The sequence below is a fragment of the Rhinatrema bivittatum genome, unplaced genomic scaffold (assembly GCF_901001135.1).
Source record: "Rhinatrema bivittatum unplaced genomic scaffold, aRhiBiv1.1, whole genome shotgun sequence".
Classification (NCBI taxonomy): Eukaryota; Metazoa; Chordata; class Amphibia; order Gymnophiona; family Rhinatrematidae; genus Rhinatrema; species Rhinatrema bivittatum.
Genome location: NW_021820249.1, coordinates 242,031 through 314,119, shown reverse-complemented (window position 1 = coordinate 314,119; position 72,089 = coordinate 242,031). Strand labels below are relative to the sequence as shown.

General features: G+C 45.2%; 1 long non-coding RNA gene across 1 annotated transcript; it reads right to left on the bottom strand.

The window, feature by feature from the left end:
- Positions 1-38,597: 38,597 nt before the first annotated feature.
- LOC115081287 lies at positions 38,598-60,722 on the bottom strand. Its single transcript, XR_003853770.1, has 2 exons — positions 60,676-60,722; positions 38,598-38,749 (listed from the first exon to the last, which is right to left on the bottom strand). It is a non-coding gene; the product is annotated as an uncharacterized LOC115081287 (long non-coding RNA).
- Positions 60,723-72,089: the final 11,367 nt, after the last annotated feature.

The following is a 72,089-nucleotide window of genomic DNA, read 5'->3' as shown; positions in this document are numbered from 1 at the left end:
GTGAGAGGGCTTGTTTGTTTGTGAGAGAGAGAGCCCGTGTGAAGGGATTCTGTATGTGAGAGAGAGAGCCTGTGTGAAAGGGTATGTGAGAGAGAGACATAGGTAGCCTGTGTGAGGGTGTATGTGTGAGAGAGAAAGGAAGCCTGTGTGGGTGTGTATGCAAGAGAGAGGGACCCTGTAGGAGGAATGTGTGTGTGCAAGAGAGAAAGGGTTCCTGTATGAAAGGATGTGTGCATGCAAGAGAGAAAGGGACCCTGTATGAGGGGATGTGTATGTGAGAGAAGGAGAGTCCCTGTATGAGGGACTGATGTGGTGTGCGACAGAGTAAGGGAGCCTGTATGGGTGTGTGTGTGTGTATGAGAGATTGAGAGAGCCTGTGTGGGAGTGTGTATGTGCACTAAAGAGAGGGAGCATGTGTGTGAGAGATGGATAGAGGGAGACTGTGTGAGAGGATGTGTATGTGAGAGAAGGAGAGTCCCTGTAGGATGGGATGTGTGTGTGCGACAGAGTGAGGGAGCCTGTATGGGTGTGTGTGTGTATGAGAGATTGAGAGAGCCTTATGGGAGTGTGTATGTGCACTATAGAGAGGGAGCATGTGTGTTTGAGATGGATAAAGGGAGCCTGTGTGAGGGGCAGCACGGATAACGGGGGTCAAACTCTGGGGGTGGAGATAGAGTAGAAGCGATTGAGCCTAGTGGTGGAGGTGAGAGATTCTGGCAGGTGGAGCCTGAGTTGGGATCCGAGAGGGCAGAGTGGCTAGGGGACTAGGGAGAGAGTGTGGAAGGGTCACTCTTACAATGAATTTCTAGGGAAATTCTGCTCCAAATATATACAATTCTTCATCTTTAAGTAATATATTTTTCAGTATTATTTTAAAATGTAATTACTTAAAGACTATCATATACATTGTGTTATTTTGACCAATATAACGTATGCAGAAGTTTGCAGAATTTTAAGTTTTTGTGCGCAGAGTTTTAAACTTTTTGGCAGAGAATTCCCCCAGGAGTAAAGGGATTTTTAATGTTTTCCTTTGTTTGGCCACTACTAGAAGAAGCAGGATGCTGGGCTTGATGGATCCTCAGTCTGACCCAGTATGATAACTGCAGGGCCTTATAAGAAATGCATATGCAAGATTGGATGTGAGCTAAACATAAATCATTTTTCATAAAAGTGATCACAAGGAACTAACTAAATTCCAGTAGATAAAGCGATGGTGCAGGATGGGATGTATCCGAGGGCATTAAGAGAACTTAGAGAGGTTCTGGCAGCTCTGCAGGTTGACATTGTTAATCAGGAGTAGTTCCAAAGAGGCAGATGTGGTTCCTCTTCACAAAAGTGGAAATAAGGAGGAGGCTGGGAACTACAGGCAGTTAGTCTGAACCCTGTGGTGAGTAAATTAATGGAATTGTTGATAAATCAGAGGAGAGTGCAGTTTCTACATTCCAATGGGATGCAGAAAAGGGGCGGGGCATGGGCATGGTCTGGGCGGGGCATGGGCTTTCCTAGATTTCTCAGGAAGGTCACGTGAAATATGCACGTATGTATTTATGTGCACAAGCATGCGCTGGGTCCCCTGCGTAACTTTCCTTCTGCAATGGATAATGTATAAGTTTAGGAACATAAGGCTAGTAAGTGAGGTTTTACGGGTAGGGGCTAACAGGTTATAAGGGAGACCAATTAACTAAGGCCTGGATTCACTATTCTCGCAGAGAATAATGAATCCAGTAGTAACGGGGGGGAGGGGGGACGAAGCGGGGGGCGGGCCTGCGAAAGCCAGCAGCGATTGCACCACCACGGTGCGATCACTGCCGGCTCTCGCACCCAATAGCGCCACAGTGAAAGGTGATGCTATTGGGCGCGCTACTGGCGGTGATAAGGGGTATTACCTTTTCGGCGCCAGCAAAGTTACCTCCACGTCTGCCCCGACGCTGCCCTGACTCCTCCTCTTCCGGTCCCGACTCTGTCTCTATCAAGGTATTGCACGTCCATTCATGCGTTACTTTCAAAACGAATCTCTGCCGATAGTCCTTTCTTTACTTTAAAATGCCATAATTAAAATGAAAATGGTATTCGACCATCAAGAGTAAGGATATAGAGGCCTCATGTACTAACATGCCTCAACGTTCTGCAATGACCACCATGGAAAATGTATTAGCTCAGAGAGTTAAGCCTTCTTGTGTACCAGGAGAATTTTCCTGGAGTTGTGCAAACTTGTACTTTCTTGAAATTACTTTATGTTTGATTGTGAATTTTATTTACAAACTTTTAGTCTGGCCCCCAATCTTGCCATTTTATAAGTGGGCCAGTTTGAATCTGAACATGTTTATTCATCCATTTGGTTTCAACATCATTTATTTTTGGTTCAGTTTATTGATGACATTTTTTTCATTTAGACATCAGATTTTGATCAGTTACAGGAGTTTTTCAAATGGCTTAACTCTCAGGATTCTAATTTTTCATTTACCATGACAGCTGATCAGAAAAAAAAAAATAAATTTTTTGGCCGTGCTTCTCATGTGTGATGACAGATATATTAATACTTCCTTGTTTAGGAAGTCCACTGATTGCAACAATTTGTCACATTAAAATAGTCACCATCCTAAACCTTTGAAAGATGGTCTTCTGGTTGAGAAGAATATGTTCTGATATGAATGAATTAAAGAAATTGGCAGTGGAATTACAGAACTGATTAGTGGAACACAGGCACCCTCGAATGATTATTAAAAAAGCTTATTTGAGGGCACATTCCTCTGACAGAGATTCTTTGTTGCAATATAAAAATTGGGATATCACCCCCCCATTTGACATTTACTTTGCCATACACAATAGGGATGTGAATCGTGTGCCCTATCGTCTTAACGATTGAAATCGTCTGGCAGGAGAAGAAAATTGTGTTTGGCACGATTTTTTAGTTAAAAAATTGTTTTTTCCGATTAGTGCGCACTGGTATCAGGGTTAGGGCATTGTGTGCAGGAAGATCACAACACTCCTGGTATTAATAGGGATGGGGCACTGTGTGCAGGAAGATCACAACACCCCTGGTGTCAGGGTTAGGGCACTGTGTGCAGGAAGATCACAACACTCCTGGTGTCAGGGTTAGGGCACTGTGTGCAGGAAGATCACAATACCCCTGGTATCAGGGTCAGGGCATTGTGTGCAGGAAGATCACAACACTCCTGGTATTAATAGGGATAGGGCACTGTGTGCAGGAAGATCACAACACCCCTGGTGTCAGGGTTAGGGCACTGTGTGCAGGAAGATCACAACACCCCTGGTATCAGGGTCAGGCATTGTGTGCAGGAAGATCACAACACTCCTGGTATTAATAGGGATAGGGCACTGTGTGCAGGAAGATCACAACACTCCTGGTGTCAGGGTTAGGGCACTGTGTGCAGGAAGATCACAACACTCCTGGTATTAATAGGGATAGGGCACTGTGTGCAGGAAGATCACAACACTCCTGGTGTCAGGGTTAGGGCACTGTGTGCAGGAAGATCACAACACCCCTGGTATCAGGGTCAGGGCATTGTGTGCAGGAAGATCACAACACTCCTGGTATCAGGGTTAGGGCACTGAGTGCAGGAAGATCACAACACCCCTGGTATCAGGGTTAGGGCACTGAGTGCAGGAAGATCACCCCTGGTATCAGGGATAGGGCACTGTGTGCAGGAAGATCCCAACACTCCTGGTATTAATAGGGATAGGGCACTGTGTGCAGGAAGATCACTACACTCCTGGTGTCAGGGTTAGGGCACTGTGTGCAGGAAGATCACAACACCCCTGGTATCAGGGATAGGGCACAAGTTCTAGTCATATTGACTGATCACATTACTTTTTTTGTCAACTACCAACAGTTTCCATTTCCCATCCCCCCAACCATCACCTCAGTTGGAACCTTGGTAACATCAATAGATAAGAGGGCAGCCAGCCAATAGGAATACATATTCATTCCTAACTGACCTTTACTGACCTGGAAAGTGTCAATAATTTGTATCATTTTCTGTTAGTGTTCCTGAGTTTCCATTTCCATTTCCCATCCCCCCCAACCATCACCTCAGTTGGAACCTTGGTAACATCAATAGATAAGAGGGCAGCCAGCCCATAGGAATACATATTCATTCCTAACTGACCTTTACTGACCTGGAAAGTGTCAATTTGTATCATTTTCTGTTAGTGCGCACTAACGGGAGTTAGTGCGCACTAACACGATTTAACGATTTTTAACGATAAATCGTTAGAATTTCTATTGTATTGTGTTCTATAACAATTTAAGACGATATTAAAATTATCGGACGATAATTTTAATCGTTGAAAAACGATTCACATCCCTAACTTACTCAAAGAAAATTGTCAAATCATCCAAAACCATTGGGGAGTTGTTTCTTTGCAACCGGCAAGTGCATGTTATAAAAATCTGATGGCCGTACACACATGCGCACCGGATTTTAAAATCTGTGTTCACATGTACGGGCAGCACATGCAGGGGGGGAATTTTCACAAAATATGTGTGGTGATGCAATTGGGCCTCCCCATACCCTTGTCTATCCTTACTACCTTTTCATCTCTCCTCCCCAACCCCTACCTCCACCTAACATAGATTTTTTTAAATGTTTTACCTTGCTGCTCCTTCGGAGCAACAATAGATTCCATGTGCTGGCCAGGTGCTGGCGCGTGCTTTCCCCAGGACAGCGGCTAATGGTGCTGTCCTGCCAAAACCCTCCCTGCCCAGACCATCCCCCCAGCCCACCCCTTTTTCATGTCCCAGCACTTCTGCTTCAAGACCTGTTTCAACCATCAATGTGAATTAAATACGAATAAACAAAGTTGTAAAGAAAAGACTTAGCATTAAAATATGCAAATAACAAATATTAGAGAAGTAAAACATTAATATTTAAAAATAAAATGACATAATAAAAAATAGAATAACTAAATCATATAATTTATTTATTTATTTATTTATTTAACATCTCTTTTATACCGATATCCATTCGCACATCGCATCGGTTCACAATAAACAAAAACTTTTGGGCGGTGCCCTTACAGAAAACAGATAACTTAGTGAACAAGGAAAAATATAATTAACTTTTGGGAGGAGCCCTTACATATAACAAACACCAATGGGTAGATGCAAAGAAATAGAACTATAACTATATACATGAGAGTGCACAGTACAAAATCAGTGGACATAAGGTGTTCATAACAAAATATCAGTGTAAATTTCACAGGGGGGGGTTTTATGTAATAGGGGGTGACGTAGAGTAGGCTTGTTGAAAGAGCCAGGTTTTAAGTTTCTTTTTGAAAGTGGGGGTATATGTCTCTATGCGAATATCAGTGAGTTCCATATGGTGGGGCCGGCAAGAGAAAAGGCTCTGTTTATAGTAGAAGAGAGTTTAAAAGATTTGATAGATTGGGCACGAAGTGCTCCTTGGAGGGCTGGGCGGGTAGGTCTCTGGGAAGTGCGGGGTAGGAGTGGGGGGTTAAGCCAGTTGAGGTTGGAATTTAATAGACTCTTGTGTATGATCGAGAGTGTTTTATAAAGAATTCGTGACTGTATAGGGAGCCAGTGTAATTCAATAAGTGTGGGGGTGATGTGCTCTCTTTTCTTTGTGTTTGACAGTATCCGAGCGGCGGCATTTTGTAGGAGTTGTAATGGTTTAGTGTGTGTTGCAGGAATGCCAAGGAAGAGTGCATTACAATAGTCAATCTTCGATAAAATAATAGCCTGGAGTACTGTACGGAAATCTGTGAAGTGTAGTAAGGGTCTGAGTTTCTTTATTGTTTGAAGCTTAAAATAGCAGTCCTTTATGATGGATTTGATGAATGGTTTAAATGAAAGGTGATTATCAATAATGACTCCTAAATTGCGAGTGTGCGATGGGAAATTGGAGGATGAGTAAGCAAGAGGGATGTCTGGGAGCGGTTATATATATTTAATCTGGGAGCGGTTATATATATTTAATCATAAATTAAATATATATAATCTTGATTTGATATTTTTCTCAAGCTAAAAAGTTTCTCTATTCTGAATGGTGCATTTCCAAGTCAATCAAGCATTTAAAAGAACTCATGTCTGTTTCCATTTTTCAGAAAGAAAGATCCTTTCTATGATGGCAGCAATTTCCCCTGTTGCATCGAGTTAAACTTTAAGCACTCTCGAAAACTGTTCAGCATCAAGTAACCTGTATTTTCTAATATTCTTGCCACATTTTTTGAACAACAATTCATTTGAACTAATAAGATAAGTAAAAAAGATTTTTCATATGAATGTGGCTGTTTCAAAAGTTTAATTTATAATATTTAAAAAAATGTATATTTTATACAATATTAGAGTCATGATGTGATAATATTGTTTCCCCGCAGCATTCTGGCTGCTGAGTTGCAAATTTTAATGTCTCTATTATCTTCAGTATCACTGTTCCTTCTTGTGTGCCAGCCTAATAAACAATAACATTAAACATATATATATATCCTAGATGCTGTGGATAATTGCCTTGGAAATCAAAATCAAAAGGAATGGCTATATAAAAGAATTAAATATGATTATAATATGATCTGACCCAGGGTCAAATTTCTATGCAAAGAGTCTATACAGCTAATAAGCTGCAGTCCCAGAAATCCAAAGTTAAAAAGTTTTCCCCTCTAAAACTGTCAACATTTTGAAACAGTGGACAGACTTTTTCAAAGCCAAGTAAGTATGCAACCTAACAAAAATCTACCTAACAAACAAAACAGCCACACTGCAGCTGAATTCCATGGTTCAGAAAAGAATCCTAACTGCCAAAAATGCAAACCCATTTCAACCATCAATATGAATCAAATATGAATAAACAAATTAAATATAAATAATTAAATATATGTAATTTCAAGAATTAAATATAAAAAACATTTAATAAAATATTCAAAAGTTAAATATTTAGTATTAATTTTTAAAATGTTTGTAAAATTAAATTAATACAATTATAATGATACAAGGAATATATTAATTAATTAATTATAATTTTTTTAAAATTATATCATAGTAAAAACAATAACAATGATAGTAGTAAAATTATATATTAATACATGTAATGAAAATGGGATCAAAGACCAGAGCTTTATGTATACAGAAAAATCAAAACATAAAAATGTGAATTATGAAAAAAAGAACATTTAAAAAAGAACTATATAAGAATAACTCATTTTATAATATTTAAAAATAGTGTATTAAAAATGAAAATAAAATGTATTTAAAAGGGGGTCACAAGCCAAACCATTGAACTGAATCCCATAAAACACAGATAAATCTAGTATTTTTAGTTTTATTGTATTAATTTACAATTCAAGTAAGACCCAGATCTTTTTATTTACAAGTTGGTGCCTTATTTTATTTATAGGTTGGTTCTTCCCCCTTTGTTTGAGAATACAATAGCACAGTTGAAGCACTTATAAGAATTTAAGAGTTCTCATAGATATATTCTGTGTTTATTTTACAGATATGCTACGATTGTGGATATTTTATCGAGAATTTATGTATTACAAGTAAGATTGGTTTAAGAGCATACTAGGTCCAAACTCATTAATCAAAGGTAATTCATTGTCTAATCTTTAAAACAAATTATAGTAATTCAAATAGAGAATTATTTTATTGAAATACATTTAATTCCAAAGCATTTTTTATATAGTAACTTCAATATTCATTTCACTTAAATACATTGAACTTAAAATTATTTTTTAACAAGAATTTTACTTAACATTTTACTTCATGACGTATATAGGTTTCACACCACATTTTAGAAATATGTAGTTGCTCTAGCTCTTGATCTCCTTTATATGTTCTGTTTCATATCACCATTTTAAATGTTCTTTTATATGTTTGTATATTAATATTTTATATAATTGATTTTCTGTGATTGTCTTTTTTAATTTTTCTATATGTGATGTTATTTTACTATAGCCCCTGAGGCAACCACTAGATGTGTGGCGAAACTCGGCTGAGTCGGGCTTTTTATAAAAACACATCTCTACTACAATAAATATGTTTAAAGACATCTGGCATCTATTCTTCTATTGTTTCCTCCTGGTCTTTATTATCTACAGCATATGATATGGTGAGGGAGTATGGACAGAAATGACTGGAGGTGTTCTTTCTTCCTGCAGTGAAGTAGCAGGGGTAGAAATGCCGGATGATGAGTTTTATTCCCTGCAGTGTGTGAAAAAGTGAGAAAGAAAGGATCAAAATGCCTGGGGATGGTCTTTATTCCTTGCTTGATGCAGTAAGAGCAAACGGGTAGAAATATCTATAGAAATGTGCTGTCTCCTAATGTAGTGATATTTTGTTTAATGAAACATAAAAACTCACTATAATATGATTTCATTATCTAACAAAATATTTTTAAAATTCTTTGTCTTACATTTAGTGAATTTCATTTACCTTTCTGGTTTCTTCCCAACCTTGGAGATTCAGGGTTAATCTTCTCTGATGTGTCTGGGTTTCTTATATTACAATATGACATCTTCTCATCCTCCTGCAGCGCTGAAGAACCTTCCAAAGAATTAGTCACAGGTTAGGGACAGGATCTGTGTCCAGGACTGAGAAATTCATCAGCCCTATGAATACCCAACCTTTACCTGTGGAGCGAGGTGGGGATGGTTTGGGATTCCTCCAGGTCCCTTTTCCCAATCTCTTATCAGAGTAAGTCTGAGTCTCAGCCATGGTAATCGCCTCTCACTATTCGGCCAGATCTAGGGGGAAGATAAAAGTGATATACAGCAGGTGCACAGGAAGTCTGAGGTAGCATATCCTGAGAGCAAAGTGGTCACTGAAAAAAGAAATAAGTAACCAATGAAATCTCCCCATCTCATCTCTGGGACTGTTTGTTCTTCACTCCTTTCATGGTACTCAATTTAAACTCTTTAATAAAATTGTTTTGTAGAGATGTGCTTCATTTAAGCTTTTGGGTCAGGCTTTGGGTCGGGCAATCTGTGGAAAATTTTGTTTTCCTACAGCTCTTTTTTTTCGGCATTTTTCGACAAAGTGCGTTAGTGTGCACTAGGGATGTGAATCGTTTTTTGACGATTTAAAATATCGTCCGATATATTTTAAATCGTCAAAAATCGTTAGGGCCACGATACAATACCAATTCCCCCGATTTATCGTTAAAAAATCGTAAATCGGGGGAAGGGGGAGGGCAGGAACTTACTTACTTGCCCTAAACCAATGGCAGGAAAACCGGCACACTAAAACCCCCTAAAACCCACCCCGACCCTTTAAATTAAATCCCCCACCCTCCCGAACCCCCCCCCCCCCAAATGCCTTAAATTACCTGGGGATCCAGCAGCAGTCCGGAACGGGCTCCTGCAATTGAATTGTGTTGTCTTCAGCCGGCGCCATTTTGCAAAATGGCGGCCGCAAAATTGCGGCGGCCATAGACCAACACGATTCGACTGCAGGAGGTCGTTCCGGACCCCCGCTGGACTTTTGGCAAGTCTTGTGGGGGTCAGGAGGCCCCCCCAAGCTGGCCAAAAGTCCCTGGGGGTCCAGCGGGGGTCCGGGAGCGATCTCCTGCCGCGAATCGTTTTCTCTCTCTCTCTCTCTCTCTCTCTCAGCTAGGATACCAGCCTGTATCGCAAATGAAAGGGTTGTAGCTATTGGCCACGCTACCACTGCAGCTGTTTCGCCACACACGATACCTTTACATACACTCGCATTCGCAAATCACGTTAACGGCTGTTAGCGCAATTTGCAAATTTATCTCCTGCGGTAACTCCTTAGAAAATGACCCCCTTAGTGCTTTCTAGAATTGACCACTGCGACATTTTATATACCTCAATCTATGAAAGTCACACTTGTACAACCTCCAGGTTCTGCAGAACAAAGCACAGGATTGATTAGTGGGCTTAATTAGAGAAAACCAGCTTGCCCCTTGTTTGGCCAAATTTCACTGGCTTCCTGTTTCTTGCTGTATATCGTTCAAAGCCGTAACTTTGGTTTATAGAGCCTGGCAGTGTGCAGGAGCCTCCTCTGTAAAATAACTGATTGCCCCTTACCTTCCTAGAAGGACTCTTGAATCCTCACAAAATGTTCTTCTTGAGCTGTATTCTTTGTATGATATTCATTTGGAAACTTCTGGGAAAACAAAGCTTTTTCTAATGCAGGACCTATGGCATGGAATCATCTTCTAGGAGAGGTTTTGGTACTTCTTCAACTTTCAGGAAGAATGTTAAATCCCTCTTTCTAGGTTGGCTTTGGTTTCAGCCAATGAAGGCTCTTTACAGTACTAAGATGCAATGGGTCATGCTAATACATTTCAGTAATCTGTTCAGTTATTAGATTTTAATGAGTCGTTTATGTTTTTATACCTTTTATTGCATTTCACATTTTGTGTGTGTGATTATTATTAGGCGTTATTTAGTTTTGCTTGTCTTATGTTTTGATTTCTGTCGTTTTGATTTGTACATTTCTGTTAAATTTGTAATCCACTGCGAGACTAATTATATGGTGTGGTGGAATATGAAAACCAATTAAATAAAATCTTGGCAAACATTTTTCTATTATTTCTAAAGAAGAATTGTTTCCTCTCTTAGGGCTTTTGATATAGATAGACTTATTTTGATAGTGGTAGTTCGCCTCTTCACTGTCTATAATCCTCTGGGTATGAAGCCTCTGCACAAGGTCTCATCAGTGATTTGCAGGCAGATATTGCTCCTTCCTTTACTCAGCTGGTTACATCTCTTCTATCTCCCCCTATCTGTCCAGCCCTCAAATGGTTCTCCCAGTGTCCAAGCACAGTAGGGGACATCCTTAAGGTCATCAGGTGTGATCACACCTTGGCAGTACATCAAACCCTTCCCAAGTGCTGCTCCCTTTGGTTTCTGCACCCCCAAATGCTCTCACCTCCACCAAATTCACATCTAGGAGCTCACACCAGTCTATGTAGAGGGTACAGTTACATAATGCAAGTGTACAGAATTTGTGAAGGGAGTAAATTTGTAAGAGACAAAATATAGCGCTATTTTCTGATGTGTTATGTCGGATGGCCATGGGACTCTCGACCGGCCTCTCTCACCTCACGTCCTGTGCCATTGCGGAGGTTGCTCTACTCCAGGGTAGAGCGGAGGGAGCGCTCCGGGTGCCATCTTCGTCCCTCCGGCCCTGCCACTCTGCAGGAGGCCTTTCCTTGTGGCGGAGATGCTGCCGCCGACTTCCTTCGGTTGGGCCTCTAGGCACACACGCGCACTCCTCCCACCTTCTTAAAGGGCCCGCAGTGCGCTAGGACTGCTGGCTCTTCTGGATGACGTCATCCCCAGAGAACTATATTAGACGGGACCTGTCTATCAGGGCTTGCCTTAGCAACTTGTCCTTCCTTCTTTTGTGTTAATAGCTTCTCCGGCTCCAGCCTCGACTACAACTGCACCTGACCATGTCTCGACCTTCTCCAGCCTCGACCACCGCTACGCCTGACCACGTCTCAACCTTCTCCAGCCTCGACCACCGCTACGCCTGACCACACCTTGACCTTCTCCTGCTTTGATCACTGCTACGCCTGACCACGTCTCAACCTTCTCCAGCCTTGACCACTGCTTCGCCTGACCACACCTTGACCTTCTCCAGCCTTGACCACTGATACGCCTGACCACACCTTGACCTTCTCCAGCTTTGATCACTGCTACGCCTGACCATGTCTCGAGCCTCTCCGCCCTCTGACCATTTCCTTGCCTGAGCTCTTCCCTGCTTCCAGTTCTGCCTGCTGGCAGTGAGATCCTGTGGGGCTCAACCCCGGGTAACCACCACCTCTATTCAGGCCAATGGTTCACTAATTCCACAGACTTTAACCCAATCATAACAATAAGAAAACGATTGTTACAGTGACACTAGTGAGATCTGCAGCAAAGTGACTGCATAACTCCTGGACTCCCACAGACTGGTACCTTTTTTTTTTTTTCACTTTCCTTGGTCTACTCCACTATTAATGTTAATGGTCTAATTTTTTTAAAAGCATTTTTGTGCTTAAAATCCTTTTTATTGTGCATAAATGCCCTTTTGAAGACTTGCCCAGGGAGGTTGTGTGCATATGTGTATATGTGTAACACGTGTATTTTTACATACACAAGAAAGAGCTTCACTGGGGAAGAGCTGAGACAGGGAATTATTTTATATGCATGCTTTTTATTTTTGTAGGTAGGTACATAAATGTTCATGCACACATGTACCCCTGCTCTGGAGGAGGTGAGCATGTAAGTCGGGTAGGGTTTCTGTGCACAGAAAGTCCTCTGTGAAGCTTCAGGTTAAAGTGTGAGAGTACTTTCTGCTCACATAAAATTTCCCTCCCTAAGAATGAGGGGATCTCAAGTGCAGTGCTGGTGCTTCAGGGTTTGAAGAGCTCTTGTGTACCATTCGTGCTTCTGGACAACTTACAAAAAGGCTTTGTCTCCTGCTGAGTCCTGGAGTTTTTGGTGATGAGGTAGAGGAAGCTGGAGTGTGCGGCTGGTGGAACTGGACCTCCACTGCTTTTTAGCTTTGTGGTGTGCTGCTTGTTTTCTTTTCACTCCTTGTTGGTGCCACAGATGGAGAAGGGTCCAATTTAAGGAAAATCTCATTGAAATGTGCTCTTTCTACACTGTTATAGTAAGAAAATACAGATCATAATGTGGAACACTGTTGCTTATGTTTCTTAAACTGCAACTTGAAAAGAATAAATAAAAAAGCAAAATATAGACAATAAAGAAGGAGGATATTAAAAAAATGTATAAAAGAAAACAACAAAAAATATCTCAGTACTAAGGTGATACTATAGTGCCAGAGAGATGTCATGCAATGAATATGCCAAACCAATGCTAAACAAAATTAATAATCTAAAGACACAATTCTCCACCAGCTCATCAACAATAGAGACTGAAGGAAAATCTGGTCAAGCAAAATGGACAACATCTGACCCAGTATCAAATTTTGAAGTAAACCAAATCATCACTAAAATGAAGCCTGCACCCACCCACTGGACCCTATCCCTGCAAGTGCCCTGAAAATAGAAAACAGTGTAATGACTCTGTTATTCACAAGCATAATAAACCGCTCGCTAGCAGAAGGGTTGGTATCCAACACTGCAAAACAAGTTGTAATTAAAACTAAAACTGGCAGAATTGACGATTGGGACAATTACTGACCTATATCCAACCTGCCTTTCATTGCTAAAGTGCTAGAAAAGGCAGTGTTAACACAATTAGAGAACTACCTAGAAGATATTAAAATACTATATCTGAACCAATTCAGATTCAGAAAAAACAGTCAACAGACACTCTTCGCATTTCCTTAGCCAACTGTCTACTACAGGTTTTGACAACAATGAATCATATATCCTGGTATTAAATGATCTTACAGCAGCATTCATGTTGAACATACCCTGCTATGCAACCAACTAAGAGAAATTGTAATATACGGAAATGTTAATAAATGGTCCTCTTCTTTCCTAAAAGATAGGACATTTCATGTCAAACTGGACAATCAAATAGCTGACACCTTCCCAATTGAAACAGGAGTCCCAAAGGGTTGCACTCTATTGGCCAACCTATTCAATATTTATCTGTTGCCTATGTGCACATTACTGGAAAATCTAAGAATCAACTTCTTCCTATATGCAGATGACATTCAATTCTATATTCCTTTCAACAAAACATTTGAAAAAAACGGTGTTGCCTCTGTCAACATAAATGAAGAACATACATCAAAAACTTTCTCAACTAAAACTAACTTTAAACCCCCCCAAAAAATCTGAAATTATGTGGTTAAAGAGAGATTCAACTTAAATCAAACTGCCAACACTAGACTTAGTAATTATTAATATTACTCCATACGTGTTATTATTTGTGATAACTGGGTGGATCCTTGGGCTGGTGGCAGATGACCACACGCACGGGTGAAGATCCCGAGAGAGAACACCGGTCAGACTCAGAGTTGGGAGACAGGCACACACTAGTTATTTTATTAAACTGTTTTAAAGAACCACCAGAGGTGGCAGTAGTGAGCTGGAAGAGCCCGGCTGGGCTGTAGTTCCTCAGGCACTGGAACTGCGATCCCAGGATGGCTGAGCTGTAGAGAAACTGAGATAGTGAGTAGGCAGAGTTTGCAGAATTCAGGAACAGAACCTTGATGGTAACACTCATACAATAGTCCCTTGGAACAGCCCAGGAGCTCGAATGAAGTAGGCCCTCGAGGAGCAAGTACCTGGTTCCAGGGAAAGCTCTGAGAGAGAGATGGTAACTCACTGGTGTTGTAGGCAGCGGTGACTTCCTGGCAGAAGTTATATTCAGTAGCAGGTCCGGGAACGTGGGCCCTCGAGGAGCGAGTACCAGTTCCAGACTGTGACCTGAAAAGCAAAAGAGAGAGTGAGGCCCCCAAGGAGCGGGTACCCCTGGTAAAATCCAAGGAGGCAGAGTAGCAAGGTAAGGGGAGAGTGAATCCCATCCGCAATGATACCTGGAGGCAGCTAGGTAGGAAACCCTTTGCTAACTCGATTAGCTAGCAAAACAAGAGACTTTAAATATCTGGTGATGATGACGTCATCTCAGGAGGATTATTTTAATGGATGTGGTTAGAAATTTACAGATTCCATTGATACTTCAAATTGAATTCCACCCATTCGAATATCCTCCATTCATGGAACTCCATTACCTGGTTTTATTACACATAAAACTGTCCCAGTGAATTTACGAACTGGAATACTGCATAAAGAAAAGATTTATTTTTATGTGTTGGAAAAATCCATTCATCCAGTAGTTTTAGGAATGCCTTGGCTACAAAAACATTCACCATCCATTTCATGGGATACTTTACAAATAACTGCTTGGAGTAAAATATGTTTTAAAACTTGTTTGCTTGATAGACCTCAAGTAAAGGTTCAGTTATGTAATGTCTCATGGACTTTACCTTCACAATATATGAACTTTGCTGATGAATTTTCAAAGGAAAAAGCAGATATTCTTCCAGAACATAGGACTTTTGATTGCGCTATAGATTTAATTCCTGGTGCTATTCCTCCTTGTGGAAGAGTATATCCATTATCATTACCTGAGACACAAGCAATGTCTAAATATATACAAGAAAATCTTGACAAGAGGTTTATTTGTCCATCTACCTCTCCAGCAGGAGCTGTTTTTTTCTTTGTGGCGAAAAAAGATGGATCTCTTCGACCTTGCATTGACTATCGTGGACTTAATTCAATTACTCATAAGGATAGATATCCTTTACCTTTAATTACTGAACTCTTGGATCGTTTACAGGGAGCTAAAATTTTCACTAAGCTTGATTTAAGAGGAGCATACAATTTGGTTAGAATTAAGCCTGGTGATGAATGGAAAACAGCTTTTAATACTCGGGATGGACATTATGAATATCTAGTAATGCCATTCAGATTATGTAATGCTCCCGCAGTATTTCAAAATCTTATGAACAAAATTCTAAGAGATTTACTTTATTCTTCAGTGATCGTCTACTTAGATGATGTTCTTATCTATTCTAAGGATATTACTAAACATCGTTTCCATGTATGTCAAGTTTTACAAAGACTTCGTGAACATCATCTGTATGCTAAATTAGAAAAATGTCTTTTTGAAAAGGAATCTTTGCCTTTTTTGGGATATATAGTTTCCACTACTGGTATTCACATGGATCCAGAAAAGGTTTCTGTTATTCGTGATTGGCCTCAACCTGTGGGTCTGAGAGCGCTTCAACGATTTTTGGGATTTGCCAATTTTTATCGTAATTTTATCCCTCATTATTCCTCACGGGTGGCACCTTTAATAGCATTAACAAAGAAGGGAGCCAATGTTAAGGATTGGTCAGCAGAGAATATCAAAGCATTCCAAGACTTAAAACTAGCATTTTTGGATGGTAGTTGTTTACATCATCCAGATCCCACTAGGCCTTTTGTAGTGGAGGTGGATGCTTCTGATGTGGCTGTGGGAGCGGTACTCAGTCAAATATCTAACAAGGGAGCATCGTTACCATGTTCATATTTTTCCAAAAAATTTTCTTCTTCTGAAAGGAATTACAGTATTGGAGATAAAGAACTATTGGCTATTAAAATGGCTTTTGAAGAATGGAGGCATTGGTTAGAGGGAGCTTTACATCAAGTGATAGTGTATACGGATCATAAGAATTTGGAATATTTGTGTCAAGCACAACGTTTGAATCCAAGGCAGGCACCATGGTCTCTATTTTTTAGTCGCTTTAATTTTTTATTAACGTATCATCCTGCTACAAAAAATATCAGAGCTGATGCTTTTTCACGTAGCTGTGAAGTGGAAGATTCAGACAATATGCCACAATTTATTATTGACCCTGCTAAAATCTTAATTGCAAGTAATAATCTTTCTTGTGATGGTAAAATGGTAGTACCTTCCTTACTGCGGAAACAAGTTCTTTCATGGGCTCATGAGTCCTTAACTGCCGGGCATCCTGGGAGGCTTTGGACATTAGAATTGATTTTCCGATATTATTGGTGGCCAAATGTTAAATTGGATATAAGAAGGTATGTGGAATCTTGTCCTACGTGTGCAAAACAAAAACCATTGTCAGGACGACCATGGGGATTATTACAGCCTTTACCCATTCCAGTGGAGCCATGGACTCACCTTTCCACTGATTTTATTGTGGATTTACCTTTATCTGAGGGAAAACAAGTTATATGGGTCACTGTAGACAGGTTTTCTAAGATGGCCCATTTTGTAGCACTCAAAAAACTTCCTTCTGCACCAGAACTAGCACAACTTTTCAGTTGAGCCTTCCAATTCTTCCAATTCTCTTCTACTGCAAAGGTCATGGGGCCGCTGGAAGCTGGGGCTGTGGAATTAAATCCCTGGATCACTTACGGTGACCTCTGGACTCATCTCCCGGGGAATGCTGGGAGCAGTATGCAGATGAGCCTTCCACAGCTCCAGCAACCAGAGGCCCCACACCCTTTGCAGTAGAAGAGGACCGTAAGGCTCATCTGCATACTGCTCCCAGCATGCCCCGGGAGAGGAGTCCAGAGGTCACCGTAAGTGATCCAGGGATTTAATTCCACAGCCCCAGCTTCCAGAGGCCCAATTAAGGCCCAGTTAAGCTCTGGAGTTTGTTGGCAGAGGATGTGGTTAGTGCAGTTAGTGTAGCTGGGCTCAAAAAAAGGTTTGGATAAGTTCTTGGAGGAGAAGTCCATTAATGACTATTAATCAAGTTTACTTAGGGATTAGCCACTGCTATGAATTGCATCAGTAGCATGGGATCTTCTTGGTGTTTGGGTACTTGCCAGGTTCTTGTGGCCTGGTTTTGGCCTCTGTTGGAAACAGGATGCTGGGTTTGATGGACCCTTGGCAACTTGGCAATTTATTATGTTCTTATTGCTTGTGTGACCTACAAATAAATGTTTTATTCAGGCAGTTGTGTAATTTTCTAACAAAGGTTGCTGATAAATAGGGAGGTTGGGGTCAGAAACACATCTCTTCTCCCTACAGCTCTTCCTAGTTTCATAGGCCACCTCCTGACTCCCCCGCTCCCTATTTTAAATGCCTGATTAAGTATGATCTCAATTTTTCACTTAGCATCCTCTTTCCTGCCACAGACAAATGTAGGCCACCCCTACCATATAATCTTGTATTGCTCCATACACGGCCCCAGCCTACAATGTTTCCATACACCAGGTTTAGAAACCAACTTTGAAATTATCTATATGGCATAACCTTTCCCTTTCCCTTTCCATGAACAGGTAGTACTTCTGGAAAGGCAATAGTCTTTGGTATGTGTTTAATCTTCTCCCCTAGATTTTGGAAATCTTCCTGTACCTTGTGGACACCTTTTATAGTGAGGTCATTGGTTCCCAGATGGATGATAACATTCATATCAGCGATCTTACTTTCTTCTATAATTGTACTGACCACCTGGTTTGTATTTCTATTAGCTGAGCATCCTGGAATGCATTTGACCAGTGAGTTCCCATCAAATTGAGCTCCCAAATTAGTTCCTCTAATGACCGAGACTCTCAGAAGAAGCAGCTTTCTTTTGTGACATGTGACCATGTTGGAAGGTTTCTGGGTACATTGGGTGACTACTTCACTTTCAGATATCACTTCATATTCAGTTGCTGGGGCTTCTTCATTTTCCAAAGCAGAAAAAGCCTTATGTAAGGGTAACAGTTGAGAGAGTGGGTGTCTCTTCATCATAGGCCTTATTCTGCCAGAGTCAACTGTAATCCAATTATTCCTGGGATTCCGATTCTTGGATATCTGACTCCTCTGTGGGAGTTAGGGTGGGTATTCAAGATACTGTCCAGTTGGGGAGATCGTGGGTCTTCTAGTCACATGTCTTGCTCTACCAGATCCTAGAGTAAACCATTTATTCTTGTGATTGTGAATCTTCTGTGGAAGCTGAGGAAAATATTTTGATTGCATCAAGATAGAGCAAGTTTTTTGAAATCTGAAAAATCCCTCTTTCAAATGCATTACTTGGTTTTCATTGCAAACAGCATGGTTGCCTTCTATGCTACACTTATTTGCCCTTGTTATGGAGCCACTAGAAGTTAGAATTAAGATCTACCCTGCATTCTCAGTGACAATTGGCCTAGAAAGCCTGGAACCCAACAGGATGGCTCCTTTTATGGATTCTGCCTTGCTGTATATCCATAACCCAATCTCCTCTTTAAAATGTCTGTATGAGATCATAAGCATCTTTAGTTGTTTTTCAGGATGGAAAATTAAAAATTTCAGTTGAAGGCATCTTTCTATTTAAATGGTTAAATAATTCTTTAAATTATTTTGGAGTTCATATGTTCTAATGTGGAGCAACTATATACCTTGAGCTATTCCTAAATACGGCCAAAGGTGACTTGTTCTCCCTTCCAGACTTTATAGTTTGGTAGAATAGATGCTAGTAAGATAAAGATTCTCACTCTTATATTCTTTATGCATCTGAAAAATCCAGAATCTCACTTCGAATGCTTGCCCTGAGCAAATAGGGGCAGACAAGGCCTTCTGAATTTTAATCTTAAGTATTGGTCAGTTCTATTGAAATAAATATTAACTGGCATGGAGCTCACTCATTGGACATCATATTCCCATGGAGCTGGATTCTATTGAAGATGTTGGCCTGATATCATGGCCTTTGGATAGGCCTAACACACTGAAATCAAGAAGCGCAACTCAAATTGTCCATATATTTATGTCTGATATATATGGTTTTCCATCTTATTACATTTATTTTATTTAAATTATACTTAATCACCCAAAGCAATCTACTTATTAAAAACCATAAAAGAAAGTACAATACATAGCGCACTTGAATACAATTTTACACACCTTTATAATATTTTGGAGTGCATATCTTCTCTGCTTTTGAATTTCCCATGGGAAGTTGGCAAACACTGTGGATAATTTTGATGTCATTGGCCAATCTCTACCTCCAAGTGTCAGCTTCTCTGTTACGCTATTGGTTGAATTAGACTATGGCATTGTACTCTTCCGTCCCTGGAGGTTTTGAATTGACACCTGGGACTGATCGGTTTCATGGATCGCTACAATCTAATCAGGTCATTTTCTGGTCAGGCCTTTCATTTTTTAACTGATAAAATGCCATTGAGTGTTTGCTCCTAGGAAATGTTTCACTAAACGAAGACGACCGGACTCAGGAAATGTTACTCAGGGTCTGCTCAGAGCTCCTGAAGCTGCTTGGGGTCGCTCCACTGAGTCACTCGATAGTGGGGTGAGCGAGGGTGAGTGGGAGATCCCTGGCTCAGGAAAACTTGAACAGAGGAGCAGGAAGGGCTGGAGAAGACGCAGCTGAGGCAGGTTGGGTATGAATTGGGGGTTGGAGGCTCCCAGGGAGGCTCCGGCTGGGCTTATATTGTGAAAGGCAGGAGGATGGTTGAGGGCTGTGGGAAGAGCAGGGGTTTTATGATTTGGAAAGGGTTTGTCTTTTTAAGGAGGGGTCAGTTCGGTAAATGAACCAAAAAAAAAAATCATTAAACAAACTGATAAAACAAGTTCCCTTCCCAAAACTGACAAACAAACCAAAATCTAAATGTCAGTCTGCACATCCCTAAGGGAATAGTAATATTCAGTAATAGATGAATTTTAAAAGGAGTTATGCAGGTAAATGTATCAGACTATCCGAGCAATTTTTAAAAGACATTTACATGCATAAAGTGCACTTACGTGAGTAAATGCTACGGAAAATTCAGTGGCGGATATCGAGGCAATTTTCAAAAGCCTCTTGCATGGGAAAGTGCATTTAGATGTGCAAACCCCAGTTATAAGACTCTAAATGCCTTTGAAAATCGGGCGCTAAGCTGGGAAATCTCCTGCTGAATATTCTCGGCTGCAGTTCCCCAGATAAAGCTCACAGGCTTACGGAATAATGGAAAGCAAACCTTACAGCCAGTAGCAGCCTTATTCCTCCCTCCCAAAGGCACAAATATGTTAAAAGATTTTAGGGGTGGGGGGGAGTCAGAACAGCCCCCACTCCTGCAGCTCTGAAAAGATAAAGTGTAGCGGCCGGGATCCAATCCATCCTGAACCCCAACAAGAAAGGGAGCCAATGTCCACCCCTCCCCCATCCTGGATTCTGTGGGAGGAGGTCGGTGTCTTCCCTTCCCCCGCTGGGCTTCAGTCTGAGTTCTGGGACAGCTGCCAGTGATCTCCAATCAGAGGTGGAGTGAGGTGAATAAATGCATATTAAGTGCCAGGACAGCTGACTCTGAATGCAGTGCAAGACAAGAGAAACAGAAAGAGAAATACAAGTCCTACTGTGCTGTGCTAAATACAGAGAGATCAGAGACGCACATTCCCCAGAGAGATCAGAGACGCACATTCCCCAGAGAGATCAGAGATGCACATTCCCCAGAGAGATCAGAGATGCACATTCCCCAGAGAGATCAGAGACTCACATTCCCCAGAGAGATCAGAGACGCACATTCCCCAGAGAGATCAGAGACGCACATTCCCCAGAGAGATCAGAGAGGCACATTCCCCAGAGAGATCAGAGACGCACATTTCCCAGAGAGATCAGAGACGCACATTCCCCAGAGAGATCAGAGACGCACATTCCCCAGAGAGATCAGAGACTCACATTCCCCAGAGATCAGAGACGCACATTCCCCAGAGAGATCAGAGACGCACATTCCCCAGAGAGATCAGAGATGCACATTCCCCAGAGAGATCAGAGATGCACATTCCCCAGAGATCAGAGACGCACATTCCCCAGAGAGATCAGAGACGCTCATTCCCCAGAGATCAGAGACGCACATTCCCCAGAGAGATCAGAGACGCACATTCCCCAGAGAGATCAGAGACGCTCATTCCCCAGAGATCAGAGACGCAGATTCCCCAGAGAGATCAGAGACGCACATTCCCCAGAGAGATCAGAGATGCACATTCCCCAGAGAGATCAGAGACTCACATTCCCCAGAGAGATCAGAGACTCACATTCCCCAGAGAGATCAGAGACGCACATTCCCCAGAGATCAGAGACTCACATTTCCCAGAGATCAGAGACTCACATTTCCCAGAGATCAGAGACGCACATTCCCCAGAGATCAGAGACTCACATTTCCCAGAGAGATCAGAGACTCACATTCCCCAGAGAGATCAGAGATGCACATTCCCCAGAGATCAGAGACTCACATTTCCCAGAGATCAGAGACGCACATTCCCCAGAGATCAGAGACTCACATTTCCCAGAGAGATCAGAGACTCACATTCCCCAGAGAGATCAGAGATGCACATTCCCCAGAGATCAGAGACTCACATTTCCCAGAGAGATCAGAGACGCACATTCCCCAGAGAGATCAGAGACGCACATTCCCCAGAGATCAGAGACTCACATTTCCCAGAGATCAGAGACTCACATTCCCCAGAGAGATCAGAGACGCACATTCCCCAGAGATCAGAGACGCACATTCCCCAGAGAGATCAGAGACGCACATTCCCCAGAGAGATCAGAGACGCTCATTCCCCAGAGATCAGAGACGCAGATTCCCCAGAGAGATCAGAGACGCACATTCCCCAGAGAGATCAGAGATGCACATTCCCCAGAGAGATCAGAGACTCACATTCCCCAGAGAGATCAGAGACTCACATTCCCCAGAGAGATCAGAGACGCACATTCCCCAGAGATCAGAGACTCACATTTCCCAGAGATCAGAGACGCACATTCCCCAGAGAGATCAGAGATGCACATTCCCCAGAGATCAGAGACTCACATTTCCCAGAGAGATCAGAGACGCACATTCCCCAGAGAGATCAGAGACGCACATTCCCCAGAGATCAGAGACTCACATTTCCCAGAGATCAGAGACGCACATTCCCCAGAGAGATCAGAGACGCACATTCCCCAGAGAGATCAGAGACGCACATTCCCCAGAGATCAGAGACTCACATTTCCCAGAGATCAGAGACTCACATTTCCCAGAGATCAGAGACGCACATTCCCCAGAGATCAGAGACTCACATTTCCCAGAGAGATCAGAGACTCACATTCCCCAGAGAGATCAGAGACTCACATTCCCCAGAGATCAGAGACGCTCATTCCCCAGAGATCAGAGACGCAGATTCCCCAGAGAGATCAGAGACGCACATTCCCCAGAGAGATCAGAGATGCACATTCCCCAGAGAGATCAGAGACTCACATTCCCCAGAGAGATCAGAGACTCACATTCCCCAGAGAGATCAGAGACGCACATTCCCCAGAGATCAGAGACTCACATTTCCCAGAGATCAGAGACGCACATTCCCCAGAGAGATCAGAGATGCACATTCCCCAGAGATCAGAGACTCACATTTCCCAGAGAGATCAGAGACGCACATTCCCCAGAGAGATCAGAGACGCACATTCCCCAGAGATCAGAGACTCACATTCCCCAGAGAGATCAGAGACGCACATTCCCCAGAGAGATCAGAGACGCACATTCCCCAGAGATCAGAGACTCACATTTCCCAGAGATCAGAGACTCACATTTCCCAGAGATCAGAGACGCACATTCCCCAGAGATCAGAGACTCACATTTCCCAGAGAGATCAGAGACTCACATTCCCCAGAGAGATCAGAGACTCACATTCCCCAGAGATCAGAGACTCACATTTCCCAGAGATCAGAGACGCACATTCCCCAGAGATCAGAGACTCACATTCCCCAGAGAGATCAGAGATGCACATTCCCCAGAGATCAGAGACTCACATTTCCCAGAGAGATCAGAGACGCACATTCCCCAGAGAGATCAGAGACGCACATTCCCCAGAGATCAGAGACTCACATTTCCCAGAGATCAGAGACTCACATTCCCCAGAGAGATCAGAGACGCACATTCCCCAGAGATCAGAGACTCACATTTCCCAGAGAGATCAGAGACTCACATTCCCCAGAGAGATCAGAGACTCACATTTACCAGAGAGATCAGAGACGCACATTCCCCAGAGAGATCAGAGACTCACATTTACCAGAGAGATCAGAGACTCACATTCCCCAGAGATCAGAGACTCACATTTCCCAGAGATCAGAGACGCACATTTCCCAGAGATCAGAGACGCACATTCCCCAGAGAGGTCAGAGACGCACATTCCCCAGAGAGATCAGAGACGCACATTCCCCAGAGAGATCAGAGACGCTCATTCCCCAGAGATCAGAGACGCAGATTCCCCAGAGAGATCAGAGACGCACATTCCCCAGAGAGATCAGAGATGCACATTCCCCAGAGAGATCAGAGACTCACATTCCCCAGAGAGGTCAGAGACTCACATTCCCCAGAGAGGTCAGAGACTCTCATTCCCCAGAGAGATCAGAGACGCACATTCTCCAGAGAGGTCAGAGACTCTCATTCCCCAGAGAGGTCAGAGACTCTCATTCCCCAGAGAGATCAGAGACGCACATTCCCCAGAGAGATCAGAGACGCACATTCCCCAGAGAGATCAGAGACTCACATTCTCCAGAGAGATCAGAGACGCACATTCCCCAGAGAGATCAGAGACGCACATTCCCCAGAGAGATCAGAGACGCACATTTCCCAGAGATCAGAGACGCACATTCCCCAGAGAGATCAGAGACGCACATTCCCCAGAGATCAGAGACGCACATTCCCCAGAGAGATCAGAGACGCACATTCCCCAGAGATCAGAGTTTCACATTCCCCAGAGAGGTCAGAGACTCACATTCCCCAGAGAGATCAGAGACGCACATTCTCCAGAGAGATCAGAGACGCACATTCCCCAGAGAGATCAGAGACGTACATTCCCCAGAGAGATCAGAGACGCACATTCTCCAGAGAGGTCAGAGACTCACATTCCCCAGAGAGGTCAGAGACTCACATTCCTCAGAGAGATCAGAGACGCACATTCCCCAGAGAGGTCAGAGACTCACATTCCCCAGAGAGATCAGAGACGCACATTCTCCAGAGAGATCAGAGACTCACATTCCCCAGAGAGGTCAGAGACGCACATTCCCCAGAGAGATCAGAGACGCACATTCCCCCAGAGAGATCAGAGACGCACATTCTCCAGAGAGATCAGAGACGCACATTCCACAGAGAGATCAGAGACTCACATTCCCCAGAGAGATCAGAGACTCACATTCCCCAGAGAGATCAGAGACGCACATTCCACAGAGAGATCAGAGACTCACATTCCCCAGAGAGATCAGAGACTCACATTCCCCAGAGAGATCAGAGACGCACATTCCACAGAGAGATCAGAGACGCACATTCCCCAGAGAGGTCAGAGACGCACATTCCCCAGAGAGATCAGAGACTCACATTCCCCAGAGATCAGAGACTCACATTCCCCAGAGAGATCAGAGACTCACATTCCCCAGAGAGGTCAGAGACTCACATTCCCCAGAGAGATCAGAGACGCACATTCTCCAGAGAGGTCAGAGACTCACATTCCCCAGAGAGGTCAGAGACTCACATTCCCCAGAGAGATCAGAGACGCACATTCCCCAGAGAGATCAGAGACGCACATTCTCCAGAGAGATCAGAGATGCACATTCCCCAGAGAGATCAGAGACGCACATTCTCCAGAGAGGTCAGAGACTCACATTCCCCAGAGAGATCAGAGACGCACATTCCCCAGAGAGATCAGAGACGCACATTCCCCAGAGAGATCAGAGACGCACATTCCCCAGAGAGGTCAGAGACGCACATTCCCCAGAGAGATCAGAGACGCACATTCCCCAGAGAGATCAGAGACTCACATTCCCCCAGAGAGATCAGAGACGCACATTCCCCAGAGAGATCAGAGACGCACATTCCCCAGAGAGATCAGAGACTCACATTCCCCCAGAGAGATCAGAGACGCACATTCTCCAGAGAGATCAGAGACGCACATTCCACAGAGAGATCAGAGACGCACATTCCCCAGAGAGATCAGAGACGCACATTCCCCAGAGAGATCAGAGACGCACATTCCACAGAGAGATCAGAGACGCACATTCCACAGAGAGATCAGAGACGCACATTCCCCCAGAGAGATCAGAGACGCACATTCCCCAGAGAGATCAGAGACGCACATTCCGCAGAGAGATCAGAGACGCACATTCCACAGAGAGATCAGAGACTCACATTCCACAGAGAGATCAGAGACGCACATTCCCCAGAGAGATCAGAGACGCACATTCCGCAGAGAGATCAGAGACGCACATTCCACAGAGAGATCAGAGACTCACATTCCCCAGAGAGATCAGAGACGCACATTCCACAGAGAGATCAGAGACTCACATTCCCCAGAGAGATCAGAGACTCACATTCCCCAGAGAGATCAGAGACGCACATTCCACAGAGAGATCAGAGACGCACATTCCCCAGAGAGGTCAGAGACGCACATTCCCCAGAGAGATCAGAGACTCACATTCCCCAGAGATCAGAGACTCACATTCCCCAGAGAGATCAGAGACTCACATTCCCCAGAGAGGTCAGAGACTCACATTCCCCAGAGAGATCAGAGACGCACATTCTCCAGAGAGGTCAGAGACTCACATTCCCCAGAGAGGTCAGAGACTCACATTCCTCAGAGAGATCAGAGACGCACATTCCCCAGAGAGGTCAGAGACGCACATTCCCCAGAGAGATCAGAGACGCACATTCCCCCAGAGAGATCAGAGACGCACATTCCCCAGAGAGATCAGAGACGCACATTCCCCCAGAGAGATCAGAGACGCACATTCCCCAGAGAGATCAGAGACTCACATTCCCCCAGAGAGATCAGAGACTCTCATTCCCCAGAGATCAGAGACTCACATTCCCCAGAGAGATCAGAGATGCACATTCCCCAGAGAGATCAGAGATGCACATTCCCCAGAGAGATCAGAGACTCACATTCCCCAGAGAGATCAGAGACGCACATTCCCCAGAGAGATCAGAGACTCACATTTCCCAGAGAGATCGGAGACGCACATTCCCCAGAGAGATCGGAGACACACATTCCCCAGAGAGATCGGAGACGCACATTCCCCAGAGAGATCAGAGACGCACATTTTCCAGAGATCAGAGACGCACATTTCCCAGAGAGATCAGAGACGCACATTTCCCCAGAGATCAGAGACGCACATTCCCCAGAGAGATCAGAGACGCACATTCCCCAGAGAGATCGGAGACGCACATTCCCCAGAGAGATCGGAGACGCACATTCCCCAGAGAGATCAGAGACGCACATTTTCCAGAGAGATCAGAGACTCACATTTTCCAGAGATCAGAGACGCACATTCCCCAGAGAGATCAGAGACGCACATTCCCCAGAGATCAGAGACGCACATTCCCCAGAGAGATCAGAGACGCACATTTTCCAGAGAGATCAGAGACTCACATTTTCCAGAGATCAGAGACGCACATTCCCCAGAGAGATCAGAGACGCACATTTCCCAGAGATCAGAGACGCACATTCCCCAGAGAGATCAGAGACGCACATTCCCCAGAGAGATCGGAGACGCACATTCCCCAGAGAGATCAGAGACGCACATTTTCCAGAGAGATCAGAGACTCACATTTTCCAGAGATCAGAGACGCACATTCCCCAGAGAGATCAGAGACGCACATTCCCCAGAGAGATCGGAGACGCACATTCCCCAGAGAGATCAGAGACGCACATTTTCCAGAGAGATCAGAGACGCACATTTTCCAGAGATCAGAGACGCACATTTCCCAGAGATCAGAGACTCACATTTTCCAGAGATCAGAGACGCACATTTCCCAGAGATCAGAGACTCACATTCCCCAGAGATCAGAGATGCACATTCCCCAGAGAGATCAGAGATGCACATTCCCCAGAGAGATCAGAGACTCACATTCCCCAGAGAGATCAGAGACGCACATTCCCCAGAGAGATCAGAGACGCACATTCCCCAGAGAGATCAGAGACTCACATTCCCCAGAGAGATCAGAGACGCACATTCCCCAGAGAGATCAGAGACGCACATTCCCCAGAGAGATCGGAGACGCACATTCCCCAGAGAGATCAGAGACGCACATTTTCCAGAGAGATCAGAGACGCACATTTTCCAGAGATCAGAGACGCACATTTCCCAGAGATCAGAGACTCACATTCCCCAGAGAGATCGGAGACGCACATTCCCCAGAGAGATCAGAGACTCACATTTACCAGAGAGATCAGAGACGCACATTCCCCAGAGAGATCAGAGACGCACATTCCCCAGAGAGATCAGAGACTCACATTTCCCAGAGAGATCGGAGACGCACATTCCCCAGAGAGATCAGAGACTCACATTTACCAGAGATCAGAGACGCACATTCCCCAGAGAGATCGGAGACGCACATTCCCCAGAGAGATCAGAGACTCACATTTCCCAGAGAGATCAGAGACTCACATTCCCCAGAGAGATCAGAGACTCACATTTACCAGAGAGATCAGAGACGCACATTCCCCAGAGAGATCGGAGACGCACATTCCCCAGAGAGATCAGAGACTCACATTTCCCAGAGAGATCAGAGACTCACATTCCCCAGAGAGATCGGAGACTCACATTTCCCAGAGATTAGAGACGCACGTTCCCCAGAGAGATCGGAGACTCACATTTCCCAGAGATCGGAGACGCACGTTCCCCAGAGAGATCGGAGACTCACATTTTCCAGAGATCAGAGACGCACATTTCCCAGAGAGATCAGAGATGCACATTCCCCAGAGAGATCAGAGACGCACATTTTCCAGAGATCAGAGACGCACATTTCCCAGAGAGATCAGAGATGCACATTTCCCAGAGAGATCAGAGACTCACCTTCCCCAGAGAGATCAGAGATGCACATTCCCCAGAGAGATCAGAGACGCACATTCCCCAGAGATCAGAGACGCACATTCCCCAGAGAGAGCAGAGACGCACATTCCCCAGAGAGATCAGAGACGCACATTCCCCAGAGAGATCAGAGATGCACATTCCCCAGAGAGATCAGAGACGCACATTCCCCAGAGATCAGAGACGCACATTTCCCAGAGAGAGCAGAGACGCACATTTACCAGAGAGATCAGAGACGCACATTCCCCAGAGATCAGAGACGCACATTTCCCAGAGATCAGAGACGCACATTTCCCAGAGAGAGCAGAGACGCACATTTACCAGAGAGATCAGAGACGCACATTCCCAGAGATGACAGAGAAATTCCAAGACTTCCCACAAATGAACGAGTAGGAAAACACTGTATAATCCAGGGGGGGAGGGGGGGCAGCAATGAGACACAGGGGTTAGATCTGCAAAATCAGTGGCATCCTCTCACCAGAGCAGAAGCAGAATGTGATCAGTGAGAAATTGGAGCAGCGTCAGGATCAGGACTTGATCTTTTTATTCTCCTTTGTAATTTTATTTCACTATGAGTAGTATTGGACATTTGTGGTTTTATTTCATTTTTAATTTCTGTCTGTGTATTACTTTGGCATCATACTGTAAGTACAAAATGTCACACAAATAAACTTTCCTGAATCGGAGAGAGAGAGAGAAAGATATTAATCTGCATCCGGATCAAGGCGAGGGTGCACTATGTCCCCTTCCTGTGCTCAGCGTCTGCTGCTAGGTTTGCAGTTTCACGTTTGTTACATTAGCGAGTTTTACACCATTAATCGCTATCACTGGAAGCTTCTGATCCTGATCAATCTGCAGCTGGACAGCAGGCTTCTCACAAATCCAGTGAATGTTATAATCACACTTCCTGTCAAACAGTCCTTTAACAGTCAGCACTGCACACGAGGAATTACTTTCAACATGAACAGGAAATCTATTGTGAAAGAATAAAATGCAGCTAATTATTGAATAATTACAATAATATTGCACAGCCCATTGAATAAGAAGGCAGCACACATTAGTTAGGGCACCTCAGAACCAGAGAGCTGTAATCTCATGCATTATAAGTGAGACCCAGGTGCCTGGATCTCCTCTCACACACAGGCTCTTGTTCCTAAATCTCACACACAGGGACATTTGCAGAGTAGGCGCTGTGTGCCTGACAGCTTGAGTCTTCCAGACTGTGCTGGAGACTCCTGGGCTGCCTTTATTTAGCCTTCCTGCTCTCATCACAAGATAATTTATAAAATTCTTCCCCATTGACAGGGCTTCTCCACGTTCTCTGTTTCTGGCTGCCTGCTGCTTTCTCCACCTATTGCCTCTGCTGTCTCTTCAGTCTGTGCAGCTTTTTATCTCGGGCCAAATTCTGTTTGGATTGTACTTGGGATGATTTCATTTGAATCTGATTTTAATTTGTTCAGGAACTCTGTTTATAAGCTGATGTTAGAGATGTTCCAGATTCCACCTTATCCTTATCTTTTTATCACTTATTCTCTAACTTGGGATTTGTGTTGACCCAGAAAGGGATGTAATCGGATCTGCAGTCTGCTCCTGCTCTGCTTTCCATGTTCCTCATACTATTTCTATGTCTGATATTAATGATTTATAATTGATTAGATATAAAATTACCAATAGATTCATCAAAAAAGGAGAGAGAGAGAGAGAGAGACTTTACAAGGCCTTCACAGTATTCATCTACTTATATCACTATAGGAGGGCCAACTATTAACTCGTGGTGAGGTGTTCGTGTTAGGGATGTGCAGAGGGACGCCATACGTTGCATTCTTGATTCAGATTCGTCGGGGTGCAGATACGTTGCATTCGGCCGTATGGCGCCCCGATGCGTTAATAAGGCGATTTCTATTCGTGTCCCAGCTAAAATTAAAATGAACTACAACCCGCCACCCTCCTGACCCCCCCCCCCCCCAAAGACTTACCATAACTCCCTGGTGGTCCAGCGGGGAGTCCAGGAGCCATCCCCTGCACTCTCACACCCTCAGTGCCGGTTTCATCATGGCTCCGATAGCCTTTGTCACAGGGGCTACCGGTGCCATTGGTCAGCCCCTGTCACATGGTCATCGGCGTCATCTTGTGCTCCTACCATGTGACAGGGCCTGACCAATGGCACCGGTAGCCCCTGTGACATAGTATGGGCAAAGGCTTTCGGTGCCATTTTGAGTACTGGCATTGGACGGCCGGAGTGCAGGAGGTCGCTCCCGGACCCCCGTTGGACCCCCAGGAACCTTTGGCCAGCTTGGGGGGCCTCCTGACCCACATAAGACTTGACAAAAGTCCAGCGGGGGTCCGGGAGCGACCTCCTGCATGCCAGCCGTCCGATGCCAGTACTCAAAATGGCGCCGATCGCCTTTGCCCTCACTATGTCATAGGTACCGACGGTCGGCCCCTGTGACATAGTGAGGGCAAGGGCGATATGCTGCCAGTATTCAAAATGCAGGCCTATATGTGATCTTCTTCATCTGACCTGGACCCGATGCTGTTAAATTCTGGAATAATTTGGATTTAGGATTCATGCCCTATTTATCACATGTTATTAGTAAAAAGTCTAGAATTAGGAATGTTTCCTGCCAATTTTAAGGCTGTCAGTGTATCTCGTTTTGAAACAGTGTAATCTAGTTCCAGATATTCCTACTAAATATAGACCAGTTTATAATTTAGTTATTCTTTCTAAAATCATTGAGAAGGTTGTGCTCTCACAAGTAGGGTTGCCAACTGGCTCCTGATTTTTAAGACAGGTGGATCTAGTCCGAGGTTTACCCCATTGCATGCTGAGACTTATTTTGTTTTCTCTATTACATTCCCTAATAAAAGCAACATTAACTGCCTGCAGATGAGTAAACGTCGGACTGTAGAGTCAGTTGGCAACCCTAATCCCAACTCGAAGACGTTTAGAGAAAACATTGATCTTTCACCCAAAGCAATCAACTTCAGAAAAGGACATAGCAAGCAATCTGCATTAGCAGCTTTATTGAAAGAGATTAGCTTAAATCAACATAAAGGTAAGGATGTGGTAATTGTATTTTTAGATACAGCCCTTGGCACAGTCTGATACTGGCATGAAAGACAAGGTCCTATGTTGGCTTGGCTCTTTTTTGTGTAGGAAACATAGTGGAGTGGACCCATGAGCCATCTCCTGTGCATCAGGAAGTGTGAGGTGTGCCAGAAGACACTATTTCATCGCCTATTTTATATTGCGTTTTCATATCACTGTTAGCATCACTAATTCAGAGTCTTGGTTTTACATGGGTTTTGCCTTTCTATGTGGATGAACTAACATTAAGTAAAGAATTCAGTTAATGTTAATTGTTGCTTATCTGAGGTTGCAAACTGACTTGATGTTGATAAAATCAAAGTAAAGCCAAATAACTCAGAAGCTGTTAGGATTCCTAGAAATAAAGGGACAGCTTTTATAACCTGTGCGCGTGGGGTACATTTGTGCCGCTACCCGGCGTGAACAAATATACACTGGCCTCAGAGGGAACTTTCCTTTTGTTCCCCCCACCTTCCCCTCCCTTCCCCTATCTAACCCAACCCCCAACCCTACCTAAATCCCCCCTACCTTTATTTCATTATTTATGCCTGTGGCCAGCGAAATCGGACCGCCGTGGTTTCGAATGACTGAGGTCTTTCGTAGGCTCCACCCCCTTTTCGCTGGATTCATCATTCTGCGAAGAATGATGAATCCAGCCCTTAGGCTGTTGCAATGCTTTCTTTCATGGTCCTCCTGCACATTTTATCAGCTGCTTATAAATGGTTCAAACTCTGCAGCTAAAACATTTGTGAGGTGAAAGTTTGATCATGTAACTCTGCTACTGTAAGAGTTACGCTGGTTACCCAGTGCTTTATAAATACAAATTAAGACTGTTTTACATTTAAAGCAGTAAGCAGAGGTTCACCTTCTACCCTCAGTAATACATTTATATCCCATCCACCCGGTCATATATTATGATCCTCACCTCAGGAGCTTTAGAAACTTCCTTCACCAGGGAATTGTTTTAGAAAAAACTCGGGGAATGAGTTTTTCTTTTTAGCAGCTTTTATTTCTAATTCTTTACCATTGGCACAAGGATTGGACAATGATGACTTGAAATTTAGAAAATATTTAAAGGCATTTTCTCTTGAACCTGCTGATGTGATTTTATAGCTTTTCCATGGATATTATCTGTGTTATTTATTGGTCTGATCATGTTCATGAGTATTATTTAGGTTCCTTGTTAAATACTTTGTTATGTAGTTGTGCAAATCCCTGAGATATTAAGGCTTATGCTTTATATTTTGATATTTATTATTGTATTATAGGTTATCCTATTTATATCTATTTAGTCATTTGTTGAACTTTTATTAGATTCATTGTTGTATTTGACTGTATTGTGTGTATTCCTGAGATATTCCTCTTTATGATTATATTTAATGTTTGCTATTGTTTTATGTTTAACCTCTGTTTTAAATTTATATTTATGTGAAAATCACTGATTTTAAATAAGGAAAGGTAATCAAAAAATACAATAAACTAAACTAATAATAAAGTTTTTCTCTTTCAGATTAAGCAGCATTGATATATTTTTCCATATTAGAATAATGTTGGGTTTTGTGAAGTCATGATAAAATATATCCTTTTACTTAATTTAAAAGCTCCTTTTCCCATTCCCTCAATGGTAAGAGACTGAAATGGCTTTATAAACATATCCTTTTCCTTTGAATTTGTTACCCATTATTTTGAATACTAAAATCACCCAAAGTGGATTACAGTACATTAGAAATAGCAGGATATGAGCAAAATCATTTGCAGCTTTCGAAGACAGATAGTGTGTAGTACACTTTCTGTTTTCTAAAGCTTTTCCCTGCTTTTTGCCCAAGTTATAGAGACCCAATTCTCTATACTTGCTTTACCCATTTTATGTTTAGGTTACTTCTACCCTGTTCATTGTAAAACAAGACTTTGTCTCTGTTACTTTTTGCTGGTTGTAATGTAAACCGAAGTGATAATTAATCTTGTTAATTGATCCTCGGTGTATAAAAAGTTATAAATAAATAAATAAATAATAAATACATTAACATAGCAGCCAAACTCACATTTCAACTTAGCAATAAAAAGGAGCATTATAGAATTAATAAATTAATTTATATCACAACCACTGAATAAGCTCTGCTTGGGTGCAGTGTGTGCTGGGGGCTTCAGGCCCCCTCTCCATGGGGACATCAGAGACTGAGCGGCACCTCCCGGTGAATGAACTCACCTGCACTCTGCACCGTTCAGCCACATCCATCTCTTATCCATGTAGATCAGACCAACCCAATATGCATCACTGGCTGAGAAAGGCCTGATGGTCTGAGATTGTTTCTACAATACAAATCAGTCAGTCTTTATTCCTTGAGACTTGTCAGGGTGAACAAACCTTTTCAGCTGTGGATCCCTCCCACTTGAGTCTCATCCCTCCAAGATGGGTAACTATATATATATGTGTGTGTTTGAATATACAGTCCTCCCTCTCTCTCCCTTCCCACCTCCCTATTTCTTATCATTCTCACTTCTCCACCAAGATAATTATTTTCCTCATCATCTATCCAGTCTTCACTACCTCTCTCTATCCTTGGTCCTTTTTCTTCATCAGTCTCCCCCTATCCAAGGTCCTTTCTCTCTCCCATTATCAATGCTTTACTTAGACTCCTGAGGATCTCAGGTGAATTTTTAGTATTGGGTCCTCTCATGGACCCTTCCTGGGCCCTCTCCCTCCTTCCCCCTCCCATGACCTCCTCCTGGCTGCTTCATTCCTGTTCTCCATAACTGCCGTGGTCTCTCCTTTCTGCCCTTCATGGCCACTTCCCAGATCTGCAGCCCCTTCCAGGCTCATGGAGAGGAGCTCCTTCTGCTGCGGAGGTCCCAGGTGGCAGAACTGGACATGAGAGCAGCCACAGTGGGGTCCATAACCCAGGAAGAGCTGCTACGTCAGGGCTCACCCCGGGAGGGGTTCCTTCTGCTGCGGAGGTCCCAGGTGGCAGAACTGGACATGGGAACAGCCACAGTGGGGTTCATAACCCAGGAAGAGCTGCTACGTCAGGCCTCAGCCCGGGAGGGGCTCCTGCTACTGCGGAGGCCCCAGGTGGCAGAACTGGACATGGGAACAGCCACAGTGGGGTCCATAACCCAGGAAGAGCTGCTACGTCAGGGCTCACCCCGGGAGGGCTCCTTCTGCTGCGGAGGTCCCAGGTGGCAGAACTGGACATGAGAACGGCCACAGTGGGGTCCATAACCCAGGAAGAGCTGCTACGTCAGGGCTCACCCCGGGAGGGGTTCCTGCTGCTGCGGAGGTCCCAGGTGGCAGAACTGGACATGGGAACAGCCACAGTGGGGTCCATAACCCAGGAAGAGCTGCTACGTCAGGCCTCAGCCCGGGAGGGGCTCCTTCTGCTGCGGAGATCCCAGGTGGCAGAACTGGACATGGGAACAGCCACAGTGGGGTCCATAACCCAGGAAGAGCTGCTACGTCAGGGCTCACCCCGGGAGGGGTTCCTGCTGCTGCGGAGGTCCCAGGTGGCAGAACTGGACATGGGAACAGCCACAGTGGGGTCCATAACCCAGGAAGAGCTGCTACGTCAGGCCTCAGCCCGGGAGGGGCTCCTTCTGCTGCGGAGATCCCAGGTGGCAGAACTGGACATGGGAACAGCCACAGTGGGGTCCATAACCCAGGAAGAGCTGCTACGTCAGGGCTCACCCCGGGAGGGGTTCCTGCTGCTGCGGAGGTCCCAGGTGGCAGAACTGGACATGGGAACAGCCACAGTGGGGTCCATAACCCAGGAAGAGCTGCTACGTCAGGCCTCACCCCGGGAGGGGTTCCTGCTGCTGCGGAGGTCCCAGGTGGCAGAACTGGACATGGGAACAGCCACAGTGGGGTCCATAACCCAGGAAGAGCTGCTACGTCAGGGCTCAGCCCGGGAGGGGCTCCTTCCACTGCTGGGGGGGGGCCCAACTCAGGGAGTGAGATCACTGCTGCTGCCGCTGGGGAAGAAGAAGGGGGGAGGTCAGGGAGAGGAATGGGAAGAGGCCAGAGAGAATGAGGAAGGAGAATGGGGAGAGAAAGACAGGAGGTGGGGAAGAGGTAATAAAGGCAGAAAGTGTAAAAATGTGAAATAAGCAACTCAAAGCATGAGAAAATAAAAAAGATGAACATCTAAGAAAAATATAAAATAGAGAGAAAAATAGGAATAATTATCAAAAACAGGAAAAAAAGTGAAAAACAGAATGGATAGGAGGGAGTTTTTCTCAGTTCTTGAAAAGTTTTGACTGGTATTCAAGATTTTTGAAACATGTTCCAGCCCTCAGTCATTGTGGAGTGTGTCCTGTGCTGAGTGTGGTGTGGAGTTTGTTTCTCTGTGATTGTTTGTTGTACTTTGTTCTGTGTGTGGTCTATGTCTCTGTTTGTGATGTGGTCTGTCTGCCTGTGTCTCTCTGTGTTTGGGTGTGGGGTGTCTGCCTGTGTTTTTCTGACTGGATGTGTTGTGTCTATGCCTCTCTCTGTGTCTGTGTGTGTGTCTGTCTTCTATCTGGGGTGGTCTGTCTCTGTTATTCTGTCCAGGTGTGGTAAGTATGACTCCATGCCTATCTGTGTGTTAGCTTTGTATCTCTCATTGAAGTGCCTTTATCTTTCAGTATCTGTCTAGATATGGGATATCAGTGTCTGTCTATGTCTGTCAGTGTGGGCATTAGGTGTCTATTTTTCTCTTTGTCTCATTGTGCTGTCCATCTATGTCTCACTGTGTCTGCATTATTCTGTGTAGATGTGGTATGTCTATGTCTCCAAGACTGTCTGGGTGTTGGGTTTCTATCTCTCTTTGGGATGTCTTTAACTCTAAGTGTCTGTCTGAGTATGGGGTAACAGTATTTGTTTTTGTCTAAGTATATGTTTCACTCTCTATCAGTCTGGGTATGAGGTATGTGTTTCTATCGTTGTCTCTGAAGTGTCTGTCTCTTCATGTATTTGTAGGTGTTTATGTGTCAGCAACTTAAGGAGAAACACATTGGGGTATTTGAGCCACTGGTTGGCAATGTGGCTGTTTGGTGGTGAATAGGGATGTGCAGAGCAAAATTTTATGTTCATATTTTTTATGTCCGAAAGGGGGTCCCACTTGCGGCCAATATGGACATAAAAAAAATCCAATGAGTTGGGTATATGTACATATGTGCAAAAAAAAAAATTAAACCCCCTCACCCTCCTTAATCCCCCCCCCAGACTTACCACAACTCCCTGGTGATCGAGCGAGGAGTGAGGACGTCATTTCTGCAATCCTTGGCGAGAAGCATGTGACGTCGGTGGCACGTCGAGTGACGCGGCGTCACGTGATTCCCGGCTCGTTCGCGCCGGACGGCTCGTTCGGCCCAAAAAGAACTTTTGGCCAGCTTGGGGGGGCCTCCTGACCCCCTCAAGCTGGCCAAAAGTTCTTTTTGGGCCGAACGAGCCGTCCGGCGCGAACTTGCCGGGAATCACGTGACGTCGGCGTCACGTGATTCCCGGCTTGTTCGCGCCGAACGCCGGCGCGAACTTGCCGGGAATCACGTGACGTCGCGTCTGAGTGACGCGGCGCCACGTGATTCCCGGCTCGTTCGCGCCGGACGGCTCGTTCGGCCCAAAAAGAACTTTTGGCCAGCTTGGGGGGGTCAGGAGGCCCCCCCAAGCTGGCCAAAAGTTCTTTTTGGGCCGAACGAGCCGTCCGGCGCGAACGAGCCGGGAATCACGTGACGCCGGCGTCACTCGACGTGCCGCCGACGTCACATGCTTCTCGCCAAGGATTGCAGAAATGGCGTCCTCACTCCTCGCTCCATCACCAGGGAGTTGTGGTAAGTCGGGAGGGGGGGATTAAGGAGGGTGAGGGGGTTTATATTTTTATTTTGGCTCAACAATCGCGATTTCCCACATATCGAACATATCTATGTTCGATATGTGGGAAATCCGATCGTTTATGTCGAATCAATTTTTTAAGTAAAAAAAAAATATGAGTTGCGTTTTACTAATGCGGTCAATCCGAATGCACTCCCCTAGTGGTGAATATCCTTCATGCATGTGTGTGTGGTGAAGAGCCAAGAGACAGGAAGCGCTGAAGTTTCAGTGTCCAGTTTAGAAAAAAACTGTTTATTAATTTGTACTAAATCTAGAGGGCTTCTGTGTTATTTTATTTTGTTCTCTAGGAAGTACTATTATAATCTATCCCTTTTTCTAGATATTAACCTTGCTGTATTAATTTGTTAGGGTTTATGTCAAAAAACACTTCACATCCCTAGTAAAAACTGCTTTTCTGTGCACCTTCTGACTTAATATCATGGCGATATTAAGTCGGAGGTCCCGAAAGTTAAAAAAAGTAAAAAAAAGATTTGAAATAGGCCCGCGGTTCGCGGGTTAAAATTGGGGCTGATGAGTAAAATTGGACTGATGAGTAATTGGGCTGATGAGTAATTGGGCTGATGAGTAAAATTGGGGCTGATGAGTAACGATGGCCGGCACCATCTTTAAAGATGGCGCCGGCCATCCAGTGCTCCTACCATGAGACAGGGGCCGGCCAATGGCACGGATTCCCTGTCACATGGTAAGGGCAAAGGGGCATTGGCGCCATTTTCTTTTTAGAACAGCTGATGCCTGGGAACGGGAAATGTTTCTCCGAGGCCCCCCTGGATCTCTCCTCTCCCCGAGGCTCCCCTGGATCTCTCCCCGAGGCCCCCCTGGACCACCAGATAATTTTTGAAAGGTTTTGGGGGGTTCGGCAGGGGGAGGTCGATTTAAAGGGTCGGGTGGGGTTTTTTTTTTATCGGGCCATCGGCGCCATTTTAATTAGTGGCAGCCAAAATGGCGCCGATGGCCCAAGAGTGGGAGATCGTGCCAGGACACCCCCCCCCCCCCACTGGACCACCAGGTAGCTTAACATTTTGGGGGGTTCGGGAGGGTGGGGGAGGGTAAGGAATTGGTTTTAAAGGGTCGGGTGGGTTTAGGGGTTGTTTTGGTTTGCCGGGTTTCCCGCCCTCCCCCAAATAATTCCCGTGCCCTATTTAACGATACAATACAAATGCCCCTGATGATAAATCGGGGGCATTTGTATTGTATCGTGCACTCTAACGATTTAGAACGATTTTAAAATTATCTGACGATAATTGTAATCGTTCAAAAACGATTCACATCCCTACCCATTATCACACGAAGAGGTGATGAGAGAACAGGAATTGGAGATCTGATTCTCACACGCAATCACTGCTCAGCCCCTCCTCCACTGTGCTCAGCACACATAGCGTCTATTGTAAATAAAATAACATTAAAAGCATCATTTATACCAGATCTACTGTGCTGCTGAGGAGCAGAGCCAGGTGAGCTCCCCGGGAAGCGCAGTCCTGCAGGCTGGAGCTCTGGTTCTTCATCTCTGAGGATACAAAGTAACACTTTCCTTTCCAAGGTCTCCATCCCTCTGGACAGTACTCGCTCCGGCCTGTGCATAAAACAGAACTGACCTAAGTTACGCTGCTAATATTATCAGCACCGTCATCAGGTCACTGAGGGGTTACTGCTCTTCTATTCCTCTGGGAATATCCTTACTCTCCAGACAGGAATCTCAGGCTGGTCAGGAACGTTACCTGTGGGAATACCCAGAAGAAGTCACTTAAATTGGGAGGAAGCCTGGCCTAGGGGTTAGAGCAGTGACCTGAGAAGCAAGGAAGCCAGTGCTGAATTTCTGCTCCTCTGATTGACTCTCCTTGTGACCCTGGCTAAGTCACATTGTCTCCCTTCGCCTCAGGAATTCATTCAGGTCCTGATTTACTAAATCTTCTTTCCCATGCTGTATGTCTGGGGAATATGTTTAGTAAATTAGGTCCTTAGATTGTTAGCTCTTTGGGCCATGGATTAATTGTACCTGAAAACTTATCACCATTGTACAGTGCTGTCTATGTCCCGTAGTGCCATGAAAATACTAAGTATTATTATTGATTTGTTTCATTTGGAGCTTCTAAACCCCCGGACTTGTTATTTCAGTCTGTGAAATGGTGTCTGATGTTGGAGGCTGTGGTTCCACCTTTATGCTCAGTGTATGTAGATCAGCAGAAAGACTGCACACGCCACTTAATAGTAAGTTCCAAAAAGAAATATCCAGTATTTATTTATGAAACAAAATATTTGTTTGTGATGCCCTTGGAGCAGTCTATCACTGAGGAAGGCCGCAGAACAGACCATGCTGGAGAATGGTCTGCTTTTCATCGGTTTATTTATAAAATTATATAACAAAAGAGAAGCAAATGGCTGCTTACCTCAGCAGGCTGACAAGCAAAGAAAATGTCCATAACAAACACAGCATTGGATTACAGCTTCCTTCTTCTTCCTGAGGCCTGTCTAACTCTCTCAGGGCCTCACCTTTGTATCCCTTACCTCGGGGAAACGCCCCCACCCAAGAATCCCTTTTCTGTCTGTCTTAAGGTGGACCAGGCCAGATAGCTGGAGCCAGTCCGTTAAGGCAGTCTGAGGCTTTCGGTCATATACTCTATCACACTGTGCTAAACAAGAAAGCCAAGTCTCTTTAGAAGATGCAGCTAAGATACAGGGCAGATTAGAAGTGAAAATGGAAACTGTGACAAGAGTTCGTGAGCCAAGAGAAGACGGCTGCCTGAAGGATGAGCTCCTCATGGACTTTGATAAAGTGTGACTCTTACACCATCGCATTTTATTTCAACTACAATTTTACTAACACTGCAACATGGAGAACAAATCAGGATCCAAGCCAAACATATGTCAGGTTCCATTTTAGGAGATACTACCAGGAAAGAAATCTAGGGGTTATCTGGATAATACATTGAAATTGTCGGCCCAAAGTGCTGTGGCAGTCAAAAAAACAAACAGAATGTTAGGGATTATTAGGAAGGGGATGGTGAATAAAATGGAAAATATCATAATGTTTCTGTATCACTCCATGGTTAGACCATATCTTGAATACTGTGTGCAATTATGTTTAACGCATCTCAAAAAAGATAAAGCTGCACTGGAGAAAGTGCAAAGAAAGGCGACCAAAATGTTAAGGAGTATAGAACGGCTCCCATATGAGGAAAGGCTAAAGTGGTTAGGGCTGTTCAGTTTAGAGAAGAGATGACTGAGGAGGGATATGATAGAAGTCTAAAAAATCATGAAAGGACTTGAACAGATTAATATAAATCATTTATTTACTATCACATAATAGAATGACTTCGGGTCGCTCTATGAAGTTAGCATATAGCACATTTAAAACTAATTGGAGAAAATTATTTTTCACATAACACTCAATTAAGCTCTGGAATTTGTTGCCAGAGCCAACATGGATTTACCCAAGGGAAGTGTTGCCTAACAAATCTGCATCTTTTTGAAGGAGTTAATAAACATGTGGATAAAGGTGAACGGGTAGATGCAGTGTACTTGGATTTTCAGAAGGCGTTTGACAAAGTCCCTCATGAGAGGCTTCTATGAAACTAAAAAGTCATGGGATAGAAGGCGATGTCCTTTCGTGGATTACAAACTGGTTAAAACACAGGAAACAGAGAGTAGGATTAAATGGTCAGTTTTCTCAGTGGAAAAGGTAAACAGTGGAGTGCCTCAGGGATCTGTACTTGGCCCGGTGCTTTTCAATATATGTATAAATGATCTGGAAAGGAATACGACGAGTGAGGTTATCAGATTTGCGGATGATACAAAATTATTCAGAGTAGTTAAATCACAAGCAGACTGTGATACATTACAGGAGGACCTTGCAAGTCTGGAAGATTGGGCATCCAACTGGCAGATGAAATTTAATGTGGACAAGTGCAAGGTGTTGCATATAGGGAAAAATAACCCTTGCTGTAGGTACACGATGTTAGGTTCCATATTTGGAGCTACCACCCAGGAAAAAGATCTAGGTATCATAGTGGATAATAGGGATGTGAATCGTTTTTCAACGATTAAAATTATCGTCCGATAATGTTTATATCGTCTTAAATCGTTATAGAACACGATACAATAGAAATTCTAACGATTTATCGTTAAAAATCGTTAAATCGTGTTAGTGCGCACTAACTCGAGTTAGTGCGCACTAACTCCCCGTTAGTGTGCACTAACTCGATTTAGTGCGCACTAACTGAAAATGATACAAATAAACACTTTCCAGGTCACTGAAGGTCAGTTAGGAATGAATATGTGTTCCTATTGGCTGGCTGCCCTCTTATCTATTGATGTTACCAAGGTTACCACTGAGGTGATGGTTGGGGGGATGGGAAATGGAACTGGAAACTAACGAACACCAACAGAAAATGAAACAAAGTGTTCACACTTCCCAGGTCAGTAAAGGTCACTTAGGAATGAATATGTATGTATGTATTCCTATTGGCTGGCTGTGCTCTTATCTATTGATGTTACCAAGGCTAATACTGAGGTAATGGTTGGGGGGATGTGAAATGGAAACAGTTGGAAGCTTGACAAAAAAAGTAATGTAATGATCAGCACTCACGTGACTAGAACTTGTTTGTTTATTATTTTGTTAGCAGGCACCTGAAATGCTAGTGCATGTTGAATTTGCCAATCACTGTGCATTTTAGAAAGGTGGTCCTGGCTGGAACTGTACACAGTTCAAATATATGTAATTGATTGTTGGTAAGTGTATTTTTTAAGTAGCCACACTGGCACAAGTATGTTTACTTTTCCTCCTACTTAACTCACTAGCTCAGCTTTGTAAGAAGGGCTTCTCTGCTTGTGTGTTGTTTTTGTTTGGTGTGAGAAGAGCAGAAACATCAGATCTTTATTCAATCTACTACAGTCATCTCTTACAGTGCCCTATCCCTATTAATACCAGGAGTGTTGTGATCTTCCTGCACACAGTGCCCTAACCCTGATACCAGTCTGAGACAGCTCCCTCCCTGCATTACTAGTGAGAGGCTGGCTTCACAGACAGGGGGGAGCTGCCTGACCCTCACTCCTGACTTCCCCCATGTCCCAGCTAGTGAATGGTGTGTGGGTGAGGGGGGGGGGGGAGGATGGTGAAGTCTGAGACAGCTCCCTCCCTGCATTACTAGTGAGAGGCTGGCTTCACAGACAGGGGGGAGCTGCCTGACCCTCACTCCTGACTTCCCCCATGTCCCAGCTAGTGAATGGTGTGTGGGTGAGGGGGGGGGAGGATGGTGAAGTCTGAGACAGCTCCCTCCCTGCATTACTAGTGAGAGGCTGGCTTCACAGACAGGGGGGAGCTGCCTGACCCTCACTCCTGACTTCCCCCATGTCCCAGCTAGTGAATGGTGTGTGGGTGAGGGGGGGGGGGGGAGGATGGTGAAGTCTGAGACAGCTCCCTCCCTGCATTACTAGTGAGAGGCTGGCTTCACAGACAGGGGGGAGCTGCCTGACCCTCACTCCTGACTTCCCCCATGTCCCAGCTAGTGAATGGTGTGTGGGTGAGGGGGGGGGAGGATGGTGAAGTCTGAGACAGCTCCCTCCCTGCATTACTAGTGAGAGGCTGGCTTCACAGACAGGGGGGAGCTGCCTGACCCTCACTCCTCCGGGGTATTGTGATCTTCCTGCACACAGTGCCCTATCCCTGATACCAGGGGTGTTGTGATCTTCCTGCATGCAGTGCCCTATCCCTCTTAATACCAGGAGTGTTGTGATCTTCCTGCATGCAGTGCCCTATCCCTATTAATACCAGGAGTGTTGTGATCTTCCTGCATGCAGTGCCCTATCCCTGATACCGGGATGTGTGCAAGAAGATCACAACACCCCCGGTATCAGGAATAGGGCACTGTGTGCAGGAAGATCACAACACCCCCGGTATCAGGAATAGGGCACTGTGTGCAGGAAGATCACAACACCCCTGGTATTAGGGATAGGGCACTGTGTGCAGGAAGATCACAACACTCCTGGTATTAATAGGGATAGGGCACTGTGTGCAGGAAGATCACAATACCCCTGGTATCAGGGTTAGGGCACAAGTTCTAGTCACATTGACTGATCACATTACTTGTTTTGTCAAGCTACCAACTGTTTCCATTTCCCATCCCCCATATACTGTCAGTAGGAAGCTTGGTAACATGAATAAATAAGAGGGCAGCCAATAGGAATACATATTCATTCCTAAACTGACCTTAACTGACCTGAAAAGTGTCAAATTGTATCATTTTCAGTTAGTGCGCACTAACTCCCAGTTAGTGCGCACTAACTCGAGTTAGTGCGCACTAATTGGAAAAAAACGATTTTTAACGATTTTTTAACTAAAAAATCGTGCCTAAGACGATTTTCTTGCCCTGCCACACGATTTCTATCGTTAAGACGATATGGAAAACGATTCACATCCCTAGTGGATAATACTTTAAAATCGTCGGTTCAGTGTGCTGCAGCAGTCAAAAAAGCAAACAGAATGTTAGGAATTATTAGGAAGGGAATGGTTAATAGAACGGAAAATATCATAATGCCTCTATATCGCTCCTTGGTGAGACCGCACCTTGAATACTGTGTACAATTGTGGTCGCCGCATCTCAAAAAAGATATAGTTACGATGGAGAAGATACAGAGAAGCACAACCAAAATGATAAAGGGGATGGAACAGCTCCCCTATGAGGAAAGGCTGAAGAGGTTAGGGCTGTTCAGCTTGGAGAAGAGATGGCTGAGGGGGGATATGATAGAGGTCTTTAAGATCATGAGAGGTCTTGTATGAGTAGATGTGACTTGGTCATTTACACTTTCGAATAATAGAAGGACTAGGGGGCATTCCATGAAGTTAGCAAGTAACACATTTAAGACTAATCGGAGAAAATTCTTTTTCACTCAATGCACAATAAAGCTCTGGAATTTGTTGCCAGAGGATGTGGTTAGTGCAGTTAGTGTAGCTGGGTTTTCAAAAAAGGTTTGGATAAGTTCTTGGAGGAGAAGTCCATTAACAGCTATTAATCAAGTTTACTTAGGGAATAGCCACTGCTATTAATTGCATCCATAGCATGGGATCGTCTTAGTGTTTGGGTAATTGCCAGGTTCTTGTGGCCTGGATTGGCCACTGTTGGAAACAGGATGCTGGGCTTGATGGACCCTTGGTCTGACCCAGCATGGCAATTTCTTATGTTCTTATGGTTAGTACAGTTAGTGTAGATGGGTTTTAAAAAGCTTTGGATAAGTTCTTGGACAAGTCCATTAACTGCTATTAATCAAGTTGACTCACGGAATAGCCACTGCTATTACTGGCATCAGTGGCATGGGATATAATAGTGTTGGGTACTTGCCAGGTACATTTAGAATGGATTGGCCACTGTTGGAAACAGGATGCTGGGCTTGATGGACCCTTGGTCTGACCCAGAATGGCAGTTTCTTATGTTCTTAGGTTCTTAGAGAAACAAAAGTGGTCTTATAACATCAGCTCAAGCCCTAGTCTATAAGGTGGCTACTGAAATGATCAGGAGTCTTAATTCTAAAGCATATGGGGATAGACTTAAAGATTTAGACATGTGTAGCATTGAGGAAAGGCGAGATATGGGAGATATGATAGAGAAATTCAGATATCTTAAAGGTTTCCATGCACAGGAAATGAGCCTTTTTTTCAAGAGAAAGAAGGCTCTGAAACAAGGGGTCATGGGATGAGGGTGAAAGGGGTAGACTCAAGAATAATCATAGGAAATATTTCTTTACAGAGAGGATGGTGGATGAGTGGGAGGAGGTGAAGGCAATAACTAAATCTGAATATAGGAGAGCATGGGATAAATGCAGGGGATCTCTGAGGGAGTGATGGGACGCGTAAGGGCTGGATGAATGAGATGGACAGGCAGACAAGATGGGACAGAAGGACTTGTTCTGCTGCCATGTTTCTATGTTTCTACATTGTAAGTTTGAAACAGAGAAGGAGGGAAAAACATTTTAACATTATCTTATCTTAGGTTAGTTCAGCACACAAAGGAACCTTTCCTCTCCTCCACAAGTTTAGGAGTTGATGTTCCCAATACCTGAGAGGCCTACACATAAAGGAAGAGTCATGAGTGGAGTTTACTGGTTCCTTGTATATACAGTAATTATTTCAGGAGCACTTTTAATATTTCCTCACCTCTATTCCTGTTTCATTGAGATAAAAAAAAAAAAAGCAAAATAATCCTCAAACATGATCACACTTGAGATACAAATAATGAAGTTATTTCATTTGAACAAAAAATGCTCAGAATACATCATTACTCATCTCCAGAATATGACACCATGACACTCCGCCATGTCCCTCACTCCCCTGCTCATTCCCTTCTCCATCATTTCAGAGTGTGACACTGCCTGTTACCTCTCAACACTCCCCTCCTCTTCCCCTCTCCATTCTTCACAGCCTGACACCTCCCGGCCTCCTATCTCTCTCCGCCTCTCTCCTCCATCCCCAGCAGTTTAGTGTGACACCTCCCTACTTCTAATCTCCTTTCCTCTCCTGCCATCCCCCCATCTCCATCACTAAAGGGTGACATTTATCTGCCACAACTTCCCACTCTCCTTCCCTCTCCCCTTTATCATCAATTCAGGGTGAGACCTCCCTACTTCTTCTCTCATCTCATCTCATCTCCTTCCTCCCCATTCCCTCCTCTATTACTTCAGGGTGACATTTCTCTGCCACCTCATTCCACCCTCCTCTCCTTTTCTCCTTTCTCCTCCTCCTCGCCCTCCATTTCCTTCACTTCAGGGTAACACTTCTTTGCCATCTCTTTTCACTCCCCTTTCCTCCCCTGTCCTTCTCTCCCTCCATCTCCATCACTTCAGGGGACAATTCTCTTCTGTCTCATTTCACTCTCCTCTCCTTTCCTCCCCTGTCCTCCCCTTTCTCCATCTCTATTACTTCAGGGTTACACTTCTCTGTCACCTCTTTTTTGCACTGGCCCGAGGTGGGGTTGATGCTACCTGTAAGGCAAGCCTCATGTATCGCCACCATCAGGAGGTGGAGCAGTCCAGGAGACGGAGGCTGACTGGAGCTTCACCAATACCAGCCCTCGTTCCCCACAGTTTGAGACCTTGGGTGCTAGGTCTGGCTAGTCTTAGGTGGGCCTCCATCAGATGACTTCCAGTGCATGTTGTAGCAGTTAGCCATGGACCAGCAGAGGTATCGGAGGGACCGAGGCAGGTCCAGACGAGGCAGGGTTCCAGAGGCCTGGGTGGCAAGGATGGGCCAGGAGCAAGAGTAGGTGATGCCTGGGCAGCAGAAGGCCGACGCTGACAAGGCCAAGTCCAAGGAGATACCAGAGGCAAGTTCAGGAACAGGCTGGATTCAGGGCAGGTGACATAGCTAGACTAGGTACAGCAGAGCAAGGGTCAAAGCCTGTAATCTGTCCAGAACATAGTCCAATGAAGCAAGGGTCAAAGCCAGTAATCAGTCCTGAGCACAGTCCAATGAAGCAAGGTTAAAAGCCAGTAATCAGTCCTGAGCACAGTCCAATGAAGCAAGGTTAAAAGCCAGTAATCAGCCCTGAGCATAGGCCAATGAAGCAAGGGTCAAAGCCTGTAATCAGTCCTGATCGTAGTTCCAATGAAGCGAAGGTCAAAGCCAGTATCAGTCCTGACCTTAGGTCCAACGAAGCAAGGGTGAAAGCCAGTGGCAGTAATCAGTTCTGACTGTAGTTCCAACCAAGCAAGGGTCAAAGCCAGTAATCAGTCCTGAGCGTAGTTCCAACGAAGTGAGGGTCAAAGCCTGTAATCAGTCCTGAGCGTAGTTCCAACGAAGTGAGGGTCAAAGCCAGTAATCTGTCCTAAGCGTAGTTCCAACAAAACAAGGGTCAAAGCCAGTAATCAGTCCAAGGCAAATCTAGGTAGGAACCAGGAACAGAGTCAGGAACAAGGACGAGCAACAAAGCACATGACTAGCGTGGAGACCTGCTGCCAAAGCAGGGCCCAATGATGTCATCATCTGGGGCTGTGGGTTAGTTTCCCGCCGCGGCCCCTTTAAAGGCTGGCAAGGCACACGTGTGCACACATGGGAAGAGGCAAGATGCTGGATGGCGGCATCTCCCCATGGCCCACGTGTGGAGAACTGCCGGGAGCCAGAGGGATCTGCAGAGGAGCCAGGAGTGCTCAAGGAGGCTACAGGGTTGTGGGAGTGCAGGTGGCTGCCTACCGCCATCAGTGAAGATAGGCCCGGTCCAGTGGCTGGGCGCCAGAGGTGAATATGCCCGTTCACGGGACTGCCGCGGCTGGGACACCCAACAGTACTCCTCCCTTTATACCCCCCTCTTGGAGGCCTGGGTTTGCCCAGATGGGCACGATGAAACTGGAGGAGGAGTCCTTTTTCTAAGATGTGGCTTGCTGGCTCCCAGGAGTTCTCCTCAAGATCATAGCTTTCCCAAGAGAGAAGGTACTTCCAATGGCGACTAGGGATGTGAATCGTTTTTTGACGATTTAAAATATCGTCCGATATACTTTAAATCGTCAAAAATCGTTAGAGCCGCGATACAATAACAATTCCCCTGATTTATCGTCAAAAAATCGTAAATTGGGGGAAGGGGGAGGGGAAGGGGGAGGGCGGAAAAACCGGCACACTAAAACAACCATAAAACCCACCCCGACCCTTTAAAATAAATCCCCCACCCTCCCGAACCCCCCCAAAATGCCTTAAATTACCTGGGGTCCAGAGGGAGGGTCCCGGTGTGATCTTTTACTCTCGGGCATCCGGTGCGTTGTAGAAATGGCGCCGGCGCTACCTTTGCCTTGTCATATGACAGGTCAAAGGTAGCGCCGGCGCCATTTTGTTTTTTGTCCCCCGACGTCAGGAGCGTAGGAGATCGCTCCCAGACCCCCGCTGGACCCCCAGGGACTTTTGGCCAGCTTGGGGGGGCCTCGTGACCCCCACAAGACTTGCCAAAAGTCCAGCAGGGGTCCGGGAATGACTTCCTGCACGCGAATCGTTTTTCCGTATGAAAAAACGATTCGCGGCAGGAGCGTAGGAGATCGCTCCCGGACCCCCGCTGGACCCCCAGGGACTTTTGGCGCCGGCCATACGCTGTCATCTGCCATCGGCCCAAGGATTCACCAATTTACATTAAGGGTTCATTCCTTACACTACTAGAGTGGTATCTTACAGTCTGCCACTCAGTGGTAGCCAACTCACAACAGATCATTAACTCCACCTATGGAGTATTACAAATTGCTAGCTCCTCCCCTTGGGGGAGCAGCATTGAACACCCAGCCTGTCAGGATCCTCCAACTCCAGCAGATGGTGGATGTGCATCTCCCTATGGGGATTGCTTTGAGCTTTTTAGAAAGAGAAATTTGTAATTCGAAATTCAGGAAAAGAAAGCCCCGCTCTCCTGCAGTGATACCTACAAGTCCCTCCCCCAGTTGAGAATTCCTGAGTTGATTTCCGTAGCCCCTTGGTGCAGTAGCTGGTTTTCCCAGCATGGTCTTAGCTGCTAGTTCAGCTGAAAGGCAGTTGGTGCAGAAGGCCAAGTGTGGTGGTGACGGCAGATGCCTCTCCCACCCACAGCCGGAGACCCTCTCCGGTTCTGCCCTCTTGAGGTACATCTGACAACAGGCTGGACTCCACTCGGTGAGTTGTAAGTTCTCCCAGTCAAACTGGGGGGAGTGATGCTGGAGCCTCGGTAACCCTAAGACCACTGGATGGATGGATTCCTCTAGAATGAAGAGTTCGACCTCCTCTTCATGCAGGTCTCTGGTGAGGAGATGGATGGGTTCCATCACTTGGGAGATTCTTCCGGCTAGCGGGTCGCCATGGTTGGAGACGATGAGTAGTGGTTTCTTGATAGAGTGAGTGGAAATGCCTAGGAGGTGGACCAGGTCCTTGATGATGAAATTCCCACCTGCTCCTGAGTCAATCAGAGCCAAGGCAGGGAAAGAATGAGAGTTCCAGATAAGGGTGACTGGTAGTGTCAATTGACGGGCCAGAGTAGTAGCACCCAACTGAACTTAGGCCAGGAGGTTTCCTGTATGGATGGGACAAGATGACAAGCGGCAGACCTGAATGCCTCCATCTGAGGCATTCTTCTGGGGACAGCTGCTTGGGTTCTTCTGCTTTGGTGGATGGCAGGATTCCACTGGGGGCAGACCCTGCCGCAGGTAGAGAGCAGGAATGTTCCACAGTGGGATGTCAGGGTGTCTGAACTTCTTGGTGATGCTTCTGGATGTGGTGGTAGATATGGCCTGCAAGTTTGATGAGATCTTCGAGAGAGGATGGTAGCTTGTGGGCAGTAAGATCATCCTTGAGTTGACAAACTGTGCAGATAAATGGCTCGGAGGTATTCCTCTTGCCAAGCCAATTCTGTGGCAAGAGTTTGGAACTCAATTGTATACTCACTGAGTGCTCACTGAACTTGCCGCAAATGTAGGAGACTGGAACTAGCTACAGCCTTCCTCCCTGGGTCATCGAAGGTCTGACAAAAGATGGCCATGAAATGTGGCAGTTCTTGGAGAAGAGAGTCGAACACTCCCACAAGGGAGATGCCCATGCCAGTGCCTTGCCCTCTAGATGTGAAAGAATGAAGGTAACCTTCATAAGCTCATCCTGGGAGATGGAGGGCTGCAGAGTTAACTGCATATAGCACTGGTTGATACACCCCTGCAAAACCTGTGAACCCCATTGAAACGGGTTGGAGCACATAGGGACAGGGTGAAGGCTGAGGGCTGGGCGGTGCAGACATCGGTGCTATAGACCCAGTGTAGGTATCTAGATGAACATGGAGGCGATTGACAGAGGAGGCCAGCACCTCTATTACTGCTATTCCTGGATCTTCAGAGACAGGCCCAGAATGGCCTGGAGGGTGGATGGCTCTGCCAAGTCCATGGCCTTGGCAACCTGTTGTGCTAGTGGTGGACCCTTAGCCCGAGGTGGCGTTGACACTACCCATAGGGCAAGCATCACAGGTCCCCACCATCGGGAGATGTAGCAGACCAGGAGACGGAGGCTGTCTGGAACTTTGCCAATACCAGCCCTCATTCCCCGCAGGTTGAGCCCTTGGGTGGCGGGGCCGGCTGGTCTTAGGCAAGCCTCCGTCAGACAACTCCCAATGGATGTTGTAGCAGGTAGCCAGGGACCAGCAGAAGTATTGGAGGGATTGATGCAGGTCTGGACGAGGAAGGGATCCAGAGGCCCTTGCAGCAAGGATGGGCCAGGAGCAAGAATAGGTGATGCCCGGGCAGCAGAAGGCCAAGGTCTTACAAGGCCAAGACCAAGGAGATACCAGAGGCAAAGTCAGGAACAGGCTGGAGTTGGGGCAAGCGGCAGAGCAAGATGAGTTATAGCAGAGCAAGGGTCAAGGCCAGTAATCAGTCCAGAGCATAGTCCAAGAAAGCAAGGGTAAAAGCCATTAATCAGTCCTGAGCTTAGTCCAACAAAGCAAGGGTGAAAGCCAGTAATCAGCTATGTGTGTAGTCCAACGAAGCAAGGGTCAAAGCCAGTAATCAGTCCTGAGCATAGTCCAATGAAGCAAGGGTCAAAGCCTGTAATCAGTCCTGAGAATAGTTCCAATGAAGTGAGGGTCAAAGCCAGTAATCAGTCCTGAGCGTGGTCCAACGAAGCAAAGGTCAAGGCAAGTAAGCAGTCCTAAGCATGGTCCAATGAAGCAGGGGTCAAAGCCAGTAATCATTGCAAGGCAAAGCTAGGTAGAAACCAGGAAAGGAGTCAGGAGCAGGGACCAGGAACAAAGTCAGAAACAGGAACCAGGAATGAGCAAGGATGAGCAATGAAGCACACAACTAGTGTGGAAATCTGTTGCCAAGGCAAGGAATGAGTGGTGGGCCCTGCCTTAAGAAGCAGGGTCCGATGATGTCATCATCCGGGGCCGCGGGTAAGCTTCCCGCTGCAGCCCTTTAAAGGTCAGCAGGGCGCGTGCGCCTAGGAAGAGGCAGGATGGGAAGACCCGCCGGGAGCCAGAGAGGTCCATAGAGGAGGCCAGAGTGCCCGAGGAGGCAATGGGGGTGTGGTAGCACAGGCGGATCCCTACCGCCACCAGTGAGGACACTCTTTCCACTCTCCTTCACTTCCCCCATTATCATCAATTCAGGGTGACTCCTCAATACTTCTTCTCTCATCTCATCTCCTTCCTCATCAGTCCCCACCTTCATCACTTCAGGGAGACATTTCTCTGCCACATCAATCCACCCTCCTCTCCTGTTCTCCTTTCTCCACCTTCTCTCTTTCCACCTGCACCTCCTTCATGGTGACAATTCTCTATCACCTCTTTCCACTCTCCTTCCCTTCCCTCATTATCATCATTTCAGGGTGACTCCTCCTACTTCTTCTTGCCTTTCTCTCCCCAGCCTTTACTTTCATTTTGATTCTTACTGAGGGTAGAAAGTGCTCAGGGACAGCTCCACATGTTTTCTCCCTATGGGAACCTTTTGCACACAAAATTGGGGAAACAGAATCCACACCTAATTTACATTCCCCTACCAAACTAAGCTCTGTGGAAAGCCTCCCAAATGTGGCTAAAAGTACTCCTGGTTTGAAGCAATGCAGAGAATAGGGATGTGCATTCGTTTTCAATGCATGGGCAATCCACAATGCATAAGTCCCTATCCGTTGTATTTGTGGGTTTGCGAAACGCATCACAATCCCCCACGAATACAAACATATCATTAGTTTCATTCTTTTGGCTCGCAGTGATTTCTTAGTGGCCATTTGAAATAGGAGATATCAAAAACCAGCCCTTTTCTGTGAGTCATAAGTGACCTCACAGCCCTGTCATAGAGTGGGTCAGACAGGTTGGCAAGGAGACCAGAATGCAACCTATCAGAGCTAAGCATTTTTCTAATGCAGCCGATTAGAGGCACAGAGGACTGCATTTTTCTAATGCAGTCCTCTGTGACGTTATTCCTGATGATGCAGCAGTACTTATACTGTAAGCACGCGGCGTACCAAGCACTTTCTTTGCGGGGATGGCATAGGGAGGTGGTCCGGGGAGGTTGCTGCACTCAAAGCTAGTCTGAGTGTATGAAATCTATATTCAATTGCTAGCTACTTTGATAGAATTTTCCATTGAAAAAGATATTTCTTTGATTTGGCTGTAGTGCTGCAGCTAGCCATGCTTTATTTGACTGCACTTTTTTTTATTATTATCTGAGACGGTCTCTCTGTCTGTGCCACTGAGACAAGCTGCTAGCAGTTGCATGTTGCTGGTTATTTTTATATTTTAGCCCCTGGGGAAGTTGCAAGCAAGACTTGGGTATTGTGGTTGGGAAATATATTCATTTCTAGCTAGTTTGATAGAATTTTCCATTGAAAAATATATTTCTTCCTTTTTGCTACTGTGCCAAGCAAGCCATGCTTTTTCTTTATCTGCAGGTTTTGGGTTTTTTTTTTTTATTGAACTCAGGCTGTCTCTTTGTGCTCTTTTAAGCCAAGAAGTCAGTGCACTGGGCAGTTTTGCAGACTCACATATATTGTGACAGTGGTGCTCTCTGAAGCCAAATCCCCAGTGGGCCTCTTTTGTAGTTAGTAGCTTGGTGCCTGCACAAGCATATCCAGTAGTCTGTAGGCAGTGTTGCAGACTCACATATATTGGGACAGGGGTGCTCGCTGAAGCCAAATCCCCAGGGGGCCTCTTTTGTAGTTATTAATTAATTAACTAATTAATTAATTAATCTATTTATTTATTTATTTATTTGTTGCGGATTTTTCTATACAAGCTTGGTGCCTGCCCAAGCTCATACAGAGGTCTGTAGGCAGTATTGCAGACTCACATATATTGGGACAGGGGTGCTCTCTGAAGCCAAATCCCCAGTGGGCCTCTTTTGGAAATAATACTTTTAATTGAAATCCCTATTAGGCAGTGACCTTAAATCCATAATGTCAGGGAAAGCTAGACATGGTTGAGTGATTGGAACTGGCAGAGGAGGCACTTCAAAAGGCAGTGCCAGTCCACCATTAAAGTTAAAAAGGGACCTGTTCCAATCTAAAATCTCTAGAGGGGCAGGCAGTTCCATCTGGGAAAAAATGAAATTTAAAGATAATGCATCACCACCACCTGTTTCTGACCCAGTAGTTTTGGAGGTGAGCCATGCAAGACTAAAAGTTGACACCCAAAAGCAGCAGTGTGACAGCAGACTCAACTTAGCATTAACAATGTAGCAAAGGCACCGTTCGCTTCTGATTCTGATGAAGAATCATCTTGTGTGGGATTATCATCATCAGAAATGGAAGAAGTAGTAGCTGAAGAAGGTTTAGGAGGATTAGTTAGTTCTGTCTTAGCCTCCACTTCAGTGCTGCAGGGGAGAGATGAAACTGATGATGAGGAGGAGGAAGAGCAGTCAGCGCAGGCACAAAGTGTTACTGATGCCCCTGGCATTGCTTCTCAGGGTGCAACCACTACTTCAGCCCCAGTGCCAGTGCCCACCCCGAAGTCTATCTTAGGATAGTGACAGTACCAGTCAGGGGACCCCTTTTTCCAGGCAGCGTAAAGTGGTTGAAAAGGAGCAGAGTCACCTGACGCCCTCAGTCCCTTCTAGCAGTCAGGTGGCAGGCCAGAAGCCCCCTGCCATGTGGCAGAAGTGACAACCCACCATGGAGGAAATGGGGTGGTGTTCGGTTACACTATCCGGGGAAGGAGGCAGGCAGCCTCAAAGGTTACAACCAGGAGCATTGGGGAAAAAATGATTTCCCTTGATGACCAGCCCTTGCAGATAGTGGAGAATGTGGGTTTCAAGCATTTGCTGAAGGTCTTAGTTCTAAATTAAAAAGTTCCCTCCAGAACCACATTTAGCAGAAAGGTCATCCCCAGCCTGTACAACCAGTGTCGCGGTCGCATCTAAGCACTGCTAGATAAGGAACAGGGGAATGTGCATTTCACCTGCAATATATGGACTGCCATGAATTCTGCACACTCTTACCTCTCCCAGACAGCACACTGGTGAGACCTGGCTGAGGCAGGGGCAGGCAGCAGCTCTGTGAGCATCAGGGTGGAGGTGGGCTTTACTGCACAGCCAGCTGTCGGATGAGGCCCATACCTCAGCCAATATTCTAGCATGCATCTGACAGATGCTGGCAGGCTGGCAACTACAACAGCAAGACAGGCAGGGTTCTTTGTCACAGACAATGGTGCAAACATGGTAAAGGCAATAGCTGACGTGCACTTTCAGAACATCCAAAGTTTTGCACACACTCTCCACCTGGTAGTGGTCAGCTCTGGGGTTGGAGTCCAATCACCAAGAGAATGAATACCTGCATATGTTAATACACAACTGCAGGAACATAGCAGCATACTTCCACAGAAGTGTGAATGCGGGGCAGGTTCTCCGACAAAAGCAGACTGATTTAGAGATGCCTCACAAGCGTCTCATTCAAGATATTGCCACCTGGTGGAATTCCACCTTTATGATGCTGCAGAGGTTAATGGAGCTGCAGACACCCCTTCATGAACTTTCTGGATCAATGGACATAGGTGTGCAGAATCTCCTAGGGCATCATGATTGGTTAATCATGAGTCAGCTGGTAAAAATCCTACAGCCCTTCAAGGATGTCACAGAGGGGCTGAGTTCCAGAATTGCCACCTTGGCTGACATTATCCCTATAGCTAATTTCCTGGATGAAAATTTGGAGGCTTTAAACAGGAAGAGGGAATGACAGTTGAGGTGCTGCATTGTCTGGACTTTTTGCAGCGCAGGTGCAAGAGAGATTAAGGCCTTTAACAGAAGACCACACATACATGCTTGCCACAATCTGTGATCCTCGTGTGAAAAGGAAACTCGCCCTATAGTCCAATGTCTCTCATTTGTGAAGGACCTGCTGTTAGCAAAAGTCCATGAACAGGAGCACCATAGGCAGAGACAGATTAGGCATGAAGCAGAGGAGGAAGCAGAGGGCACTTCAAAGAGTTGTGCTAGTCCAAGAAGGAGCAGCACTCTGTCAGTGACAGCTAGTACTTCTTCATCCTCCACTTCAGTACACCAAAGGCACGTTGCCCATAAAGATTCATTAATTCTGCTATGGGCTAGAGAGAAAGCAGCTGGCATGAGTGACTCTCAGCCTACCCAAGCAAAGGAGACACCAGCACAGCTGTCGGTGACACGGTATCTCTCAGAGCCAACAGAGGACACGCAGACAGATCCGCTGACATATTGGGCACACAAGCCCACTGTCTGGCCACACCTAGCAAAAGTGGCTCAGCAATATCTGTCATGTCCACCAACCAATGTGCCCCGTGAACGTATATTTTTAATGACAGTGGATATCATGAGCCCTCACCGCTCAATGCTGGCACCACAGCTGATGGAAATGCTAGTGTTTTTGAAAACAAACATGCCTTTGCTTGGGATTCAAAACATTTCCAGTGAATGGCAAGATGAATAAAAGCAATTGAAAGATTTGCAGCAGCTCCAACTGCCTCCTATGTTCCAGATAATATCAGCACATGTACCTAACCTCAAACACTGTACCAGTCCCTCCACTGTCCAGGCCATACATCCCTACAAGGGTCTGACCTCAAACGCTGTGCCTGTCTGAGTTTAGTTCTAGTATTTCTAATTTCAGTTTCATGTATTTGTGCATCACTTCTTTCTAGAATATTCTTTTTCTTGTTTTGCAACATTTGGAATCTAAGAACATAAAATTATGTTCCTGTCCTTCCAGGCCTTGTCCCTACGAGGGCTTGACCTCTAATCTCGAATGTTATGCCTGTCCATCCAGGCTTTACATCCCTACAAGGGCTTGACCTCTAATACTGTGCCTGTCCATCCAGGCATTAAGTCCTTATGGGGGCTTGACCTGTATCCTCGATTGCTGTGCCTCTATGTCCAGGCCTTAATTCCCTACAAGGCCTTGACAACTATCCTTGAATGCTGTACCTGTCCATCCAGGCATTAGACCTTCTGAGGGCTTGTCCTCTATCCTTGAATGCTGTGCCTGTCCATACAGGCCTTAAGTCCCTATGAGGGCTTGACCTCGAATGCTGTGCCTGTCTGTCCAGGCCTTAAGTCCCTATGAGAGTTGACCTCTAATGCTATGCCCATCCGTACAGGCATTACGTCCCTAAGAGGGCTTGACCTCTATCCTCGAATGCTGTGCTTGTCCTTCCAGGTCTTAAGTCCCTATGAGGGATTGACCTCTATCCTCGAATGCCTTGCCTGTCTGTCTAGGATTTATGTCCCTATTCCCGAATGCTTTGTCTGTCCGTCCAGGCCTTAAGTCCCTACGAGCTTGACCTCTATCCTTGAATGTTGTGCCTGTCCATCCAGACCTTGAGTCCCTATGAGGGATTGACTTCTATCCTCAAATGCTGTGCCTGTCCATCCAGGCTTTACGTCCCTAAGAGGGCTTGACCTCTATCCTCGAATGCTGTGCCTGTCTGTCCAGGCCTTAATTCCCTACAAGGCCTTGAAATCTATCCTTGAATGCTGTGCCTGTCGGTCCAGGCCTTAAGTCCCTATGAGAGTTGACCTCTAATGCTATGCCTGTCTGTCCAGGCTTTACGTCCCTAAGAGGGCTTGACCTCTATCCTCGAATGATGTGCTTGTCCATCCAGGTCTTGTCCCTAAGAGGGCTTGACCTCTATGCTTGAATGCCTTGCCTATCTGTCCAGGATTTATGTCCCTAAGAAGGCTTGACTTCTATTCACGAATGCTGTGCCTGTCCATCCAGGCCTTAAGTCCCTACGAGCTTGACCTCTATCCTCAAATGTTGTGCCTGTCCATCCAGGCATTGAGTCCCTATGAGAGCTTGACTTCTATCCTCGAATGCTGTGCCTGTCCATCCAGGCCTTAAGTCCCTATGAGGGCTTGACCTCTATCCTCGAATGCTGTGCCCATCCAGGCCTTAAGTCCCTACGAGGGCTTGACATCTATCCTCAAATGCTGTTCCTGTCTGTCTAGGCTTTACGTCCCTATGAGGGCTTGACCTCTAATGTTGTGCCTGTCCATCCAGGCCTTAAGTCCCTACGAGGGTTTGACGTCTATCCTTGAATGCTGTGCCTGTCCGTCCAGGCCTTAATTCCCTAAGAAGCCTTGACATCTATCCTCAAATGCTGTGCCTGTCCATCCAGGCCTTAAGACCCTCTGAGGGCTTATCCTCTATTCTTGAATGCTGTGCCTGTCCGTACAGGCCTTTAGTCCCTATGAGGGCTTGACCCCTATCCTCGAATGCTCTGCCTGTCCATCTGGGCCTTAATTCCCTATGAGGGCTTGACCTCTATCCTTGAAAGCTGTGCCTGTCCATCCAGACATTGTCCCTACAAGGGTTTGACCTCTCTCCTCGAATGCTCTGCCTTTCCCTCCAGGCTTTATGTCCCTATGAGGGCTTGACCCCAATCCTCTAATGCTCTGCCTGTCCATCCAGGCCTTAATTCCCTATGAGGGCTTGACCTCTATCCTCGAAAGCTGTGCCTGTCCATCCAGACATTGTCCCTACAAGGGTTTGACCTCTCTCCTCGAATGCTCTGCCTTTCCCTCCAGGCTTTATGTCCCTATGAGGGCTTGACCCCGATCCTTGAATGCTGTCCCTGTCCGTACAGGCCTTACGTCCCTACGAGGGCTTGACCCCTATCCTCGAATGCTGTGCCTGTCCATCTAGGCCTTGTCCCTAAGAGGGCTTTACCTCTATCCTCGAATGCTGTGCCTGTCAATCCAGGCTTTACATCCCTACGATGGCTCGACCTCTAATCCTGTGCCTGTCCGTCCAGGATTTATGTCCCTATGAAGGCCTGACCTCGAATGCTGTGCCTGTCCAGCTTGGAGCTTGGATATTTCATATGCTCAATAGTTTTCATGACCTTCATAATAGGGACCATTTTCCCTAGATGTTTCATAGGTGCCAACATTAATGGTTCTAGTGCTATAGAAAATTTGTGGTTCTTGCACTCTGGTTCATCCTCTGTGTTCCCATAGTTTACAGAGGCACTGTGTAAACTACAAAGTCAGCATAGGTTGATATTGTAGATTTGGACTCGAGTAGCAGCTTTCTTATTCCTGAGAGCTCTTCAAGTTCCTTTGTTATCAGCTGAAGTGCATAAGTACAGTTAATAGCTTCTGTGTTTTCACTAGACACCAACGGAACCACCACACTCTAGGGGCCAACCCATTCCAGGGAGCCCTTTCCTGCGCAAAGGAAAGGGAACTCTCCCCGGGTGCAGCCAGCCTATCTCTTAGCACCATCTGACCCATGTTGAACTGCTGTTCACATAGAAACCTCTCCTCCTCCATGTCAACTCGCTACGCTTGAAGGTTCGTGCTCCACTCTAGGGGCCAACCCATTCCAGGGAGCCCTTTCCAGTGCAAAGGAAAGGGAATTCTCCCCGGGTGCAGCCAACCTATCTCTTAGCACCCGTTCACCCATGTTGAACCCGAACTGCTGTTCACATGGAAACCTCCTCCACCTAGACTCGCCACGCTTGAAGGCTCATGCTCTACTCTAGTGGCCAACCCATTCCAGGGAGCCCTTTCCTGCGCAAAGGAAAAGGAACTCTCCCCGGGTGCAGCTAGCCTATCTCTTAGCACCCTCTGACCCATGTTGAACGCTGTTCACATAGAAACCTCCTCCACTTAGACTTGCCATGCTTGAAAGCTCGTGCTCCACTCTAGGGGCCAACCCATTCCAGGGAGCCCTTTTCCTGGGTGCAGCCAGCCTATCTCTTAGCACCCATTGACCGATGTTGAACCAGAACCACTGTTCACATGGAAACCTCCTCCACATCGACTTGCCATGCTCGAAAGTTTGTGCTCCACTCTAGAGGCCAACCCATTCCATGGAGCCCTTTCCTGCACAAAGGAAAGGGAACTCTCCCAGGGCCAGGCTGTCTTGCCCCTATCAAAATCAAAGGGACCAGACTACCTCCGCTCTGCCAACCTGTCTTGTCCCTATCAACTTTCTGCCACTCTGCCATACAGCAGATGACTCACTCTCCTTGTGGTGTTCTTGCCACTCTCATGGTTCCTCAGTGTGTTGGTGCTAGTCTTTCTGCTTGCTATGTTCCCCCTTCATTGTCCTGTTGGATGTCAATGCCACTTGTCTTGCCGCTTTGCCTGTCGTGCTGCCTTCGAGGGTTCATGCATCAGTTATCGGTGCTATATTTTGAACCTGTGGTGTGTTTTTGACACTCTCGCTGCTGCTTTGTGCCTCTGTTAAAGCACTCTTGCCACTTCTGGTACCCTTTACTAGGGATGTGCAGAGCAAAAGTTTAAGTTCATGTCCATAAGTCGAAAGGGGGTCCCATTTGCGGTCAATATGGACATATGGAGAATTCCATAAGTTGAGTCTATGTCCATACATGCAAATAAAAATGTAAACTCCTCACCCTCCTTAATCCCCCCCCCCCAAGACTTACCACAACTCCCTGGTGATCCAGCGGGGAGTCAGGACGCCATTCCTGAACTCCTTTGCGAGGAGCACGTGACGTCGGCGCCACGTCGGAGTGACGCGGCGTCACGTGATTCCCCGCGGGTTCGCTCCAAAGCCCTCATTGGGCCCAAAAAGAACTTTTGGCCAGCTTGGGGGGGCCTCCTGACCCCCCCAAGCTGGCCAAAAGTTCTTTTTGGGCCCAACGAGGGTCCCGGAGGGAACCCGCGGGGAATCACGTGACGTCGGCGCCACGTCGGAGTGACGTGGCATCACGTGATTCCCCGCGGGTTCCCTCCGGGACCCTCGTTGGGCCCAAAGGTTCCTTTTGGCCAGCTTGGGGGGGTCAGGAGGCCCCCCCAAGCTGGCCAAAAGTTCTTTTTGGGCCCAACGAGTGTCCCGGAGCGAACCCGTGGGGAATCACGTGACGCCGCGTCACTCCGACGTGGCGCCGACGTCACGTGCTCCTCGCAAAGGAGTTCAGGAATGGCGTCCTGACTCCCTGCTGGATCACCAGGGAGTTGTGGTAAGTCTTGGGGGGGGGGATTAAGGAGGGTGAGGGGTTTAAATTTTTATTTTGGATCAACAATCGCGATTTCCAACTTATTCAACATAGCTATGTTGAATAAGTTGGAAATCCGATCGTTTTCGCCTCAACACTTTTTTAAGTTAAAAAAAAAAAAAAAGTTGTGTTTTACATTTAAGTTCAAAACGAATGCACACCCCTACCCTTTACCCCTTTCCAGTGCCTTAGGCTATTCATGCCACTTTGGTGTTACTTTGCCATAGTCTAAGTACCTTGGAGCTCTTTTCTCGTTCTGATGATTTCTCCCCAGAAGTTTCATCAGAATTGATAAGAAAACTCCAATTCTGCAACCAAAAATAGGCTGCAAATACTTCCTCCATTACCTTTAATGGGAAAACGGACAACGAATAAAACGAATCAATGAATTGGTTTTCCCCCCTATGAAACGAATGCAATGAATTTGGGTCCTGGCAAAACGAAAACTGAATCAAAAGAATATTTTCCTTTGGCACATCCCTAGCAGAGAATTTTAGCTGCAGTTATAGAATGAAATTTACAGTCAATTTATGTGGGTAAAATGCTTTTTATTCAAGGTAATTGCTTTAAAAATGTCCTCCCTGTTGGATCAGAGCACAGGTACCTCTCAGGACCTCCCATCTCTGTAACTTCTCCACCGTGTCCTTTAATTCCAATTCTGTTTGGTTCGGTGTCACTTGAGCATCTTTCGGACATATGTGATCTAAAGATCAAGGACAGAAAAGAAAGCCAGTGACTTGCTACTGCAAATATTAGGGAAAAAGTTCACTGCTAATGCTGGGGGAGACAGAGAGACAGATACAGACAGACTGTCAGACAGCATTCAGACATGGGCCAATTCACTGAACATCACACTAAAAACTGTTTAGGGTGGAACCGTTAATCTTCCTTAACCTGCACAGTAATTTGACTTTTAATGTATGATTCAGTAAGATAAGCATGTGCTAAAAGAGTGACAAATTTACCAGTGTTTAAGCTAAACTGCATTCCTACTAGTGGAAAATTAACATCTGAATGCTAATACGTCTGCCCACAGAGTTATTTACTACCTATAGGCTACTGTGTGCAAGTGCAGGGCAGATTTTCTCCAAACTCCTCCCTCCATTTCCCAATATATTATATATGCATGCAAATAACAAAACTGGATTTTTCGGCAGCTGATGATTTTGTGCAGTTCCTTTTTGAAGGATTGGATGTTGCTGCATCCTCTGTGAATGTGCTGTGTTGCAGGGAAACAAAAGAGCACACAGGAAGTGTGGCAGGGAAGGGTCCCGGGCTGGAACTGAGAGAGAGTGGGTTATTTCTTTGGGATAGCATGCTTTTCTTGCTTAAAGAGTTTTCCCTACGTTAGCTTAAAATTGTGCATAAATGCATATATGAATGAAAGAAACGATTGTTGTTTTCTATTAAAATAAAAAAAAGTTGATTCCTGAAAGGTACGGGTAGCATGAGATAATTTGTATTTGGCAGATGTATTCAAAATTAATTTTCTGCCTTTTTCAGATTTGGGGAGAAAGTGACTGGAGAAACAACATTAAAGGGAGATTATTTTAAATGACTTGCACAACAATCCCTCCATATAAAAATAAAAAAGGTGAACAGACTGTCTGTGGAATACTGACAGAGAGATTTGACTACTATCCTTTCAAGAGACAGAGAAATTGAGATCAAGTGTTTAAATCTGAATGAATAAGGCTCAGGTCAGGGAGGTTGGATGGAAGCATCTATGTCCCTTCAAAGTCTCCCAGGACTGTCAGTGTTCAAAATCTCATTCCTGTAAGCAGGCAGAACGTTCAGTAGCCATTGGGATTCTCAGTGAGAGAGGTAGCAGCAGTGAGAGAACTCGAGAGAGGGAGAAGCAGAGACACAAGAAGTAATAAAGAAGACAATCCAAAACAATTAGTGTGAATAGTAAAGACAATAAAAAAGAATAAACAATTATCTCAGAAGTAAGTCTGTCAGTAAGAGAGGCAGCAGCAGTGAGAGAGCTCGAGAGAGTGAGAAGCAGAGACACGAGAAATATTAAAGAAGACGATCCAAAACAATTAGTGTGAATAGTAAAGACAATAAAAAAGAATAAACAATTATCTCAGAATTAAGTCTGTCAGTGAGAGAGCTCGAGAGAGTGATAAGCAGAGACATGAGAAATAATAAAGAAGAAGATAGAAAATAAAAAGTGTGAATAGTAAAAAAATAAAAAAGAATAAACATTATCTCAGAAGTAAGTCTGTCAGTGAGAGAGCTCGAGAGAGAGAGAAGCAGAGACACGAGAAATAATAAAGAAGATAGAAAATAAAAAGTGTGAATAGTAAAAAAATAAAAAAGAATAAACAATTATCTCAGAAGTAAGTCTGTCAGTGAGAGAGGCACCAGCAGTGAGAGAGCTCGAGAGAGGGTGAAGCAGGGAAACGAGAAATAATAAAGAAGAGGATAGAAAATAAAAAGTGTGAATAGTAAAAAAATAAAAAAGAATAAACAATTATCTCAGAAGTAAGTCTGTCAGTGAGAGAGGCACAAGCAGTGAGAGAGCTCGAGAGAGGGTGAAGCAGGGAAACGAGAAATAATAAAGAAGAGGATAGAAAATAAAAAGTGTGAATAGTAAAAAAATAAAAAAGAATAAACAATTATCTCAGAAGTAAGTCTGTCAGTGAGAGAGGCAGCAGCAGTGAGAGAGCTCAAGAGAGTGAGAAGCAGAGACACGAGAAATAATAAAGAAGAGGATAGAAAATAAAAAGTGTGAATAGTAAAAAAATAAAAAAGAATAAACAATTATCTCAGAAGTAAGTCTGTCAGTGAGAGAGGCACCAGCAGTGAGAGAGCTCGAGAGAGGGTGAAGCAGGGAAACGAGAAATAATAAAGAAGAGGATAGAAAATAAAAAGTGTGAATAGTAAAAAAATAAAAAAGAATAAACAATTATCTCAGAAGTAAGTCTGTCAGTGAGAGAGGCACAAGCAGTGAAAGAGCTCGAAAGAGGGTGAAGCAGGGAAACGAGAAATAATAAAGAAGAGGATAGAAAATAAAAAGTGTGAATAGTAAAAAAATAAAAAAGAATAAACAATTATCTCAGAAGTAAGTCTGTCAGTGAGAGAGGCAGCAGCAGTGAGAGAGCTCGAGAGAGGGAGAAACAGAGACACGAGAAATAATAAAGAAGAGGATAGAAAATAAAAAGTGTGAATAGTAAAAAAATAAAAAAGAATAAACAATTATCTCAGAAGTAAGTCTGTCAGTGAGAGAGGCACCAGCAGTGAGAGAGCTCGAGAGAGGGTGAAGCAGAGACATGGCAAATAATAGCAAGAGACTGATATGGCTAGTTTGCAGAAGATGGGCGCGAGAGTGTAGTCAGTTTATTTCCTGTTATGATTTTAAGTCAGATTAGTAGGAGGGAAAAAAATAGAATACAGGGACTAGTGCCCAGTGTAAGAAAGATTTTTTTTCCAGATAGATTTAAGTGAACATATACTTCCAATCTGAGGCCCCAGTGAAAAGGAGCACTCGGGTGCAGGGGCGGATTGAGGGAAAATAGTGGCCCGGGGGATTTTTCTCCATACTGGCCCATGGGTACCCAATTACATTTACATATATAATTTACATATATATGTACACACCCCTATATTTCAGCATGCTACTCCCGTATCAACACAGTACAACAACCCCACCTATGAAAAAGAATACCACAAATATTACAGCAGAATCTAAAATATCAATACACCTCCTATCAGGAAAACAGAAAAGGCCAAGCTACTACAGATCCCTACAGAGAAACCACATGCTATAAGAATGCTTCATCTCAGTCTTTGCATGCAGAAAACAAACTCTCACCGAATACAGAATAAAGCCACATAAAGTATAAATAGAAATGCGCAGACAAAAACTAAACTGTAAAATGTATCACGCTAGACTCTATACAGTGCAACAATGGAAAAAAAAAATGTCACCATTCCTCATGAATCAATAAAATCAAGATATATAAATCATGAATCATAATATCATACTAATAAAATAATTTCAAAACAGCTGATGAATGGAATATCCAATAATTAAAGACTCAAGCAAATTTTGAAACCTTTATCAAAACACCAATAAAATATTTCAAACAGAAGACATCACACACTACCCAATAATTAAAATGGTAGTCAGTCAAGAAAAATGAATTTAAAAAGTCACCTTTACTTACCCTCTCCAGCAGTTCTCCTACTCCTTTCCCTTGCAGGCCACACCAGAAGCAGCAGTAGCTGCTGAAGCTGTCCTCATGGTCCTCTTCCTTAGGGACCACAACCAGTATCTTCTCTCTCTCTCTCTCACACACACAAACACACCAGTCACACCCTCAAGACCAGTTTCTGTCTCTCACACACCAATCATCTCCCCAACCAGTATCTCTCTCTCACACACAAGCACACACATACCACCAGTCATCTCCCTGTTCAGTTTCACACATACGTCGCCTCTCTGGCCAGTCTCTCTCAATCACACAATGCTCTCGCTCCCCTTACTTACACACAGGATTTCAATCACACAATGCTATCGCTCCCCTTACTTACACGAAGGATTTCAATCACACAATGCTCTTGCTCTCCTTACTTATACGCAGGATTTCAATCACACACATGCCCTCCTCTCACAGCCACAAGCCAGCCAAAAACATGCTCCATCTCTCTCTCGTACACACGCATTGACTCACACAAGCACCCTCCCTGGCTCACATATACACCACACACACAGAAGCACCATTCCTTTCTCAGGCACACACACACACACACAGAAGCACCATTCCTTTCTCAGGCACACACACACACACACACAGAAGCACTATTCCTTTCTCAGGCACACACACAGAAGCACCATTCCTTTCTCAGGCACACACACACACACACACAGAAGCACCATTCCTTTCTCAGGCACACAGAGAAGCACCCTTTCTCAGGCACACACACACACACACAAGCACCATTCCTTTCTCAGGCACACACACACAGAAGCACCATTCCTTTCTCAGACACACACACACACACACACACACACACACACACAGAAGCACCATTCCTTTCTCAGGCACACACAGAAGCACCCTTTCTCAGGCACACACAGAAGCACCCTTTCTCAGGCACACACACACACACACACACACACACAGAAGCATCATTCCTTTCTCAGGCACATACACACACACAGAAGTACCATTCCTTTTTCAGGCACACACACACACACAGAAGCACCATTCCTTTCTCAGGCACACACACTCACACAGAAGCACCATTCCTTTCTCACTCAGGCACACACACACACAGAAGCACCATTCCTTTCTCACTCACACACACACACACACACACACACACACAGAAGCACCATTCCTTTCTCACTCACACACCCACACACCCACCCACACACACACACACAGAAGCACCATTCCTTTCTTGTACACACACAGAAGCTGCATTCCTTTCTCACACACACAAACACACACAGAAGCACCATTCCTTTCTCAGGCACACACACACACACACACACACACACACACAGAAGCACCATTCCTTTCTCAGGCACACACAGAAGCACCCTTTCTCAGGCACACACACACACACACACACACAGAAGCATCATTCCTTTCTCAGGCACACACACACAGAAGTACCATTCCTTTTTCAGGCACACAACACACACACACACAGAAGCACCATTCCTTTCTCAGGCACACACATGCACACAGAAGCACCATTCCTTTCTCACTCAGGCACACACACACACACACAGAAGCACCATTCCTTTCTCACTCAGGCACACACACACACACAGAAGCACCATTCCTTTCTAACACACACATAAACACATACAGAAGCACCATTCCTTTCTAACACAGACACAAACATACACAGAAGCACCATTCCTTTCTAACACACACACAAACACATACAGAAGCACCATTCCTTTCTAACACACACACAAGCACCATTCCTTTCTCACTCAACACACACACACACACACAGAAGCACCATTCCTTTCTCATACACACACAGAAGCACCATTCCTTCCTCACACACACAAACACACACAGAAGCACCATTCCTTTCTAACACACACACACATACACACACAGAAGCACCATTCCTTTCTAACACACACAAACACCATTCCTTTCTAACACACACACAAACGCACACAGAAGCACCATTCCTTTCTCACACACACACACACACACCCAGAAGCGCCATTCCTTTCTCACACACACACCACATACCAACACACAGAAGCACCATTCCTTTCTCACACACACAGAAGCACACTGAAGCACCATTCCTTTCTCACATACACACCACACACCCACACACAGAATCACCATTCCTTTCTCACACACACAGAAGCACACTGAAGCACCATTCCTTTCTCACATACACACCACATACCCACACACAGAAGCACCATTCCTTTCTCACACACAGAAGCACACTGAAGCACCATCCCTTTCTCACATACACACGCACACAGAAGCACCATTCCTTTCTCACATACACACACACACACAGAAGCACCATCCCTTTCTCTCTCACACACACACACACACACACACAGAAGCACCATTCCTTTCTCACACACACAGAAGCACACTGAAGCGCCATTCCTTTCTCACACACACACACACACACCCAGAAGCGCCATTCCTTTCACACATACACCCACACACAGAAGCATCATTCCTTTCTCACATACACACACACACAGAAGCACCATCCCTTTCTCACACACACACACATACACACGCACACACACACACAAGCACCATTCCTTTCTCACACACACACACACACACACACATACACACACAGAAGCACCATTCCTTCCTCACACAAACACACAGTAGGATCATTCCTTTCTCACATACACACACACATACACATACAAGCACCATTCCTTTCTCACACACACACTCACACACACACACACACACAGAAGCACCATTCCTTCCTCACACACACACACAGAAGCTCCATTCCTTTCTCACACACACACCCACCCAGAAGCGCCATTCCTTTCACACACACACACACACACAGAAGCACTCTGCCGATCTAAGGCCCCCAGCTGAACAGCTGGTCTCCGGCGGGGGTTAGCAGCACCGGTGTTCATTTTTTCACCGCCGCCGGCCACAATTTTTATTTCTTCGGCCCCCGCTGCTTGGTCTCTAGCGGGGGCTGACTGGGCGGCACCCATCTTCATTTTTTCGGCCCTTGCGGGCGTGGTCTCCCGCGGGGGCTGTCTGGGAGGTGCCGGGCCGGCCCATCTTCTTTTCTTCGGCCTCCGCCGGCCTCGATTTTAATTTCTTCGGCCGGGGCTGGCTGAGTACAGCTACCACCTGTGTCGGCCCTGCTTTGAGGCGGGCGGGCGGGGGGGTTCTATACTTGGGCCTGCGAGGCTGCAATCACCAATTCTCCACCTACCTTGAATTGATGGAGGTCACTGGGCTGAGTGCAGACTGCACGCGGTCGAGACAACATGACCAGCTAGACCGACCCACCGGGGGAAGGCCGATCCCCCGATAGGTCAAGCCGCCCCTGCTCGGGTGTATAAATTGTAAACACTTTAAGTGGGTAATCCAAGGGAAAGATACTAATCTGATGGTCCTAAAAAAACGAGATCCCAATGATTAGAAGATAAAATATTTCTCCTGTTGAAAAGGCTCCTTTGTAACTGCAGGCTGAGGACATGCTTAAACTGTAACTGTTCTTATTTAAAGCTAGGGAATAGACCTTGTTAGCTGGCTATAGTGTGTTTATTTTAGTTTATATTTTAAGTAATCATTTTTTAAATGTAATCACATTAATTGACTCCTGTTTCCATCTCTATTTCTGGGAGACTAAACCTAGTGCATTCTGGGCTCTATTAAAATGTAAAAGCTTTGCAGGGAAAAGGGGGTCTGTTTTGTGAGCGCTGGTGAGAGTGGATCTCTTAGAAAACCTGTTTAGTATGGGAGATTTATTTCTGTGGAAAGTGGTGATTGTGGAAGAGTTTGGAGTGTTCTGCCTTTCAGGAGGAGTCTCCAGGGGCCTGTGCCCAGGAGGAAAGAGTTAGGATTGCCAGTGCATTCGGCAATTTGATCATTAGGAACATAGATAGCTGGGTGGCTGGTGAGCACGTTTATCACTTTAAGAACATAAGAACATAAGAAAATGCCATACTGGGTCATAAGAACCTGGCAAGTACCCAAAAACTAAGTCTATTCCATGTAACCATTGCTAATGGCAGTGGCTATTCTCTAAGTGAACTTAATAGCAGGTAATGGACTTCTCCTCCAAGAACTTATCCAATCCTTTTTTAAACACAGCTATACTAACTGCACTAACCACATCCTGTGGCAACAAATTCCAGAGTTTAATTGTGCGTTGAGTAAAAAAGAACTTTCTCCGATTAGATTTAAATGTGCCCCATGCTAACTTCATGGAGTGTCCCCTAGTCTTTCTACTATCCGAAAGAGTAAATAACCGATTCACATCTACCCGTTCTAGACCTCTCATGATCTTAAACACCTCTATCATATCCCCCCTCAGCCGTCTCTTCTCCAAGCTGAACAGCCCTAACCTCTTTAGTCTTTCCTCATAGGGGAGCTGTTCTATTCCTCTTATCATTTTGGTAGCCCTTCTCCGTACCTTCTCCATCGCAATTATATCTTTTTTGAGATGCGGCGACAGAATTGTACACTTTGGTAAATGCCTGTCTGGTGTGAAGGTGGTGGATTTCATGTATCATCTGCTTAGGATTTTAGAGTGACTGGGGAAGAGCTGGCTGTAGTGGTGCATGTGGGTGACACTGATATAAGAAGGTACAGGAAGGAGGAAAAAGAGGCTAATTACGTTTTTAACTAGGAAATTGAAGTTAGGGATGGGCAGTCAGGAGAAATGAAATTGGAAATAAAATGTAATGGAAGATTTCTACCCCAATATTAACTGGGTCAGTGTCTCGTGGAGACATGATAGACAGGCTAAGTTTCTAGATGCTTCATGGAGCAGCTGATCCTAGAACTGATGAGAGGGGCAGCTACTGCAGATTTACTCCTCAGAGGAACACAAAACCAGGTGCAAGGCATTACAGTGATGTGGCCATGGAGCAACAGAGATTATTTTTTTTTTTAAATTTAATATTTATTAATTTTCAATATTCACTTCCAGTAAATATATATACATTGCGTAGATACATCCATCATATATTTTTATAACAAACAGACTTTTCATTTCTTACTCGGTCATACATCTAGTTTTTATCTACTATTCCAAGAATATGGGGGAGTCAATTTAACATGGCGGTTTAGAAGAAACTTTTAAACATTTTATAACATATTAACCGTCGTGTGAACGTAACAGGGGTTACAAATAACTTCGAAAGCTACAGGCTCTTGGGGTTACTAGGCTCTAGGAACCTCTGTAGCTGGGCCGGTTCAAAGAAAATATATTTCATATTTAAGTGTTTAATTACACACTTGCTGGGATACCTCAGACTAAAACTGGATCCCTTAGCTACAACATCAGGCCTAAGAGCCAAAAATTTTTTACGTCTCTCTTGGGTAACACGTGAGATATCCGGATATATCCAGATTTTGCTCCCGTGGAATACTTCCTCTCTGTTTCTCATATATCTTTTCAATATGAGATCTCTATCTGAGGGAAAGGTACATTGGAGAAATAACGTCATTCTATTTTTAATTTCTGTTTCAAATGACATTTCCAATATCTGAGTCAAATTCAGTTCATTTTCTTCTTGATTTGTTTCTTTCCCTTTCTCCTTTTCTTCCTTTGATGGTATATAATATACCTTTGCAAGTACTGGTATTCCATCAGTAGGGATCTTCAATATCTTTATCATATATTCCTTAATCATGTCATAGGCTGATATTTCTTTTATGTATGGGAAATTCAAAACCCGAAGGTTTAAATATTTAGTTTGGTTTTCCAAATTTTCCAACTTCTTCACGTTTATATTTTCCACTCTCATGATCTCAAATTGTGACTTTTCCATTTTTCCCATATGTTGATCCATTGCTTGCAGAGTGTCCGTATGTTCCACTAAGTTTTTCTCCATTTTTAAGATCTTGGTGTTAGCCTGAAGAGTAATGTTTGTCAAATCAATTACAGCTTTCTCCAAGCCCTTTATCGCATGCCACAGAGAATCCAGCGTTATAGTCTTTGGCAACACTGCAGGTGTGTATGTTCCCAGAAGAGGCCTCTGGGCGTTTTCTCCCCCTCCTGTAGCTCCCCCACTCACTATCCCCCTGATAGCATTTTCCTCGTCAGTTTTGCTGGCTTGGGGTAAGTCACCTTGCATAGTTATTTTATTTTCAAAAGTTCCAGGCATCATTTGAAACATAGGTGTACTCACCCCTGCAAGCACAGCTTCTGACGGTACCGGGGTGGGGGGGGTATTCGGAGCGCCGGGGCTAAGGGTGACCTCTTCAGCCAACGAGTCTGATATCCACCCCAAATCAAGGCTCGTAGCGGCTGCTTCCACCGGCGTTTTTCCTGTTGCCTCAGCGGTGAAGAAAGTCTCGATCCGTGGTTGGCCCGCTTCTGGGTTCGGCGATGAAGTTGTAACTATCGCCTCCCGGAGCTTAGCCTTCCGTTTCGAATGCGGCATTATTTTAAAGCAGCTGATTTTTAAGAAAGAAAGTCGGAGCGAGCGTCCTGCACAGCCTATTCACTCGGCGGCCATCTTGGACTCCGGAGCAACAGAGATTATAACACAATCAAAGTTCACATTATCATTGGAGATTAGACATTAGGTAAAAGTACTGCAGTAGTAAAGAATATGACAGAACAAGGAGATTACTTAGAAAATTAAAGGAACAGTTGGTAAGGTTAAATGTTTGCATGAGGCATAGACATTGTTTAAAAAATAGTAAAATTCCATCTTAGAAGCTCAGATAAAATGCATTCCATGAACTAAAAAAGGATGAAGGAAGGAAGACTAAATGAATGCCAGCATGGTTTAATGGTGAGGAAAAGGAGGCAGTTAAATCCAAAATAAAAATCAGACACTAAAGAGGAAATTAGGCAAACACATACATACTGTCAAGGGAAGCAGCAAGCAGAGAGCCAAGACAGCTAGGGTACAAATACTGCAGTTGACCTTGTGACCTTAGTCAAGTTACTTTGCCCTTCATTTCCTCAGTTACCAACTTAGGGGGTCATTTACCAAGCTGTATTAGGTGTTTAATGTGCACTGGACAGCATTTACTGCATGGTAAACACTTTGAGGTAACGATAACTTGTTGCAGTCGGACACTGCTGGCGAGATAGTGGACCCTTGGGCCGGCCTACCTAGAGTGACAGGGTAGGCTGGGAGGCGGAGCCACAGGCAGGAGGTGTTCACCTGGGAACCAGGAGCCCCCCGGGTGGAGCCCGTAGGGCACTGGGACCTTGGGACTTGGAAATACAGGCAGAAAGTCCAGGGACTGAGAAAGGCTAGACCGGGACCAGAGCAAACAGGTGGGAGTGGAAGTCCAAAGGTACCCGGGAAGCAAGGGACTGGCTGTACAGGGCCGAGGGCTGGCTGAAGACAGGGCAGCGGGCGGCAGTGGAGTCTGTAGCAAACCGGAGGCTGAAGCAGGCTGTAGGCTGAAGCGGAAGCAAGCCGGGGTCGGAGGCTGGCTGCAGGCTGAAGCAGAGTCGGAGGCAAACCGGAGTCGGAGGCAGGCAGCAGGCAAAAGCAGAGTCAGAGGCAAACCGGAGTCAAAGGCAGGCAGCAGGAAGAAGCGGAGTCAGAGGCAAACCGGAGTCAGAGGCGGGCAGCAGGCTTAAGCGGAGTCGGAAGCAGACCGGAGTCAAAAGCAGGAACCGAGGAGATCACCAGGAACGCAATTAAGAACAACTATGGAGTTGTGAACCTCGTTGCAAGGCGATGAGAGAGAGTTTGAGCGCCGGTTATATCGGGGCTTGGGCGTGACGTCAGCAGCACGGGCGGGGCCAGGCTTCCGGGAGTTGAGCGCTCAAGACGGGCGTCCTCGCGCGAGACTGACGAGAAGCAGGCACGTAATG